This window comes from Sinohyriopsis cumingii, chromosome 9 (assembly GCF_028554795.1).
Source record: "Sinohyriopsis cumingii isolate HCF-2022 chromosome 9, ASM2855479v2, whole genome shotgun sequence".
NCBI classification, from domain to species: Eukaryota; Metazoa; Mollusca; class Bivalvia; order Unionida; family Unionidae; genus Sinohyriopsis; species Sinohyriopsis cumingii.
Window position 1 is genome coordinate 38,106,305 of NC_142969.1, and position 72,089 is coordinate 38,178,393.

At 35.7% G+C, this 72,089-nt stretch overlaps 1 protein-coding gene across 1 annotated transcript; it reads right to left on the reverse strand.

The window, feature by feature from the left end:
• Nucleotides 1-12,505: 12,505 nt before the first annotated feature.
• Nucleotides 12,506-49,770, reverse strand: LOC149791579 (uncharacterized). Its single transcript, XM_089970139.1, has 3 exons — nucleotides 49,425-49,770; nucleotides 35,844-36,174; nucleotides 12,506-13,130 (listed from the first exon to the last, which is right to left on the reverse strand). Exons 1-3 carry the CDS (start codon nucleotides 49,518-49,520, stop codon nucleotides 13,063-13,065), a joined length of 495 nt encoding a protein of 164 aa, XP_089826265.1. The 5' UTR covers nucleotides 49,521-49,770; the 3' UTR covers nucleotides 12,506-13,062.
• Between the last annotated feature and the right edge of the window lie 22,319 nt (nucleotides 49,771-72,089).

Below are 72,089 nucleotides of genomic sequence, written 5' to 3' on the forward strand. Positions count from 1 at the left end.
TGCAGACAGACTGAAATGTGAACTTACAAGCCCTCTTTGTGTGTTGTACCATTTCCTCTTACCACATCAAAATACTGAGCGTCACAGTATTGGTTCGCGTTTTCAAGCTGACCATTTTTTTTATATCTCACTTAAACATTTCGACATAAACACTCACACTCACATCGGTAGAGTCAGAACAGACGTGTTACAGTATTGAGGGGCATGTTATCTTTTTCTTTCAAACTAATAAATTTGGGGTTTGCATGAAGTAAAGAACCGAAAGTACAGTGAAACTCAAGGATGACGACCCAATCTGTCTGTCTATTGATGCGTGTATTTACTTAAGAAGAAATATGACCTCTAAAACACAAAGAGATACGGCAAGCATGATTAGATTAAACACAACGATGTTTTCCTTCACGCCCGTGCAATTTAGAGTTTCAATCGTCTTTGAAGACAAACTTGGTCTCCTTTTGTAGGGCTTGAAATAATAAAAAAAACTGAAAAATCTTAAGCACTTTGCTATAGATAATTTCATCAACAGACTAAACAACATAAATACCGTTACAACAATAGAAAGCCTTAAATCTTCTATCAAAAAAAATGCATGAAAAAAATTAAAGATTAACGATAACTAACCAATGAAACCGAATTTAACAAAGGCATTGACATGTGAAGAAATGCCTCTCACTTTGGAAAGGTAGGCGAATGTACTCTGTCATGCACCATCAACTTGAAAAAAGTTATAAACAGAGAGAAACCTGAATTCAAAATTCAGTTGTTTTTTTTCTTCAAAATTATTTCGTTTCTTTTTTTTTTTTTTTTTTTTTTTGGAACAAATCTAAGCACTAATATAGAGTGGAAAAGGGAAAATGCACATACGAGCTTTGATATTTCTGAAAAAATGAGGGGATATTCCTAACGTTCATAACCACCTATATATGCTTGGACTTGTCTGTGACTTATCCACAAAACAAGATGTACATATTTCTGGTCAAGCTGCAAGTGTGTGCGTGTTTTTGAAAATGGTAAAAACTGGATATACAATTTTCTCGTGACACTTATAAAGTGAAGAGTCTGTGCAAGTGTCAAAAGCCAAAGTCATATAAGTTTTGTATTTTGTACGGCTTGTAAAGATTTCCACTTTAGAAAATGTGAAGTATCACAAGTTATTATCACAAACAGAAGTGGAACATAGGGGCTTGCAAGAAAGAAAATAACCCAGACAGTTGGTGTCATCAAGAGTGCTAGAGACGGTACCCGAACTTGCTTGCTTGCTTACTTGAATTAAAGTGATTTTCGCTCTAATGGAGCATGTATCACTGGTTTAATAACGCAACGCGTGATTTTTAATTACTCTTGGGGAAGGAAAGAGAGCCTCATCCCCCAGGCTTTTATGTACTCACAGACTATTTTTAAATTTAGCCACTCAGGTGTAGGACTAACAAGTCCAAGACATGGATGTCTTGCTGAGCACCTTTTTCCTCCTTTACCACGCTCGGACAGAAAAATGAGTGTGTGGTGAGACAATTCCCACTCATGTTTAAAGCCTTTCAGTCAGGTTGTTAAGGAACAGAGGGTTCAAGAGACAAAGTTATGACCACGCTCCTTACAGCTCATACTCTTTCACAAAAACATATCCCTGCCGCAATGTCAGTTTGACCCCAGGGTCATTTCAACCTTAGTATATCATCTTTGTGCAGTAACACACAAGCACGTTGACTGGATCCTGCATTAGATACATTATTATAGACTGAAATCCAATCAAAACCGAACAGATAAGCAACCAGACTTTGTAGCTCGGTTCATATGCAATTAATTTTATATATTATACGTCTGCAGCGTGCTACCTTCTAACAGACCGAGCGTTCTTCCCGTCTTTGCAAGTAAAGAATTCCTGACATTTCATGCTGGTATTAGTAGAGATCTTCACATTCTTCACTGAAGCCACTGTATAGAAAAAAATCGCAGAAAATTAGGTATGAAATTGAACGTGTAAACAAAGGGTACGCTTTCCCCTAGATGATGTCTGACCACCAAATTGACATGGTTGTGGCAATGGTATTTTCCCCTCCTAACTGTGGTTGCCCATTGTGAGGAGTATGGACTGCAATTCATCCCGTGACATCGCTGAGTCAAAGGGAACAATGCTACTATCTTAACATTGCTGGATGTTCTGACATTTTTCTTCAGTACGTTTAGCTTCAACAAATGCAAACGTGTCTATATAAGCCACACAAACTTCCCTACCCCCAATGCACCGAACACGAAAGGATGATTCATTATTCTGAAATAGCTGTGCACATCTATAGACAACCTTAAGTCATACAGCAAGACTTTAGACTTCCCTCTTGAACTGGCATAGGAAGAGTTTCGCGACGTTTCGCACGCATGCAACATGCATACACCGACAGACAGAAATCAACAGTCACCATCTTTTTTTATGAAAGCAGGGGGATAACTAATTCGCTGGTAATTTTATTACGATTTCTGGTACATCACTTTACTAAACATTATATCGTTTGATAAATGAGTAAGTAATATATGTACATATATCGGACCACACATTATTTTAGAACTCGTGAAGTTGTGTACTTTAGAGTCATTTTGTTTCACCAAAAAGAGAAGCTATAAATATGAAATATTAACAAACTATTCATGGAATCACCGGACCATGTACTTCGCCCCGTCATGCACTATATGGTTCCATTTAGATGGTCGAAGATACGATTCAAACGTGTTAAATATTAATTTGGATTCTTGTCAGATAAACTGATATGCGGGGTTGTTTTTTTTGTTTCAAAAATAATGGCGAAGATCGGACAATGACTTCGTTCAATTATAATGACCTAGGAGCAATTGCCTGATTTATTTCTTATTTTATTATGAATGCAGTTGGCCCAATCGATGTATGCCAATATATTGTCACAAGTACATCCCGCATCAGGCAGTAGATGCGAAACTTCGTATATACCGTTTAAAGCACATATAATAACGTCAAAAGGAATGTAATGTACATTATCATATACACATTTCATGATTTTTGTGTGCAAATGCATTGAGCTTGATGATGCAATAAATTTTTCCACTTTTTGGTCATCGTTAAGCACTTAATTGGGTACTGTAAAGAACACACATGGCCGTACAAGTTTGTTACTATGTACGATCATGTCCCAGCCAGTCTATGATGACACAATAGTACGTAGCATGTATTTATGTTATTTAGTTTTTAAAAAAAGATAAAATTGAAACCATTATTTCTTTTCAAACATTTTTTTTATTAAAAGCACTTTTATACAAACCAGTTGAAATATAATTTTCTATTTAAATACACGGTGCATATGATAAATGAATTATAATGTTTGTACTGTTGCATATTGTTATATCACCCGAATACGACTGCAGACTCGCCCAGAATATATAACAGTACAAACACTATCATAAATTGTTTTTGTCGCAATCGTGGCTGCCGCGCGTATCGTCCTCAGTGTATTAATATTAGTCGTGACCATGAGTCACGGATAACTTCTTTTGCTTCATATTTTCATATTTCATATTTTACACATGTTTGTATTACTTGGATGTACAGTATTCCTGTGTTAGCATTCAGCTGGAAACCCTGTTCAAGGACACCAGAGACAATAAATAAAGTTCCAAGTGGTCGGTTGACCAGTAAAATCAATTTGCCACCCGGATAGAAACAAGTTTTGGGGTTTATATGGATGACAGGTTAAAGTTCGCTGTAACAGAGGTCGGTTGGAAAGCTCTCTGCCTTCTGGTGAGTAAGTGAGAAAGCTTGAAAATAGCTTCCCGTGGGCCGGTGGTTCTTACCGGGGTTTTCATGAGTTCTTCCGCAATGTATAGCCTGTCATGTGCTGAAAATATAACGACAAATTCAGCTTCTACTAGTCTCTCTCTCTCTCTCTCTCTCTCTCTCTCTCTCTCTCATACACACTCACACACTTGTGTATAAAACCCAAGCTGGTGATATATACCCGCATTGCCCACCCCCCACCCCCGTGTATAAAACCCAAGCTGGTGATATATACTTGTATTACCCACCTATCAACTTACCATCATTACCCTCATCAATGCCACCGGAGCTGATAAAATCACCCTCAGACTACCCTTCTTTTCCATCACTGCACCCATCTATTCAGTGACCACCAGCATCATAACTTTAATCTTCGTCGTCATTTTCTCGCTGTTATCGCCCTTAACGTTTCGTTGTTTCCGCCATCATCACCAGAATAATTATCATTTTCATTATCTTCTTTCGTCTGTCACCCTTTCTCTCTCTCTCTCTCTCTCTCACACACACACACACACACAGGACCGGCGCTACCATATAGGCAAACTAGGCAGCCGCCTAGGGCGCTGATTTGGGGGGGGGGGGGGCGCATTTCTCCAAATCAACAACAGTTTTGAAAAATGAATAAATAAATTTCAGTTTTTATTGAGGGCCGGTTTTATCCACGTTAATTTCATACAGGGACAAATAATCGGGTAGATGCAGTCTGACGGAAACACCAGGCAGACCGGAACAAGCAAAATGAGCGAGTGAAAATCGCGCGTATAAGAAACTTTCAGGACGTAATTACGTTCGCGTGTTTTTATAGGACACGAGTTTTTCCGTGGAATCACGCGTATACGAAGCCTTCAGTTTGCCGCGGAAACCAAAAAGGGGGGGGGGGGAGGGTAACTCCTTATTTTAAAAAATTACTCTTGGTCTGAGCTCAAATGTTGAATTTTAAAAAAAATTTTTTATTGTTTTTAAATTTTGAAATTTATATTTTTTTTTTTGGGGGGGGCGCCAGAATCTAACCTTGCTTAGGGCGCCAGATACTCTGGCGCCGGCCCTACACACACACACACACACACACACACACACACACACACATATTATGCAACAATGATAAAAGATAGCAGCGAATATTCCTCCCTGTTATAAAATTTACGTTGTCCTGAAATACCGTAAGTTTCAAGAAATATATGTCAGTATGGTAACGGATGCTTTTCAATTTTTAGGATACTTAGGAAATCAGGTAGAAGGACATCCGAATGTGCATATCGTGACGTATGTTAATAATCCATTTTAGTTCCTAGTCCCTATTTCGTCTCGATTATAAGAAGGCTCGAAAATCGCCGCACACCATTTGAACACATTTAATACAAATTATTTTTCTTCTGTTGTATAGTCGGCAAAGCGCAATAGGAAACAAATGCTCACGTTCATTCATTTTCTTTTTTCTTCCTCCCTTTCTACTACTCGTTCTTTCACTCATTCCGTCATTCATTTATTCATTCATTCATTATTTTTTTCATTCTTTTGGTGAATAATAATAATAATAATAATAATGATAATAATAAACATCATCAACAACAACAATACCACTCAGATGGATTTGCATAATGTTAATGAAAACGAAACTGTAAATTTCAAGGCGGTCAAATGTTGGTTTTCAAATACACAGAAAAGTATGTTGAAATCATTGAAAATGCACGGTCAAGTCTATTGAAATCATTGTAAATACACAGAAAGGTCTGTTGAAATTATTCCAAATACTTGGTTCATTTACATGCAGTTTTCATTTCGTACTCCCCGTAAAATTAATTTGGAAGAGATGAGAAAGAGAGAGGTGGGGTTGGGTTTAATTAGTTTTTTTAAATAAAAACAAAAATAAACAACAACAACAAAAGAAAACAGCAAAAGAATAGCCTTTTTTGCCTTTATCATTATTACACGTGGGTAATTTTCCCTCATTCCCCAAACCATCGCCAACCTTATTGTCTCTGAATTATCTCTGTGTTAATATTTAACCCACGTGCTTAAGGAAATCGATAGAAGATCATAAATTCCCAATAATAACTATGTTTGGTTCTGCTTGTTCAAAGATAATATTGTAATAAATATTGACGTTCGTTCAGTTTCTCTGAACCGTGACAAAATTATGCGATCATCTGCGATAGGTATCTTTACGTGTTCTCGAGTCAACATTAAATGGCTGCAATATTGGTTCAAAGATGGGAAACTAAAAGCAAACCAACTTCCTCCATTTAAGCAATATTTTGTCTTAATTCTTAATAATTATCTTTTATAAAGCAACAGTTTGCATAACACAAATTTATAGGAGGATCGCTTGAATACAGTGTTTGTGCTGTTATATATATATATATATATATATATATATATATATATATATATATATATATATATATATATATATATATATATATATTGAAGCAATCGGAATGAAGTGCCCTGCCAAGAGACTCATTACAGCAGGCGACCGGACCTGATCTGCGCAGGATTCCAACCCACAACAGTTGAAGTGAGCCTCAACGACTCCCTAGGAAATTAAAAGTTACAAAAGTCAGATGTAACTCTATCATTTCTCTATCTACCAGAGAGAATAGAACAAAAACAAATATGACGTAAAAACTCACCTTACTTGTTTGCAACAAACTTGCGTTGTAGATGAGAAACTATGGCACGTTGTACAAAATCGGTGTATTTTGGGTAACGTTCTATTTTCTGGCGACATTCTATTTATAATACAGGTACTCTTACTTTGTGCCAGAAGTTTAGCGTTTGCTTGGACACGTGGCTATTCAATTTGAAATCCAAGCATTTAATTCATACACTCTAAAATTGCAACTGGATTTCCCAACACGAAGAGGGTGACGGAAGTTCAGTTGGTAGAGCGCAGGGCTGCTAACATAAGCGGAAAAGCACTTAGTTCCTATTTTCTCGGTATTACATAACCAATAGTATTTAACAAGTGCCGATAAATCCAACAACAGCCAACACAATGACTACTCTGCATTTCAGCCTAACAAAAACGTTGAGAGAACTTACTTTACAATGGCATTGCTCAATATAATGTTTAATTAACATAAGGAAACAAATTCGAGTATGTTGAAAAATCATATATTTTCTACAAAGTTCCCGTGCATAGCTCTTCATCGAAAAATAAGGCTTCAAGCATAATACATGTGTAGTTCTAGCCACGTGCAAAATGATTATTATTGATTTATCCATTAAACAACATCATAAATTGTTATTTCTACCTGCCCTCCATCCGCTAATTGTGCTCTCATGCCGACACCACTGCATTATCACTCAGTTGTGCAATTACTTTGTGCAGTAAATCAGAAACTTTTTGCGCAAATGTACATCTTTGGATCAATCTACTTCTCGACTTCGGAAGTGTTTTGTGATCGTGCAATGAAGAGCATAAACCATTAAGCCAGTTAAAGCGTTACCTACTTTATGCTGGATGCCAGGCATCAGTCAAGGTCGTTGCAGATAGAACCTAAATGTATTAACTGGCTTTCCTTTTGCTTATTGCTTTGATTCGGTCCGCTATTTATTATTTATAGAATTTATATTTCAGCAAGTTATAACATTGAATTGAGCACAAGGTACAGATGAGACTTAAAATTGAATTTTCAAATTAAAGGTTGGTTCAGTTAGTATCTACAGCAATGCCTCGAAAATGCAGACTGCTGTCGACACGGATATTTGCCTGATTTCTTGACTGTGACAAATTTTCAAAGTAGCAGTCGAGTGACAAGTTGTACTTGGTTTGGACTGAACATGTTATTGGGATTATGTATTGAACGCATTGCTTTTTGATTTATTAAATATTTACTGTAGTTCGGTCTTAGTCCACCAATAACATCTTGTTTTTATTGTACACAAACGTCCGTACGATGCTGGCCTACAGGTATTTGACATAACCAGTAACGTAACAATGTTTTATCAAGGGATATGCTTCTATTTTGGCATGGCTTAGAAGCATTCTTCTGGTTGAGGCCTTATCAGGCCTTACGATGTATGCCATCTTGTGCATTTACTTGCGATGAAATGTTCGTGCGCCTTCTACTGGTCGATTCATCCCGTCTCCAAACAGTAAGCAAAAGGCAAGCCAGTTGATACTTTTAGATTTCATCTGCAACGACCTTGACTGATGCCAGACATCTAGCGACAAAGTAGTATCCTTTTACCTTACCTTTAAGCCACGAAGGTGATTGTGGTTAGGATAAGTTAGTAGTATGATTGATATGATTGCGCAAAGGCCATTGCAAAGCCAGTTGTGCATTAATAACCCCGTTTAAATCAGAGCATCTGCTTATTATATTATACACCTACCCCCACTCCGTCTGTTCAGGATGACTTTATCTAGCACGGAAACGGAAATACAGCTTATAATGGTATGATATTAATGAATATAACATTCGTTATTTGAAAACTTGGCTCTGCATAGTTAGGTGTTTTATTGTTTCTCCCGCTATTTATCGTGTGATGTTGTTGTATTCCTTGTAACCATAACGTGGACTTGGCTGAATGAGACACGCCACCTACATTCGCGTCTATAATTGTGGTCTGAATATTAAGTTTCGAGATAGCGAGAAATGTCTTTGTATTTTATTTTATGCCAAGTGTATCGAATAGCCATCTATCGGTGACAACTATACAGGAAGCATTTCACAAGACCCTCTTATGCAGAAGGTCTCACGCAGCCACAAGAGAGTGTGGTTGGAAATAACTACATAAGCAACCGTGGACTCCTCCAAACTTGGCTGCGTTGTTGTTGTTGGTTTAACGCCATTTTGAAGCACACGATATGCCATACATAGCGGCCAGTATAACTGGCTGAGGAAGAACCAGGCACAACCCCGGTAAGGAACACCGGCACACAGGAATCTACTGGCATTTTTTCTCACATATTCACACTGGCAGAGACCGAGACTCGAACCCACGCAGAAAAGGTCAGATGGCAGTGATCGGAACAGGTGAGCATTTAAGGCCACTCGGCCACCCGGGTCCCCCAAGCGCGGCTGCGAGTTATAGCAGTGTTTCTTCTGTTTGGGATTAAGATGCGATGTCTGAACAAAACGATATACATTCAGTAGCCGTGTTCCATTGATAATAAATTTTAAATAATGACTTTATAATTGTAATGATGATTTTTTTTCTTCAATCGGTTATCAACATTTAATTGAGCAAACAACGTCGCAAAATCACTTTATTATACCTTGCATGACTATCAATTCAATTGTTGCAGCTTCGCTCATATTTCTATTCATTCGTCTATATTATGAGTTTTATTTCTATCGATAAAAGCTATGCAAATAATGCTTTTAGTTCTTGTATTCATTAAGTTTTAAAACCTCTGATTCTGTTAAATTTCCAATTCCGATAATTATCCCACCCCCTAAAAGAGTGTGTAAGGGAGATAATGACATGGAAAGTATAAAACTTGTCGTAGTGATAGACGCTCCAAATTAATTTCATTGTTTCCATTTAATCATTTAAAGACGGAGAGTAGTGTATGTGTATATACTATCCATTCGGATTGACAGTAGCTTTTGTCAGTTCCTTTGCAGGGAATACGGACCTTTATATAGCAACAACAAAACACTTTAGTTTATTTCAGAAACAAGGTAAATTACGTATATCAGTTAATAAATTAAATTAAATAAGCTGCATTAAAGAGAGTAGATTCCTATTACTGGAACGTCTTTTCGTTTCTTTTTTCTTCTCTTCTTTTGTTTATTTCAGTCTTTGTCGCATGAGAAACATATATAATCTACCCTTGTTGTGGCTGCTTTGGAATAAAAGCCCACACTCATACACATACATTTTCTCTACTTGTTTTGAACATAACTATATACCACTTGTTGTTATCAATTGTAAGCTCACGGAATCCTTTTCTGACTTAAACATAGCATGCTCAAAGGAACACGGCATGGGTTAGATAGATTTGTCAGTTTCGCGCTGCACAAATGCACTCTGTGCTAAGTTGGATCTAAAACGATAGTACACTATGTCATCTTGGCTGCACAGTGTTCATGAAGCGCATAGTCAGTCAAAATTACATAGACTTGTTTAGTGTTTAGAGCGACGATGTGATACACATTACCAAGCTCCACTTGCTGGTCAATAATGACATCTGAATGGATTTAAGATGCATCTTACCAACTTGTATCTGGAAAATACGTGGTCAAAATCTCTTTTTTTAGTGATGCGATATTGTATCGTTTTTTAATTATTAATTTTGTCTGATTCGACAAAACATAGCAAGTATTAAGGAGTCAGGGATGATAAGCGTTTTCAAAGAGTTAGTGTGTGTGTGTGTGTGTATGTGATTTTGATTTTTAATGTAGCTTTAACAAGTTTTGAGTCATATCGCTACGATGTCTGCAGAGTGGCAGTTTATAATGATGTCTATCTAGCACTGTGGCATCATGCCGCAGACACGTAGCATGATGTCCCACCCAGTTTCACTATCCTGACACCAAGCCGACCAGTCCTAACACTAACCTCTTAATACTGGGCGCCGAGCGAGGCAGCTATTAGTACCATTTTTATAAATCAAAGAGTTAATAAGTGAATTCCTCAAAATTATTTTCACGATGATTACTAACATATCCCGCAAACACTATGGTAAAAAATAAATCGTGACACCTACAGTAATTTGAGGGGGTGGGTGTTGCGGGTTCTTTAGGAGACGGTTTTAGGGAGAGGCAATGGAGTGGAGCGAGCATTGTATCAGATAACCTGGATTTTTGAAATTCGCCAAATTAATGTTCTCCCTGTTACCGAATTTCTTGCAAATTTATGAATAGGTTAACAAGATTAAAAATATACACCAGTAGGCTGTGTATATTGATTGACATAGATTTAACCCATCGCTCAACTATTTTATTTTCCTAAACCACTACAGACCATTATACATAACCTCATCACGTGGTCATGTATTGATGCAGATACCTTTCTCGGTTAATTTGGGTCAAAATGGGTACTGTCACGTGTCATGAAAAGACTTTGTTCATCTGAGAAGAAATTATTTCATTGATTACATTATATCGGCTTCAAGCAGTCCATGCATGTCCCAAGACGAGTGTCCATGTAAATAACTGTCAAAAGGTGTGTGTGATTTGGATTTTTAAAGTAGCTTTGACATTTTTCAGTCAAACGCTACGATGTCTGCAGTGTGGCAGTTTATAACGATGTCTAGCACTGGACATCATGCCACAGACATGTATCATTCTGTAAAACCCATTCACATTATCCTGACACCAAGCCAACCAGTCCGAACACTAACCTTTTAATGCTGAGCGCCTAGTGGGAAAGCTGTTAGTACTCTTTTTATAAGTCTTTGGTATGACTCGGCCGAGGTTCGAACCCGCGACCTCCGAGGTGGACGCTCTACCACTAGGCCACCGGAGCGGTTTTCAACAGGTTTGAATCACTTGAACATAAAATGCTAATAAATGTGGACAATATTTGGTTCGAGAATATATAGAATATGCATCAAACAAGATGTTTCAGGCATGTGGAATTTATTTCGTATTCTCAGTGAATATATCGTCGGAAAATTCACAAACCCTAACTCCTAGATATAACAGATTTAAGATCTATTTTAGCACTTTTTTACTATTTTTTTAGAATGTAATACCAATAATAAAAAAATAAAAACGCTCATTGCTTCCTGAAAAGAATATAAAGTAGATTTAACCTTCTTAATGTGTAATCGACGATTTGCTAGCATCTCAGAACCTTAAGAACATCGAAAACACGATGTTAGCTGCGTGTTTTAAACCATATTTGTATCACTGACGTCATCCCAGTAATAACCAATGAAACGTCGCTATTTGTTCATTTGACCATGTGAGTTATGGGTCCTTAGAGTTTCTTTAACTGTGATTGTTTCTGCAGTAATTAAACTGTTCCATGTCTGTCTTGCGAAAAATACGTATCACGGCATAGCCACAAAAAATTAATCCTCGATTTCCAAAGCATTTTGTTTCAAAACTAAAACGTAAATGTACTGGATTAAGAGTTCTAAGTAAAGTGAATGTTTTCACCCATTTGCAATATTTAATAGTGACTCTGTAAGATAGAAACAGAGGAGGAATCCTCTCTTATGCCATTATCTCTTCACTTCTTCCAGTACTCTTCGTCCGTCTGTCCCGACAACCTGCTCTAATAGCACAACATGCAGAACCCACATCATTACAATAGTCACCAGTGACATTTTACCAATCCTAAGAGTTATTTGGATTTGATTTTGATTTTATTCGAAGATGCAGTTTATGTAGTGTGTACTCCCTTCTTGTACATTTTCTTTACTGTTCAAAAAATAAATCAAAAACTATTTTAGGAACGTCGGTTTAGTTTTAGAAGCCAATGTATTTATTGCAAATTTAACGCCAATACCTATTCTCAATGTCATACAATATGAATTTTTAGAAATGCTGCTTTTATAATTTTTTAAATTTGTAAGATAGGATGAAATAATAAAACCGAGTAAACGGACATTTTGTCGCAGTTGTTCTTATTCCTACCGGAACCATTTCTCTAATCCGCACGTCAAAATTACAGATTGCATATAACAAGACATGTCATAAAAACTGCGTCGTTATACAATACCATTTTACATGTATTTGCTCGTTGCGGTCAAGTTTATTTTAATGAAACAGTACTAAAATGAAAATAGATAAACAGCAGCATATAGCGACTGACATTAATATTGTTTTTATTTTCTTCCAAAATATTCACCCCTCAATTTGACAAAATCTTCGATAAGTTTCAAGATCACCTAAAAGATACAGTAATCAATTAAATAATCGATTATTTTCATGACATGTGTGTTCGTGTTGTTACATTCTTTGTACAACTTATTGCAATTCATTAAAATTTCAGCATTAGTATTTATTCATGAATATTTTTTAAACAAAAGCTATCACTGTCAAGAAAGAAAAAAATCTTTGTACTCCACGTTTAAATGTTTCACCCAGTAACGCACAAATTGAATAAAATATCTATTCAGATAAATTAGAGACTGGGAAGGTACACCACTCCAGAAGTGAAGCCGTCAAGATTCATTAAGATTCTAGAGTACAGCTGATACTTCAAAGTCAATAAAAATAAATATACAACATGTATATCAAATTAAACGAAAGCTTTAATAAGTCCTAGTTATTTATCCAGCAGTGCTTCAGCGCGTGTCATCACACGATTTTCTGACGTCATTACGTGGCGCAACGTGACATCATGACTGCTAGAAATCACCAGGGAACGTCACGTTTCCCTCTAACAGCATGAAATCCATACTGACGTTTCTCCATAAAGTCACCTGAAAATAGCACAAAAAATGACATTAGCATAACTAGTTAATTTCAGACAGCTTTTAAGAAAATAAAATAAATAAATGCCTTTCGTGCATCTGGAAATGACGGTAAAATTACAATACGATGCTAACAAATATGACGTCACTTTTTATCTCCGTGTATTGTAGCCCTACAAGCTCTGAAAGAGATTGGGATTAAAATGGCTCGGTTGAGGCTGCATTCTTTACTAAATAATGAAAAGGAATAATTCTTATAAAATGTAATGATCGAAATAACAGTTCTGTGAAATAAATTTATAAAGCAGCGAAAATTATACGAGATTGTGGGAAATCTTTTGTGATGGCGGCATGTCGTACATCGGTCGCGCAGATTTTTATTTGCGGAAAAAACAGATGTGATCTTACTAATGGTCATGCGACAGGCAAAAAGATCCCTCATCAATATAGCCTTCTTTGAATATTTGTCTATGGTCTTTCATCTATGCAAATTTCATGATTTTTTTTGGACTTATTATGTTATGAACAAAATAATGACAGGTACTGTTTTCTGTATTCTTCTATATAAGGATCCATACACGTGGATATATGTCGTCCAGGAATATCGACACAAATTTCCAGTGATTGTGGATTAAGTGGGCCCTTACTTATGTAAAAAAGACAAATTTTAGAAAAATATATATGCTCACAAGCGATCATCCTTAACAGTCTCTCTCTCTCTCTCTCTCTCTCTCTCTCTCTCTCTCTCACACACACACACACACGCACGCACACACACACACACACATTTAAAGTCAAGTTATTAAAAAAATTATTTTCATTAAAAATGTCGACAATGGAACGTGATTAAGCTTACGTGCGTTCGAAAATATATTCGATTCAGATGCTATTTACATTGATGCCAATTTCCAAATAAAACCGAAATGGCGAATAACAGAAGTATACTAATATCATGTCAATATTGACCTTTATTTAAATGAATATAAATGTTTACGAAAAAGCCAACCTCATACTACTTACCCTTTTATTACTTCATATTTATCAAATAAGGGTCTATAACTTTTTTTGTTACATCAATGGGCTTAAAAACATTGCAATTCAATTTTTATTGGCAAATTTAAAGAGTCGCTGTTGCTACACTACACCAGTATGAGATATGACATACCTTGCTGAAGTACAAGTCATACAGGTCATGCGTGCGTTCAGTACCGACGATATCAGTAACAGGTGGATTTTTTTTAATAAAGAATTTGATTATACATATTGTTAAACGGTGATTATTCATTTTGTAAGGATCATGAAAAACATCCATATCTTTTTTTTGGAAAGTCATTTTTTAATATGCACCGTTAAACACATACGTAAGAAACCGATGTTGACATTTGTGAAACTGGATCGTATGTCGCGCGCCTTGATATAAAATTCCATGGTCTTCGAGAAAATGAAGCACAAGGAACCAAAAAGAGGGAAAATGGTCTGTATAGAATTGTACGTACAAACCGACATTTCTTTATTTATCTATGGAATTCCATAAATCTATCGTTTTTTCTATGTTTGATTTTTCTTCATTTGGACTCATTCGGAAGAAGTGGCTATATCAATACGCATCAATTTGATGCGTTTGGTGATTTGCCTCTGGCCCAGTGCACCATATGTTACGACATCAGAGGTTCATATTGTATTGGCTATAAATTTGTCTTCTTCCGCTGCCATATTGTTACATGTGAACAAAAGTAGTTCCGAATATCTTTCTCATTAGCGATCATTACATCCGAGGTTATTTCATGATTAGACGGAAATGCCTGAGCGATGTTCTGATAGTAGGGAATATTTAAAGGACACTGACACTCAGCAATTGATAGACAGAAGTATTTTTCGTACAAGGCTTATGTTCAGGAGAATTGTTAAATTTCCATTACTGAACTTCCGCCAGATTGGTAAAAAATAGACAAAGCTTTCGCAGGACAACGATAAAAGGCGTTCAGAAAACTTAGGAAAACGAAATCGGTCGCTTACATAAGAGCAACTATTTGAAACAGAACACAGGAAGCAAAAAATTCATTAATTGTTCATTTCATTAGACATTCAGTCTCCGCTGATTCCATTCATTGTTCGTTTCAATAGACATTCAATCTCTGTTAATTCCATTCATTGTTCATTTCAATAGACGTTCAGCCTCTTCTAATTCCATTCATTGTTCATTTCAATAGACGTTCAGCCTCTTCTAATTCCATTCATTGTTCATTTCAATAGACTTTCAGCCTCTTCTAATTCCATTCATTGTTCATTTCAATAGACGTTCAGCCTCTTCTAATTCCATTAATTGTTCATTTCAATAGACGTTCAGCCGCTGCTGATTCCATTCATTGTTCGTTTCAATATCTATTCAGCCTTTGCTAATTCTATTCATTATTTATTTATATAGACATTGACCCTCTGCATCATTGTAGATAAGATTTTAGTGATTTCCAACACAAATTTCCTGAAATGTTTGAAAAGAACGTTGGTTTCAGTTTAGAAAAAAAAGAAGAGATTTTCATGGAGATTTTACTCATATCCAAACCACTGAATAGAAGAAGAAAAAAAACCTGGTTGTTTTAAGTGTGAACGTAACGGTTTCCGACTGTATTACTTTCTAATGAATTCAGATATAGTGTGTGTGTGTGTGTGTGTGTGTGTGTGTGTGTGTGACTTGGATTTTTAACGTAGCTTTAACAATTTTTCAGTCATATCGCTACGATGTCTGCAGTGTGGCAGTTTATAGTGATGTCTAGCACTGGGGCATCATGCCGCAGACATGTAGCATGATGTCCCACCCAGTCACTATATCATGACACCAGGCCGACCAGTTCTAACACTAACCTCTTAATGATGTGCGCCAAGCGAGGCAGCTGTTAGTACCAATGTTGAAAACATGGAAATAAATAATTAAATAAAATATTCCGTGTGATATGCACAATATCGTTTATTGTATGGGCTTTCATACGCATATTACTGCTAATACAATCAAAACATTTGTCTTAACAGTTTAGCACAGACCGGAGATCATTTGAAATTGATGTACACCATCGGCTGGTCAGACGCAGATAGGAGAACAAGAGATAATTGTTGGATGAAGTGCATAGGAACTGGACTTAATTTTAAAATCCCACTAAAGGTGTTATATCTATTGTAGTCTTGCGTATTTTTATTTTTATTATACTTTTTAAAAACATTTATTTCATTGTTCAAACCTAAATTTTGTTTCTTTGCTGCTAACCATAGTGCGGGATAATTGAGATGGATTCAGTAGGATATCTATCTATCTCTGTCTGTCTGTCTGTCTATCTGTCTACCATGAGAACATTATACACATAGCTCTTCATTAAGATCATTAATGAATAAGGAAAAAAAATGGAACTCTTGTCTCATCTACTTGATAGTATACAACCTTGTCTCATCTACTTCACAGTATACAACCTTGTCTCGTATACTTAACATTACCCAACCTTGTCTCGTATACATAACAGTAAACAACCTTGTGTAGTATACTTGACAGTACACAACTATCTCTCTTATACCTGCGAATCTATCAATGTATGTATGTATGTATGTGTATCTACTCCTATCGTCTTAATACAGAAATGAATATGGACGCTGTTGCCCCTATGTCAACGTTCTGCAACGTCTTGCTTTCATTTCGTTATTAAATAAAATAAATTAACATACGGTTTCTTACATAACAGTTTACAATTCAATAAGGCGCGGTGATGAACCAGAATAATTCACTTCCCTCTACAACGGCATTATGAGGAAATACAAGAACAAGTCGAAGACAATTACTTTTGAGACAAACAAACTACTCATCGCAAGAGCAAGCTGCGCTAAACTGCTTTTCGTGTATACAGCAGCCCAATTCCACCAAAGTGATCGACACAAAATTTTATTGCGTCGTCAGCAAGGCATATAAAGAAAGGTAATTCTATTAGACAGAAAGCACTTGACAGGTCTGTTAGTTTATCATTAAGATAGAGAAAGTCTGCAAACTACGCGCAATTGTTACGCGAGGCCTCATCTATGTGACGGGTTTCACGATGTAGCGTTTATTGATAGATAAGACGACAACCTATTTTATTCGCAATTTCAGTGAAGACAGCCAAATCGGTAAAACTAATGTCTGTCCCCTGCTAATAGGAGGCTGCGTCCAACGATTAGGATTGTTGTTTTTTTTTCTTTCTTTCTTCTTCTTGTTTGAAAAATACTTGAGTATCTCTATTCCTTTGAAATATCGGGCACTTGGAAAAATTGCTAATTCAAAGACACGTACCAAAGGTTTGTGACGAGTAATCAGAATTACCGAAGACTGATCAGAAACGTTGACGAAACAAGCATTCGAAAACGATGTTCAACAATAAAAAATATAATCGATAAAAGTTCTTAAAAGAATTATGTTTGCACAGCTTTAATTTAAATCGTTTCCATTGCATTCAAGCTCAATATGTTTACGAAATCGATGATACTTCATTTCGACATTTACTCTTACTGGTTGTCGATCACCAATACCAAATATCCAGAATTTTTGTAAGATAACCTAATGTCAGTGAAAATCGTTTCAGTATATTTTTGACTATAACGTGCCGAGGAAATGAGATCCATGCGTCTGTCCTAATGGAACTACCAAAGTAGCCGACCTGTGTTAAACTAGACTGGTATCAAACCCGCTACCCTTCGATTACGAATCTGACGTGCTAACAGCTAAAGTACAGTTATTCTAAAGAGTGACTTTTCAAACTATGCAAAAAACTACATTTCTGATTTAAAATATAGAAAATATTTATAACGGATTAAAATCGATAGTTAATCAGTTCTGATGAACTTAACCATTGCTATTTATACTTAAACCGATCACCAACACTACCAGAGGTACAAAGTATAAATAAATTTGTGATATTGTACTATTGCAGATTGAAATTTTGCTTCAAATGGCTATACGATAAAAAATTGCAAAGTATAAACCGGTCTCAAATGCAGGTCTATCTTACAACCGATCCTGTTTCTAGCCAAGGCAAATCAGGGTATAAAACAAAAAATATAAAACATATAAATAAAGACACCAAACAAACAGCCATGGAAATGTATGCTAATTGCAATGAACCTGACGCGAAAGAGTCAAGCTGACGTGTCACGTGTCGCATAATTGGCCAGTGTTGGCATAATTTGACTTGTACAAATATTCATCTCCCATCGGCTGCTGTGAGATAAATATTTATCTCGAAGTGCGTGCTTAATTGAAAAAGAAAAGATATGGATGGCCCGATAAAATCGAATACGGACAAATAAGATAATCTCTCTGTTTACATGATTTGATGTGATCCTTATTTTGAAGAGGACTAATTAAATATCAACCCACCAGATCCTCTTCATGGTGAACATACACCATTAACTTATTGTAAACTGGGTCTTGGCTGAAATTACAGTGTTTTACAGTTTTGATGTACATATGACTGGTGTGTGTGTACTCACGTGCGCGTGTGTGTGTGAGTAGGAGGTGGGTGTTGAAAATGTTAACAATCTCGACCAGTATCAACATACTCCAGGAGAGACTAAAGTATAATGGGGTGCGATATTTAATTGTTCTGATATATTGCATTTATTTTCAAAGTTCAGATATTTATTTTCTATTGCGAAAATGTACACATCATAGCAAAACGCGTGATAAAAAGCAAGGAAAGAATGAATTGAAACGAAACACATTAAAAGTAACATTCGGCTGACCTCGGACTCATTTTGCGTTATGTAAGATTATCAATGCGTTAAAGTGATACCTGCATCTGGTCGGCTTTGTGAGCTGAATCACGCACATAATCATCGTTATCATAAAAAACACAATTTTTTTCTCTAACGTTTCCTATTTCTTTCGATGTCCGTTGAGTAAGATTATATTTCTCTCATTTTTGTCTCTGGGACGGAGGGAGGGGCAGATGCATAGGACGTCTATGGCTCTTGCCGTAATAGATCACTAAGACATTTTACTTCTGTCAGCGAGATTTCGAGTCTCGGTTCGACAAACTTGTATATTTGAGAAAAAGTGCCAGTAGCTTCCACCGAGTCAGTGGTTCTTCCTGGTCTTCCAGGGTTCTTCCTCTACCAAGTATACTGACCACTATGTATAGCCTACCATGTGATTAAAAAAAAAGTTATTCTCCCATCAAACTCCAAAACCTTTATATGAGTAAAAATAGCAGAAAATAGAAATAAAACTCCGCGCAACGACTTCGTATCAGAGCAATCAGAATTCAATTAAGCGATTTCCATCGACATGAATATAACGGTACACTGAAAGGGATGAGCGATATTCCGATCGTTAATCAGATCGGCGTTCCGCAGAAAAGAGTCAACTTGCATAACGGACCATAGGATCATGCAGGATGTGCAGGCGTATGAGAATCCCTTGACTGATATATAAAAAAATATTTCTGGAATGTTCAGTCCAACACTTGAGAAGGAGACGTCGTCTTCTGATATCGGAATCATACACTTAAGAAAATGTCCAAATTTCACCTTTTTCAGACAGCCATGGTGCTACTGCAACTTTATATTGATGTAGAGGTCTGTCATTCTGTCCGCCCGTTATTTATTCAACAGGGCATGCAATTTCATAAGCACAACTAGTACTGCTATATTTGATGGATTGCGTTGACACTTGGTAAATATAATAGCCAACACGTGAAGATGCGAACAGCGACAAATAGCTTTCCTCCAGAAATTTTTGAAAGTGTTATTGATATTTTTGTCATCATCAGAATATAATCACATTGTCAATTCACTGCTCCGGCAACTTTAATTATTTTAACTGGACCGCTCCGGTGGCCTAGTGGTTAGAGCGCCCGCCTCGGATGCGGGAGATCGTGGGTTCGATCCCCGGCCGAGTCATACCAAAGACTTACAAAAATGATACTAACAGCTTCCTTCGCTTGGCGTTCAGTATTAAAGATGTTAGTGTTAGGATTGGTCGGCCTGATGTCAGGATAATGTTGACTGGGTGGGACATCATGCTACATGTCTGCGACATGATGTCCCAGTGCTAGACATCGCTATAAACTGTCACACAGCAGACAGCGTAGTGATATGATTGAACAATTGTTAAAGCTACGTTAAAAATCCAAATCACACACACACACACACACACACACACACTATTTTAACTTGGGGTTATTGCCCTTTTTGACGTAGAGTCTGATCTGATGTAAGAAAGAAACGCGTGAACACAATTAGTTTCAGACCACATCTCGGCTTGAATCTTTTTGCAGATCCATATATTGTCAATTCACTTTGTTGTCCCACGTTTTGGTAGAGTTATTGTCATTTATGCCCAAAATTCCTGTCGTCCCAAGCTGATCTCACTTTTCACCAGTGGCAGCCTGCGAATGACTTCATGGTTTCAGATGGAAACACCCCACCCCACCCCACCCCAAACCCCAGAAAACAAAATAACCCCCCGAAACAAAACGAAAACAAAACAAACTAAAAAGACCCAAACTAAATAAAAACACAAAACACCCCCAACTGCCACAAAACCAAATCAAAACAAACACACACAAAAACCGTCAGTAACAGCACGATGAAACAATCTGTTATATATCAACACAAGCTGGGTTAGCATGGGTCTATTTACTTGAGAAAACTGCTATTCCCTCATCTAGATTTTAATTGTGAGAAGTCACTTTCACTCAAACATGTGTTTAACATAACATTAGGAAATCGTTTATATCATTTATATAGGCGCTACTACTTCTGGACTTCAGGAGTCCGGACTTCACATGTTACACTTGTAAATATTCGTTTTGGCTATTTAAATAGTCTTGTTCATTTGTTGTCGTTTTCTTAATTGCTCCTTCCCACTTCGTAAATTTCATCCATGACGTGTAATTGTATTAGCTTCTTGATATCTAGATGAATGTACGATCTCTTGTGGAGTCCTTATGCGCTGTGCTAAAATATCATATAACGCAACGTGTGTTCGTCAATTGGACACTGTTACCACCAAGGGCTTTTTCAGCATCCATGAAATAAGAACTGAGGCAATTAACTGTAGATATGTAAAATAAAGAAAAGTACAAAAAGTGTCATCATAAAATTAAACCATACCATCGACTGTCTCGAAGCAATAGATCATGCGTCATCGTAGAGCGATGCAATTATACTTGGTTTCAAATGGCTTCACAAATGCAATCTAGTTCTCCATCAAAATATAGCTATTAAAGCAAACAGCCTGAAATATGGATACAACGCGTTTCTTTTACATGGGCTTCAATTATTTCATGGCTTCTCTTCTCCATGAATGCCAACAGCATGCGACAGATTCATCTCTGTAGAAGGTAGTTTAGCTGTTAACACGTCAGATTCGTAATCGAAAGGTCGCGGTTTGATACCAGTCAAGGTTGGCACGGGTCAGCTACTTTGGTAGTTCCATTAGGAAAGACACATGGATCATACAAAAGCGTTCAAAGTCGTCATGTACATGGGTATTTGATTAGAAAGCATTCAAAGTCGTCATGTGCATGGGTCTTTTATATGAAATCAATAAAATTCGTCATGCACATTGGTTTCTGATCCAGAAGCATTCTAAGTAGCCATACACAGGTCTTCGATCAGGAATCATTCAAGGTCTTTATGCACCTAGGTCTTTGATTCGAAGCGTTCAAAGTCTTCGTGCACATGGATCTCTGATTTGGAAGCCTTCAAAGTCGCCATTCACATACTCTTTTAATCTGGAAGCTTTCAAAGGGACTTCGAAAACAAACAATTCATTCTTGTTTTTAAGATCAATCTGAGGAATCCAGTTGTTGTTGGAGTTTACATGTGTGCTCCTATATATAATTCAAGAGCAACTATTTATTTAAATTATTCATATTATTCATTGGAATTACTAAGTGTTCATTGACTTTGTATTGACACATTATTTTGGAATTATCGTGAACTCATTCAGTGACATTCTAGATTGCGTCCTTGTGGTACATAATGGCATTCGAAACTACTGGAATTCATTTAGAACATTCTATATTTGTAGACTTGCCATAGGACTTTTAGGATTATTTGGGATTAATTCACAATACTATATCTCTTGAATTTTCACTCTATATCGTACAGAAATAAATAAGTTGTTTATTTTACTTAAATTCTTGGTTTCGCTTCTTTCTGTTACTTAATTGAAGACATAGAGTCGTAACACTTGCACGTGTTCCATTCTGTTGGACGCCAAGTCCTTTGTGCTAGTGTCTTACATCTTTCGTAATCGAAACGCACGTCAAAGGTGTCAGTCACATACGCCTCTTCCCTTGGTAGAATTGCTACCAATGGTGATGGGGTGCATCGTTTCATATAGTTTATTGAGTAAAACCAATAAATGTTCGACAGCAATATCTACGAAACTGAAGTTCTGAAAATACTGTGACCAATCGACATGTGAATATTAATTGCTCAGCAAATCAAAATTTGGTTGATAAAGCTACCAACCACTCCTTTTATCACATAAGTTTAATCAGATTCGGAAGTGTTTACATAAATTAATAAGTTGCTTTGTAATCACTTGTGCATCTATCAATCATGATAACACCGCTGTCTATGAAACAGACTCTGTCAAGTAAGAGAATTTCATCCGGGGATGTAGCTGAAGCACGAATAATGCGTGTTGTTTAATAATTTCATTAAGTAAATTGTAGTTATCCATTACATTTGGTAGGTCCAACGTTCTTGCTGCTGTTAGTTAATTAATATTCAAGTCTCCGGGTAGTATCACATTATCAGCAGCACCATGATCTCTCTCTAACATGACTTTCAAAATAATCCCCAAAGTCTTGCTGACAGCAGTTTTATCTATAGACTATTCCTAGCGGACGAATTAGATAATTGGAGCTGAATCCAGAAAAATTTCTACTGAACAAGATGATAGAACATTTCTTCGTCTGGTTTTAATTCTGATTTTGTTTTTCTTCACATAAATCATTACCCGGCCTCCTCGTGCGTTTCTTTCCAATCTATTTGTTGTTTGATCAATCGTCAAATAGTAATTCAGATCTGTTGGTTTCAACATTCGTTTCAGAAAATTAAAAGGCATCAAAGTCATGCGCAGTATATCATAAATAATGTATTTGTCCTCTAATTCTACATCCGTGTTGACGGAGTAGTGATGTCTCCCACTGGGCTCACGGGAACCTGCATTTATTTCAATATCCTCATTTAAGGTTATTATATACCCCCGTCCCCAAAAACTAATTAAACCCACTTAAAAGTACTGACATATGAGTAGTAACTGTTGCAAGATGCAAACAAGTCTTAAGTAAGAGGGTCAACAGATAGGTATAAATGTTGCTCGAATTCAATTTATTCGATGTAATAGCGCTACAGATAAATAAAGAAAACTACATTGTTATATTATTCCTAGACAGCGGAAGGAACTTGTTTGGCTTGGGGATAAGCTGAAATCTTCAGGCCAAAATGTTTTAATACGGCATAGAAACGAACTATTTTATTATTTTGCTCCAACTCTGAACAAAACAAAAATGAATGAATGAATGAATGAATAATAATGATAATAATAATAATAATAATAGGCACTAACTGGTTTAAGGTAATACTGAGACAATAATTTTTTCTCTGAAGACAAATAAAATATATAAAAGTATGTACTCGGGTTGCAGTGAATCTAACAACAAAACAATCAAAGGCTTAAAGAGAAGTAATACTGGATTTTATATATTATAAACATATGCTATGGAGGAAACATACTGTGCACGATTTATTTTCCTTACCATAATTGTTAGTGACGTCACGTGTTTATAATATAAATGTTAAGTTTCCTAATGTTGGAGCTAAATATAAATAAACCAGATATGTTTTTAATTTTCAGATATATCATGATGTATCTCCCTTCAAGTGACAGTCATATCACACGCTCGCCATTTTGCTTTCACTTGGGTCGGAAATGGTTACAAAGCTAAGTCCTCGTTGGTAAAAGACACAGTTAACTTTGAAGGAACATAACTCAAGGTTCAGTGAGATAAAATTTTGATTTTATGAAAATATTCCACCCAAAAAACATTCTTAGACGTACAGTATATAGCAATGCAGTGAACAAAAACGGACCAATCAACGCAATGAACCGTTTGGAGATCCTCTGATGCTATCATATCATTCATGCAATTAGCTCTGCAATATTTAATTTCCAAAGAAAACTGTTACAAATGCTTTCTAAAATATCCTGCATAAAATACGGTTAATCAGTACATAAGGATCTACATCACACAAAGATTCTAATGGTATTCAAATAAATTGAGCAAACAGTAAATAGTTAGATAGGAAAACACAAATAACAAATGAATTATGATTTGTACAACGTTTTGCACTTATTGTTTCATTTAAAGATCCTGCAAAAGGTTCAACACATTTTAACAGTACATATACATAATTTAGCAGTAGTTTTGATATAAGTTAGATAATAATATACACAAAGATAATAAGGTGCTGCAAAATCTCGGGTTTTGCAAATTATTAAAACAAGTTTTTACATATTTAAATGAAGAAAAAAAAATCCAACAAGGAAAGCGTTGTAAAGGATATAAGTAATACATCATTACTTTTTTCCTTCTAGGGCTTTGGCCTCATCGTCATTGATTCTCTTTAGTTTGATTCATTATAAATTTCAATTTTGAAGTCATAGATAAACGACGTCATCTTTGATACCGCGAGGTAACAACAGCTTCCATATACAAAACCCAATACTTTCTTGTGCATGAAGTTTATGCTGCCCGTGTGCTTTGCCCCAAATTGTCGACATTAATAGGCCTTTCTTTTGCCTGTACATAAAAAGAATGAGATTCCTCCTATTAAGAGATCCTGTTCAGTAGATGTCAGTATTGTGGCCAATTCGACAAACGTTTGGGCGAATCATTTTGTGACTGATTTTGCTATATGTTTGTTTGTTGCGGGCAATGCTGGACTATGGTGTGGCATTCTTACATTTTGGTCCGTTACAGTGATGATATAGTTTGCATAACAATAACGTCAAACTTGTTATGTTACAAACTCGTGAAAGTATTTATAGATTAAAGTGTCCCTGCTGCTTGAAACGTAGGAGAGCCTCGTGTATTACAAGCGTGGCCACCATTTCCAACGATACACACATTATAATTTGTGAATGATATACCGCAAACCATTTATTAAATAATGACCTGCACTTAAATTGCTTTTCAAAACATTTAGCTAACTACCCATATGTTCGAAAAAAATCGTTCCTAATTATGTCTTCGTCCTCTAATTTTGTTTATGATGCACAAATAAATATATATTATTATCACAGCAATGCGATCTTGATTGCAAGATTACGTCCAGTTTTCAGCATCAGAAGCGTCGAGTCCAGACCCGGGTTTTCTGCTGCTGACATAAAGACGTGATTTAGCTATTATAATAGAATCGTAAAGATACATATATATTTGTTCTAATACCCATCAGTTTTCAGATAAAATAATAAAATCCCAAAACGTTACTGAAAAGGAGGAATCGCTTAATATTTCAACCTTTCTGATACGAACTTCGGCTTCAGTTATGAACCGAATTTCATTTTATTTTTAACCAGCGGATATCCGCATAAATATCATTGTTATAAATGAAGCGTGTGTACCAACAGTCACTCACTTTCAATGCTACCACTGCTACTTAACATGAGTTCTTCGACGCAAGGAGGCATCAGACCCATATATGCGATTTACAGCAGTTGTTCAGTTGTCAAATTTTGCATCACATATCTTTCACCAGCTGAATAACTATGACAGTTTAGATCCGTGACCCGGCTGATAGCGTTTAAACACTTTCTGGGGAGACATTGTGAGAGGCTCCGATGCGGACTTGACATAGGAATGACAACATCATCTGGACAGTTAAAATGTGTAATTTTGGTTATGGAGTAAACATGTTGGCATTACTACACATGCGCATGTATAAAACAAATGCTAGCTCCGCTTCGTCATGTTCACTTCCTGGATTTCTCAGAGGCAAACTGAACACACCCCACACCCACAAAAAATAAACAAACAAACAAACAATTAAACAAAACCCCACGATCCGATGACCTTTTTAAAAACCCTTTATATATGCTGTAGTTCGTACATTGCATTTTTCAGAAGCTGATATTGGCTAGTTTGGCAAAATTAGTTTTCTCTATTTTAATAACTGCTAAAGATCGTGTGCTTTGGTTAGCTTAGTGCTCAGATCACATACAGTTTCCAGGAGTACACTATCCAAAGAAGTTTCAATAGAAGTATATAAAAGTAACTTAAAGGTATACCAACATTCTCCCCTTTGTAAATGTTGCAAATGTAAACAACTCCGAGGTCGTGGGTTCGAACAACGGCCGAGTCATACCAAAGACGTACGAAAATGGTACTAACAGCTGCCTCGATACCCGCTCAGCATTAAGACGTTAGTGTTAGGACTGGTCGGCCTGGTGTCAGGATAATGTGACTGGGTGGGACATCATGCTACATGTCTGCGGCATGATACCCCCAGTGCCAGACATCACTATAAACTGCCACACTGCAAACATCGTAGCGATATGACTGAAAAATTGTTAAAGCTACCTTAAAAATCCTAACCTCTCTCTCTCTCTCTCTCTCTCTCACACACACACACACACACACACACGAGCGCGCGCGTGCGCACGCGCAAACAACTCCACCTTACACATGTCACTCTCTCAGAAGTACGTAATATCTGTAGAGCGCCCCCAGCGTAGTTTTCCTACCTTTGGAATTTAACGGCAAAATTATGACTCATACTAGAATAGAAAATTGATAGGTATATAATAGAAGTACTGTTGCATCATCAGCGACATGTTATAACGTCTTGTTACCTAGAAACAAACTTCTCGTGTCCTGCGTGCTTAACATGTGATACATGCCATGATTTCTGCCGGAGGAGTCGGGGTTATAGCAAGAAGATGACAGATAATTACTGTGCTGTCATGGGAGTGTGCTTGTTACGCAGGAATACCTATATCCACGACTCTGCGCAATCCACTTTTGGGCTGAGCGTTTTGTCGAGAAGATGTGGGTGTTGGTCCATACAGAGAAGGTGATATATATTAGATGTATTTACCTTTCTAATGTTTTCCGCAATTCTATGTTTGTACTTAATATTTCTTTGCTACCTTATGGCTTTCATTGCGCTTACGTACTGTTCAAGCTTAATACATACATACAGACAGACAGACAGACATATTATTATTATTATTTATTGGCTCATGGGGATGCTGTTAATTTAAAATAAATTTCGATGAAGAGCTATAGGCATAGAATGCTAACTCAGTTCTAAAGGAACATTGGAAGTGATGATTACCTACATCCCAGGTGAGAGATAATGTGCCCATTTACCCGATAGTAGTAAGTTTCTCATCCAAATTTAAAGGCACAGTTTAATTACAGGCGAAGAACAATATTTCCATGTGACAAATTTGTGAACGTTTAACCTTTTCCATTTAATTTGATTTGCATCTTCTTCGCATGCGCCAGTTTAATCCTATTTTTCAGAGTGATTGACACATTATGGAAATTTCCGGACAATCACCCATGCTTATATATTTGCGTAAAATGCTGTGTCCAGAGATTACACCAACAAATGAATATAATATTGTTTATTTCTATTTACACATTGACTGAACCCAATTAAATATTTGTGTTTATACTAAAGACTGTTTCCATGTGAGGTCACTATCGAACGATTTAACCCGTGGTTATATATGGCGAGTCCTTAGATATCACATAACTACCGATAGGAAATAATTTACCCCAAATTTGAATGTTGAGATAATAATTGTCCCTGGGCGTGCGTTCAAATGTAATTCCCCCCCCCCCCCCAAACAAAAGTTACTGGTGTTTTTACCATTGTTGACTAATATTTTAGTTGTTCTCCAACACACGATTTGGAGGAATTATGAAACGTATTTTTCGGTAGATTTACTAGCACACGGAGACAGGATGCGATTGGTTGCCACTCGCTGTTAACCACTTATTACCCGTGTCTAAGTGCAATGCTGGTTCTATCCGTTTTGCACCAATTAACATATCACTGTATGTCAGTCAAACCTTAACACGTGCAAATGCAAATGCCCATAGACCACATAGTGGCACTTTAAACAAACATTGATTAATTTTTTTAATTGACATAGTTGTGACCAATACAACTAAAACGCCGGTTGCGACACAACTGAAATATCTGATTTAATGCTGTTTTATGGCCATCACAATGTTGTATTGCCTGCGGGGCATTATGGGAGGCCAAGGTACTAAACTGAACGGACCACTTCTGTTTGGTCATTGTGTGATTGTGGATTGCATGCATAATTTACTTACCTCCGCAAATGAAGAGTTCGACAACGTGCAAAACTATGGACCTCAGAAACTAAATATCGTACCACTTACGTGCTCCAACAAAAAAGGGGGGTTGTCCTTTTTGAAGAAAACAAACACGTTATCACATTTTTACGAGAATTTTACTTACGATAAATTATAATCAAACACATTAAATTGACACGAGCAAGGTATGCAAAGAAACAAAGAATCGGGGCCAAGAGTTTGAAACTGTTTTGTTGTTCTTAACATACAGACGTATCCTCCAAACTGGTCATAGTAGAGACAATCAAAATTAGAGAGTAAATTACCAAGTAGCAGAGGCGCTTACTTAGCGGCGATGGTGCAGAGTTCAGATTAGCTAGTCATGTAGCAGAAAGCATTGCAGCAATCATACGGATCAGGAGCCATACTAATGGGCGTTGTGCATCTTGGAGAAAAGGTAAGGAGATTCGGTACTTTCACTAAGATGGAGGATGCTGGTCTCATAAGCAAATGTGATTTTCCGAACAATGACCAAAGATGGCCCTTGAGTGTTCCGATTGACGTTTCTAGAGTAACATTTATTCTATAACCAATAATATATCGAAAATATCATGTTAACATGTATTCCCAAGATATTTCAAGATAAATCGTGATGAATATTACCATTACTAGTATAATATGGATTGAGATCGAGAGAATACACACGCTTAGAGAGTTTCACAAACAGGCAAAACTGTGAGACAGAAATATGGCTAGAGTGAAGATAACGTGAGATAGGCCGATACCCTAAAACAGTAGGAATAGAGCAGATGCGGTGTAGACACTAAGCGAGACAGCAGATGATAGTGAGAAACAGAAGCTGAGATGGATGACACAATGATCCTTTGTGTATTTTGTATAATCTTGCAAGGTCTTCCCAGTATGTTTTCCTTTTATTCCCTCCAGAATATGTCTTCATTAACGGTCTGATTGACAGATGATTTATAGAATTTAATATTTGTTTTATCGGATGTATAATATTTTAAATCTCGAGTAAAATAGGATAAAACATCAGTCAATAGGGAAATATAGAAAATTTAGGTTTTATATCAATATTTATATTTGCAATTTGCATGGTGATTTCGTCTCAGTATGCCTTGAACTTATATGAGACTGGCTATAAGTTTGACCGCATAAAAGTGAATGCATGTTTGACCACTCATAATTAAGATCGTATGATGATGACCTTACTGAAACAGAGTCGAATAACGCATATTGTTGTCATTAGTGACCTTACTGTTAAAATGGTCTAAAATGCATACTGTCGTTATGGTGACCTTATTAAAAATGGTCTAAAAATGCATGCTGTTTTCATAGTGTCTCTTGGCGAAGACAAACACGACAGTGAGTACAAGATCAGGAGACAAAAGACATAAAGATACCATGCCATTTCTTGCATGTAACTTTCCCTCTTAGAATAGATTCTTTAGAAATAGGTCTTCGTTGCAATGCGATTGTATGCAAGTACATTTATGTAACGTGTCTCTCTAATATTTCCCTCACCATTAAAAACAACAGAGCCATGACTTTAATTCCCATTAAGTGAATATACCCTCTGCGTGCGTTTTGGTGCTTAGGTGTAAACTGCTTGCTAAAGAATGCCAAATGTTTGCATATTTACATAACAATTTATACCAATGCATGTTTTATGCAGCAAAGAGCTGACACTTTTGCGAGAAAACCTCTGCAATTACTTGTGTACCAAACGGAAGGATCCCATCTTTCATGACAAAATCCTGTACCCCAACGCGATCAGCTTGATAGAGTAATTTATAGGACTGTAACACGCGCTAGGAAAGAGATAAAATCGTGGGTTGAAATCAAAGAGCTAAAACGCGAGATAGGATCTAGTGATATTTGAACTGAATGACGAGCAGCGAGGTTAATTTTAGTCATAGTCTAACCAATAATGTACACTAGTGGATTAAACTTTAGCCTGCATTAATGTTATTCATTTCATTGTCTTTTAATATTTTCTATAATTAAGCAATTCTATTCCAACTTTCGTTATCGGGGACAGTATATGATTCAGCTTTGTATCACGAACACATTTCTGAAGATACCGAGATAGGTACCACGGTATACCGCAAATGTATTAGGGACCAGCAATGTAGTGTTCAGTGGCAGTGTCCTAACACTGTTATTATATTTCTGTGTGTCAATCGCTGGAAAAATATCCTGTTCTGATTTACGGGAAATTAACACCATATTATATCCATTATATCAATGGTGAAAAATAATTTTCTTGAGATAAAAGAAAATAAATGTCTCAGCTAAAAATAAAATCGCAGCCCCCTCCCAGAAAATAAATGATTAGGAGGAACTTACAGAAGATGAATTTGTTATGTGTTTATTAATTGTTGCATTAGCTGTAATCTAACAACTGTAACTAAGGTAGGATGATTAAGCTTATACTATATCGCTGACACTCGGCAAAAGACACTGTGCTACACTATTGATATAACAGACAGGGAAACTTTGAATGGGATGCCAACATACAGACAATATATTCATCCGAGAGGGCTGGTAAACATAGAACAATGCCACAAACGCGAAGAAATATTCAGTTGACTTGAAAAATTACCTAAACTCTGGAAAAAAACATTAACTCACATGTAAATCATTGGATGTTTCTTACAAAGGAATACGTGTACTTATCACATTAATTTACCCCAATAAGTAATTAAATATACATTCTTTTAAATCGGAAATTTCGATATTTTATAACACCCCATTCCCTTGCCATGTTGGCATGCGTGGTACATGTCAAACAAGTGATTAAAGATTCATAAATATATTTATATTTGTAATATTTAAAAGAAATGAATGTGAGATAAAAACAACCGTTTTCTAAAACAAATACCAGTAAGGTAATAATTTTTGAAGAATTTTTTCTGTTAATATCATTGAATTCGTAACATAAAATTTTCGTACATTCTTTACCGACAGTGTTACGTTTTAGGTTCTATAAAACAGTAAAAAGCAAAGAGTGAAGACAAAAAGTTTTGTAAAATTTAACAAATAATTTATTTCCCTAGAAAAACAAGATAAAAATGAGAAAAAGAACTTACGGTTTTACGAATCAAATCCAAAAATAATCAAAGAATTTAAAAATAGAAGTCCTAGAAATATAAAGTCCGAAATGAATCTGAGTTGGAGTCCTGATAAAAAATCCGAGATGGAGGACAACGAGTATGCAATAGTCAGTGTTGTCCTGATGTGTCAACAGTTCCTTGTTCAACCACAGAAAATAATATTCCAGTTTAGAATTCCGAATAAATTTTTAATAAATGTCTTTCTCCAAGAATTCTGTTTGAGCACTTAAATATTTCCAATGAAAATAATGAATAATTCCATAAAATAGAATTTTAACTCAAACTGGTCACAACAAAACACCTTTAAGTGTCAATGGTTTATAGCCCAACTGACTAAATTCTCAATAGAAAAGAGTTATACACTAATTTAAGACGCAAAGCAGATTCCCGTATGAGGGTCACATCATCATGTTTCTAGAACAAGATAGAAGCATTTTGCATGCCTAACATAACCTATTCCCAGTATGGCCTCGATTTCACTTTATTAATCTACTCTAAGAAAGAATAAATTTAAAAAGAAATTGTTTACTTCACTTTCACTAATTTTTGAATCAAGGCAGGGAACTAGGTCAGCATTAGATTCAATGTTTCTATTATTTGTGTTTGCGAAAAAACAGTCAGATCAAACTAATTTCTGGAAAATGTCAAATCCATTCAATAAAGTTACATTACAATAACATGTAATGGAATACAATTTTTTTTAGAACTAACAAAGAAACAATTAAAATAAATTAAATATAAATTAAATCAAATATACATAACAACAGAAAGTACCGAGATACCGGTACATTGAAAAAGTACCGAACTAATTACCACCGGAAAAAATACCATAAACCATTACATCGGTAATACCGCGTATCTCTAATATATAGCACATGGACTGGAACATTTAGAGAGCTGGTAGATACATATATTGCTATTTTCATACTGATATGTAAATGAAGTTCCCAGTGGTAGGTTAAACAGTAAGGCACAAAAGGCGTAAGTCTACCCTCAAGCTTGAAACCTAATTCTGTATCTGTAGGTGATAGGTTGCAGTTAGCTGCAACTGTTTTCTGTTGAAAAGTAACCTATATTGCCTACACTTCCTATCTTAAATTAATATTTATTATTTGCTAATATCAGTAACAAAATTTAAAACGATCGATAATGGAATAATATCAACACACTACTAAACAGATTAATAATAAGAATAAATAATCGATTGTGAACTTGAAGCAATGCATTTTGCATTGTATGGCAGTGCTCAAATGTACATCTATTTTTGTATCTTGAAAAGGAAGTATGTAATGTGGTTGACATAAAGACAAAGCACAAATGTTCTCTGCAGATTTCATCTTTAATTCATTTTTCCAACAATTTTGCGCAAATGTCAAAACGAAACACACACACTCATATATTTTACCAACTCCAAAATATTTTTTATTTTTTCTCATCTCAGTGATGAAACGCATGAGCAGTGTGGCGTATCAAATATATAGTATGAACGTGTTTTCTCCTAGATCATTAATAAAAGCAAACCTTTGATCTTATTTGCATAGGTAGTGAGTTTCCAACCTCAACCCCAACTCCCGTATGTTTGTCTCAACCTGACCTCCGTATGTTTGTCTCATCTTAACCCCTGTATGTTTGTCTTAACCCATCATCCGTTTGTTTGTCTCAACCCAAACTCCGTATGTTTGTCTCAACCCAACCTCTGTATGGTTGACGCAACCTAAACCCCGTACGGTTGTCTCAACGCAACCTCCGTATTTTTGTCTCAACCCAATCTCCGTAGGTTTGTCTCAGCCCCATCCAAATAGGTTTCTCTCAGTTTCTATTTTTGATCCAAATTCCAGTCATGCAGGAGTGATACGTTAGCCTAAAAGTGCAACAAAATTCCTCATATTATGAGAAATGTAACCACACTAAAATATTTTGAAATTCGAGGAAAGTAGAGTAGATTTATGGTCTGTCTTTCTGTGTCTGATATTTATTTATTGACCAAGACCACCTAGTTACCGAAAAGACCCCCACCCCCCATACATAAATGGCGAGACATTAATAGCCAAGCCTCCCTAGAAGCATATTGAGTTTCTGTTTCTTTCCGACAATATTAAACATTAATAAGGAACACACTACTACCTTCGTTTGCTAGAAGGGCGTAGGGATAAGATATATGCCAGCGGGACTTTAATCCTATAAGTATCGTGGCAAGATTCTGCTCTAGCTCCGCTAGGATGACACTTTTAGGCTCAGTGAAAGGTCGAAATGTGTACATTCGTAACTTAGGTTGCATGACTAGGCTGTACAGCTGACCATTAGAGTTACATTAATGCAATGGTAGATGGACAGAGAAGTCAGCTATTATATTCTGAGTCGTTATCCTTAGTTCAGAAAGCATATATTTTCGTATGAAATCACATATGTGGATAAAGAAATACGTGGATAAAGACTGAATAGATCTTGGGTAGCGACACCCAACCCCCCTCAAGAAAACCCCACAAAAATAAACAGTAGTTCGAACCCAGGACCTCACATGTCAATAACGTGTGCGTGATACAGCTCGTGCGCTTTTTCTGCTTAGCCGATGCACGTTTTCATATCAATTATGACGTATCGTATGATTATGTAAAGGTGACAAACGAAATTCTATAAGTAGAAAATTGGTTGCGATTTTTTTTGTCTTCAAGTATGACGAAACGCCATGTTTCCTATCATATTATGATGGTATGTTTAATATTCAGTAAGATATAAAACATTTGAAAATATCTTTTTTTTATTCAGTAGTTGTACATTTCCTCACTAAAACAGAATAAACTGCGTTGAATGCAGAAGTTTCATTCCAATCAAAACGTTTATATAATTTAATAATAATTTTACATTTAGCTGTTTTGAAAAAAAACTTACTATGTTTCAACTTGAAAAATATTTATCGTTTTATGCAGATTAAAATGATTGGACAGCATCACTTGAATTGTTGTTTTTTGTGTTTGAATCAACATATCTACCTATCGTTCTTGAAATCACCCCTAAATTAAGCTGAACAGAAGTCTTGCAGTTACATATGTTAAACTCATGGCGCCTCATATTTCTATACAAAGTCAGACTAATTTTTTACCCTACGATATATATGGGATCAGCTTGTGTAAATGGAAAAGTCTATGAAATGTTAAAAGCTAGATAGAGACTGACATAGTATGACAGTATACCCCCAACTCAACATGTCCACACATACATCGCCATCTTGACTAGCTACGATGTCGTAGTCTCAACTTGATTTGTTGTGGTTGAGGCTACGAACTGATCCCATATCATGTAATGGAGCAAAAAAATAATCACTAAAGTCAGAAAATCAAACAGTGTAGAAATCAATTACATAAGTATAATCATGTTGTGAAAGAAGTTTGGCTTATTTTGAATTTATTAAGCCCTTACACGATAAAATAAATTGGCATGGTTACTCTAACCTCATCCTGTCTGCCATGACAGATAACGCGAGACTCTCGCCGTGACCTCTTTTCTACGTAAGGCTTGCCGGACCATATTTGGATATTCTACGCTATATTATTATCAATCAAGTGGCAAATAATTGCTTCTTGGTGGAATTTCAAAGTTGCCGATAAACCGTATTTACTTTTAATGCGCATAATTTCTGATCCAAATGTTTACTACGATTTGTTTACATTTCTAAATAAGGCGTCAATGTCCTTATATGGCACACAAACAAACGAGGCTGAGAACGGAAGTAATCATTATTTGAAATGATATGGCGGACGATCTAAACGAAAATATCGGCTAAAAAAGGTAAACGAGATTTTACAACTATTTAAACAATGATTTTCGATACTTCCGATATGAAATAAGAGGACTACTCAATTTATTAGCTTATATGCAAGGAATATGTTCAAATTGTTGATATTAGGCTAAAAGAGCGCCAGGTGTGATTCACACCCGGCTTGCTCCATTGACGCGTATAAGCTCATATTAGTACCCTGTCCACGAGGTACGAGTAAGGGTACTAATATTAGTACTTGACTACTTCAATTAAAATCACGAAACGGTCCTTGGATTCAGATTTGTGATTCGATTACGTTAAACTCTTCGTGCTCAGCAATTGGTTGTGTTCCTCTGTCCATTTTTCACCGCTTCATGCACGATTAACGCTCTGTGTATCTGTCAAGTTGAACTAAATTATTTCAAACGTGAAATGAGAGAGAGAGAGAGAGAGAGAGAGCAGTTACCTTCATTTGATTGGGGCAAATCTTGGTTGCGTAAATCCGCCAGTTTGCGCAATAAAGCCATGTATTTTCTTTCTCTTTCCATCTCCGGTACGTCACTTTCGTCTAATCGTTTTCCTCTGACTGCATGCACAGCATTAGACATTAATCGGGGTACAAGTGAATGCATGGACTCTGGGTATCTCTTCTCCCTAGTGGGAGAAAACATGTAGCTAGCTAACCCTTTGTATGTTGGAGGAGATTCTTTGAGAGAATTTGGATAAAGAAAAAGTACTTTAGAATCTGATTCGGTGCTTTCACTATCTCCTGGTAGTACTTGGATATCTCTGTAATTCTGTAAAGAAAGAAAAAAACCCACAAAATTTAGTCTTGGCAGAGATATAAAATCCATCCAATTATATTGAAACCTGACAGGAAAAGTCGCGATTCTCTCTCTCTCTCTCTTTATGTATGTATGCATGTATGTATGTATGTATGTATGTATGTATGTATGTATGTATGTATGCATGCATGTATGTATGTATGCATGAATGTATGTATGAGCATATCTCTTTGTGTGTGTTTTGTGTGTATGTGTGTTTGAAACATGGGTGTCCCGCTACAGTTACTCAAAACAGACCTGAACGCACAACTTGACCAAAATGTGAAGGATCGACGAATAGACGGGAGGAAAGAGTAACACTATATGCTTACCGCTGTCGTGGTGCAACGTAACATTACGTAGATACATACGAAACTCACCGTTTGCAAATTAAATATAGTTACCAACTTTACCTTAAAAAATGACATTTTTATGCTAGCATTTTTTTAATGCCCGAATGTTTTGTTTACCCAAAACACAGGCTTAATCAAAATAACATTTTACATTTTATAATCACTCCCAGGAAAAGAATGAAGATTACCAGAGTTTGGAAAAATGTCATTAAAACTAAAGATGAAAATAGGACGGTAAGTTGAAATGCTAGCTGATACATAGGTTATTAAATTGAAATGCTAGCTGACACGTAGGTTATTGAGCTGAATTGCTGGCTGATACGTAGGTTATTAAATTGAAATGCTAGCTGATACGTAAGTTATTAAGCTGCATTGCTAGCTGATACGTAGGTTATTCAGCTGAACCGCTAGCTTAATCGTAGGTTGGGAAGCGGAAATGCTTCCTGAATCTGGCAAGGCCCCAGCTTAACTAAGCATCTCAAATACTCTTTCTCAGAGTGAGAGTTCTCATTATATTTCTCAATGTTTGGTTGGTAAACTGATTTGTTTTACTTTTAAGGGATTAAAGTGAAATTATAAACTCTTCAAGGAGTCGTGCCTTTTTTTTGCTGATGTAATTTTGAGGATTTTTTAAACTCTGAGGAGTTTTTCAATCTTTATGTTACATTTTAAAATAAAAAGTGAATTTGCATCCTTTCCACTACATCCGATAAAACTATTGATATTGCCTTAAGTATCATATGCAACAAAATATCAATCTGAGTAGAAATTATGAGCATTTTATTGAACGCGCGAACCAGGTCATAAAACATGAAATAATTAAGGTGACATAATATCAAAATCTTGATATATACGTGACATAATTAAAACATATAGTAAGAACCTAAATGTTATGTATATCTATATTGTTTACCTAACTTCTGTCCATGTCTGAAGGTTGTAGTTTAAGATAATGGTCATTCGTGAACAGTATATTTACATGGCTAACTTTTGTCCATGATTGTAAGTTGTAAGTAAAATTTGTGCATAACATTTTAGTTCAGAACATTCTAGAAACAGACTTGATTACGTAACATGATTTCAAGGTCAAACATGTTTACAGTTACACTAGGTTTTTCCGTCGGAAATCTTCACAGTCTGTTACATTATAGGTGAAGTAAAAATGTGACTAAATAGGGATTTTATAAACAAATAATTCATTCTTGTTTTAGATCAGTTCGTATGAATCCTTTGTGATCAGAATTTCACCTGTGTTCAGATATCATTCGAGAGTACTTTTTTTAAATTAAACTTATTATTGGAATTACTAAGTGTTCATTGACTATTGGGCTAACATACTATTTTTAATTATTGTGAACTCATTCGATAACAGTCTCGATTGCAGCATTGCGTTACATCAATACAATCAAGACTATTGGAATTAATTCAGAACATTGCATATTTTTGACTTTTGATATGACATTTAAACTTATTTTCATTTATTTTACACTACTGGAAGTGTCTCATATTTTCAATTCGTACCATACAGAAATAAATTGTTTGTTAATTTTACTTAAATTGCTGGTATCCAGTACCGGATTTACCATTGTGCTTAGGTGTGCTTAAGTACATGGCCCCGTTTGCCAGGGGGGCCCAATCTTCCTGGCAAAAAAAAAATTAGGATGAATTTTTCAAATGTTTTTCAAAGTAAGGGGCCTCATAACTTAATTAGCACAGGACCTCATTTGTCCTAAATCAGGCACTGCTGGTATCGCTTCTTTATCGTAACATAAATTGGGGTCTCGTCCGCGATCTGAATTTCTTTAAAATATTTCAGAGATATTAAACATTTTCCTTAAAATTTAAATTAACTTTGTTTGATTGTCCACAATAAAGGTTAAAATTTCACACATTTAAGAAATCTTTAGCGAAACTTACAAGCATTCGCGGTGTTATACAATGTCAAGACACATTTAAGAAATCTTTAGTGAAACTTACAAGCAGTCGCGGTGTTATACAATGTCAAGAACAATGTTACAAATCATTCCAAGGATGAGTTGGAGAGTATCAAAAAGGAAGAGTTGTATGAACGTTCTGGACATTATGGTCTTTCTGAAGTGAAAGTATTTTAACACATCAAGAAATAATAATATTTTGATTTAATATTTTGTGGGAAAGGAAAGTTTTCATATTAGTGCTTTTGGTTTGATTTATAAGTCTGTGTCTGGTTTTGATAGGAAATTATTAATAAAGGTTTAAGAATTGTAGGAAACAAATTGAACAAACCTATGTCGAATTTTACAAGGGAAAACGAATAACTATTCGATAGGTGGTGCTCAACTGAGAAGGTTAATAAAGATTACGATAACCGCAGAAAACACATATTTATTGAAGACTTCAAGAACTGCTGCCATTGCGATGTCATCACTTACTTTGATGAGCAAAAGGTAGAACGTTTTGAAGATGCAGATCTTACAGCTGGTGATTATTCCTCAAATCACAAAGTTTCGTTTGTCAGTAAGTCGTCCACTTAGCGTTTTCTTTTACGGTAAGAAAATCACCACAGTCTCATACGAGTATTTCCAAATCTCAATGTGGCACACATTTTACAAATCAAATTTGTGACAACACTGATCAGAAAACATCATCTCATCCCATGCGCACTTATTGTAAGAAGAAAAAGCATGACACTTCTGGTTGCTCCAGGTTGAAAAATAATCAACATAATAAAGACAGAGCTATTCCACGTGATTTTATTTCCAAGCGGTCATAGTCAAGGTCTTGTATTGAAAACAATACATTTGTTGGGGCAAAAAACCACGTCTGATTCTATTGTGGAGAATCATGAACCATTAGTGTCAAAAGGTTCTATCTCGCTTATTGATGATTCTACGAAGCGTATCTCTGTTAAAATATTAATTGACGCAGGGGCTTCTTAGCGTCTTTTATTATTAGGGGCCTTCTTAGAGTATTTTATTATCAGGTACTTTGCACTTGTCCGAGAAGTCTTCTTCTAATGAGAGTGTTCTATATCCGGGAACAGAGTGCAGCTTTGTTAATTTTCCTCTCCACTGTGTCAGTTTGTAACACTTTTTGTCTAACAGGTACAGTAGACTATTATTGAAACTGAAGCCACAGAAGTCCCAGTTTTCGTGTGTGTGAGAAATGGATTTCTAATGAGAAAACAAATACCAACTAAGGTACCGCTCATGACGAGTTGTAAGTAAGCTATCAAGTTGTCGTTCGGAGTTCATATCGACAGGAAATGCTTAGCCTAGCCCATGGAACTCCATTGGATGGTCATGTATTGGTCAGTATGACTTATCACATGTTCTTTGATATTTTGTATTGCACGAAACTTACACGTGATGTTTCTAACTACTGTAGATCTTGTCACATTTGTCAAATGGTAGGAAACCCGAATCAGAAGATTCTCAAGGGTCAGATAGAATCTTTTTAGCCTATGACGAACCATTTAGCAGAATGATTGTATATTTTGTCGGTCTCTTGACCATAGTGTGTGCGTTCACAAGATTGCCAGAGGCAATTTCTTTGAAACATATGAAAACTAAAACCACTGCCAAAGCTTGGATAACTCTTTTTTATAACACTTGTTGACCTTCCAAAATCTATCTTTTCTGATCAAGGGTGAAATATCATGTCTGGAATTTTCCAGCACGTTCTGCGTGTACTAAGCATCCAACAGTTTCATTTATCTTCCTATCACACTGAATGTCAATTTGCTTTGGAAAGATTTCTTCATACTTTGAAGAATATGATTCGGTCATATATGCTTTGATGCATGATAAGATTGGGATGATTGTTTTCATTTGTTGTGTTTGCTGTTAGAAAACCAGTTCAGGAAACAGTGGCTTTAAGTCGTTTCGAACTAGGTTTTTGGCCATACTGTCCATGGACCATTGACGTTACTAAAGGAGAAATTTCTTTGAAACGAAAATTTCAAGATTAATCTTCTTGACTATGCCTCTGATTTCAAGTATAAGTTGTCACGTGCTTGAGCAGTAGAAGAAGTACTGAGTCTTGACTCTACTTAGTCAAAACTGAAATTAATTTAGGAGAGAAATACATAAGGATTTTTCAGTCTGGTGATAAGATTCTGGCTCTCTTGCCCATACCTCAGAACCGTGTCAGGGTTATATTTGATGGTCCTTATTCAATTTAAAAGATTATAAATGACTTAGATCATATCATTAACACTTATAGGAGGAGGGTGCAGAAATAACTTAGTCATAAACATTTGTTAGTGGAGTCTGTAGATTGTAATAACCCAGTTAATTATTAAATCATGTTAGTTGTACCTGTCCCACACAGTGAGTAGGTAAACGATGGAATACAACATGACTGTGTTGACTGTGATTCAACCAATCTTCGGAATTCAGAAATATTGATCAATCTGGACTAGAAACGTTCACATCTACAATCACAGGAAAAGAGAGCTAAAACAGCTATTAAGTGAATATAAGCACTTTTTTCCTGATGCTGCAGCACGAGCATATACAGTCTATCTTTACGTGGAGATTGTAGATCCTTACAGGACGAATCTTCTCACACATGAATATCTGATAAGAAATTATTTGATTTTATAGAACCAAGTAAAAGAAATAGGTATTCATCATGTATTATTGTGCCTAAATCAGATAATACATTCTGCATGTGTACTGACCATAGAACAGTCAATAGTGTCACCAAAAATAGATTCATTTTCAATATCGAGAATAGATGATTGCATGGACAAAATTGGAAGTGCGAAATACGCTAACAAATTTGACCTTTAAAAAGGATTCTGGTAAATTCCACTCATGGAAGGAGAAAACGAAACTTTGACAGTTGCAACTCCAGATAGACTTTATTAGCATAAAATAATTCCATTTATTATCCAAACATTTCCGTCAACCTTCCAGCGTTTAATAAACATGCAAAGGTTTTGTCAAGATAACTGTGACGCCTACATAGTTGATGTCATCAGTTTCAACGATACCTAGAAAGAACACTTGGAAACAATTCGGAAAGTTTTCATCGACTCATTGATGAAAATTTAGGTAAAACCGAGTTTTTATGTCGTTGTGTCGCATTGTGGAACAAGGCCAAGTTCAACTTGTGGAGAATAAGGTCAAGGTTATTACTGAACTGCCAGTACCTATTATTAAGAAGCAGCTGGTGAATTTTTTTGGTAAGGGTGGATATCATATGAAATTTTTATTCAGTTATAATTCGAGAGTAATTGTATATTTAAATTGTTCATTGGAGCTACTAAGAGCTCATTGACTATTTGACTAATACACTATTTTGTAATTATTATGAACTCACTCAAAGAAATTCTCGATTGCATCAATGTGATACATTGCGATAGTCAAGAATATTGGTATTAATTCGGAACATTCCTTATTTTTGGACATCTGATGGGACATTTAGGATTATTTGGGATTTAATTTAAAGAACAGTAAGTGTTTTTTTTTTTAAAATAAAGTTTCCTTTGTAACTATGAAAAATGAATTGTTTGTTGGTTTTACATAAGTTGCTTGTATCACTTCTTTCCGTTACTTAAATTAAGACTTAGAGTGATAACCTAATGTATGTATGTATGTATGTATGTATGTATCCGTTACTTAAATTAAGACTTAGAGTGATAACCTAATGTATGTATGTATGTATGTATGCATTTTTGTATATGTGTGTGTGTATGTACGGATGGATGGATGGATGGATGGATGGGTGGATGGTATTCATTGACGATGACAATGATGAGAGAGAGAGAGAGAGAGAGAGAGAGAGCAATCCTAAATATGTATATGTGTCATTATCTTATTGAGTTGTTCAATATATTCCGGTAGTCAATAGATAGTAATACATTTCCCGTTGCCTCCGCTGTCGTAAATCGCATTCTGAAGCTATTACGCGGAAATGTTCAATAATCTGTTAGTATGTGTTGATAACAAAGTAGAAACTGTGATATTGACCTTCAAATGAAACGTGAATAATTTATCACAGCACACTGAATTCTTTCTGAGGTAAAACTGTATTCCATTTACACTGTGAATTTCATGTCCTTATCATGAAAGTTAGCCTCTTGAATATATGTTACAAAAATGAAACTGTTTGGTTTTATTACATTTCTGTAGCTGATCATAGGCTTAATAGTAAATGGGGAGGAGAACATCGAATTAAGAAAAGAAAAGGTCTTATTCGGCTGATTTTTTTTTTAAACTACATAATGAGAGATACTAATATGCCTTCCATCTAGCCGTCTGTCTCATCGTAATGTTCATGAAAAAATATTTGTGGCGATGCACATCACTTGTTATAGTGAGAGTGATCTCACAGCAGCAAGGTCCCAGCACTTTTACTTTCCTTTCTCTTGTTTTAGTGGCCGAATGGTCTAAAGCACCCTCCGTTACGGATCATTGTCATCTCACCTCTGTCTGCGTTGGTTCGAGTCTCTGATTCAGCTAATGTGGGTATGTGAGAAAGCTTGCCAGTAGCTTCTCGTGGGTCGGTGGTTCTTTCCGGGGTTTTCCCGGGTTCTTCCTCCACCATTAATGCTGGCCGCCATGTATAGCCTATCGTGTGCTGAAAAATGGCGTTAAACCCTACAACAACAACAACAACAACAACAATCTCTTGTTTTATTTGCCTCCGATGAGGTACATAAATAAAGTTCAATTAACTAAGTACTTTTGTGTATTGCAAGATGCATTAGCTATTCTGTAAATGTCTTCCTGACGTGTCATTGAAATTCTTGTATCTCATTTAATTGCTGTCATTCTGTCTATTTTGTGGTCATATACAGATTTCGTTATATTTACTAAAAGTTGTGCCTCGATTCGAACAATAAGAGACGTGCACATGGTTGGAGATATTTCCATGTTTTACGAAAACCGTCTCAGGGTTATATTTTATGGTCCTTATACATAAATGTGTGTGCGTGTGATTTGGATTTTGAACGTAGCTTTAATAATGTTTCAGTCATATCGCTACGAGGTCTGCAGTGTGGCAGTTTATAGTGATGTCTAGCACTGGGGCATCATGCCGCAGACATGTAGCATGATGTCCCACCCAGCCACATTATCCTGACACCAGTCCGACCAGTCCTAACACTGACCTCTTAATGCCGAGTGCCAAGCGAGGCAGCTGTTAGTACCATTTTTGTAAGTCTTTGGCATGACTTGGCTGGGGATCGAACCCTCGACCTCCCGCATCCAAGACAGACGCTCTAACCACTAGGCCACCGGAGCGGTTAAAGATTATCAATGACTTTAATCATATCATTAGCACTCATGGGAGGCGGGAGCAGAAATTACTTATGTATATAGAAATAACCCAGTTAATTATTCAATCAAGTTAGTTGTACCTGTCCCACACAGTGAGGAGGTAAACGTTCGAATAAAATCTGACTGCATGTCAGCACGGAGAGAAGGTGAATGTGTGGGATGGGTGGGTAGGGGTGGGTGGGTCGGCAACAACAATTGTTAACTGACTTACAAATGAATAAGCAAATGGTTCAATAAGAGCTAAAACTAAACTTGACATCTTTTTTCATACGCAAGGGAAACTGGCCATTGGTCAGTTCTTCATTTCAGTGATATTTATGGACCAGGGACAAAGTTCATGTTGACCAGATTACATTTGATATTCCACCCAAGTTAGGGAAATTAGAAGTGTTTATTGCCACGGATATCGCGATACTATATATATATATATATATATATATATATATATATATATATATATATATATATATATATATATATATATATATATATATATATATATATATTCTAAGAGCATTTTATTATAAGCACTAGCTTTAATATGAACGAAAGCTTGATATAAACATTTTAAAATTGTTCAATTTTCGTTCAATTTAAGGTGCCAATGAATTGATAACATTGTATAATTATTTTATATTCTGAGGTTGAATTGTCTGTACTGCTATTCGCTGATTGCGATGCGAAGTATTTTATATAAAACAGCTTCATGAAAATATCGATATATTATATCGTCATGAAAATATCGATATGGTATATCGTCTTGAAAATATCGATATTTTGGATATAAATAGCTGTATCTTAATATCTCTAAAGGAAACATTTCGTTGTGAATGGTTTCTTAGCAACGCCGCTATAGTCTGACAGTCATAGGTGTGTTAAACTTTAACTTTTTTTTAGCAGAATCAAATTTTATTACAGCAACTACCCGATCACAAAATAGAATATTGGTCTCTATCCAAGCAGATACTCTGGTTCTTATGGAACTTTGGTGATAAACTGAAGTAGAAAATCGAAAAGAAATTTAAAAATGTCTTTATAAGGGTTCTTTAATATGATCAAAAAGTTGAACAAAAGCGGGAAGTTCACAGGTGTTAGCACTAATTGGCAAATTTCCTGTTTGATTTGCTGCTTAGCGTTTTATTTTCAACTGCAGTGGATCGAACAATTGACGTACAATGCAAAGAATCCTTTTGATGATGAAACCCAAATAGTTTTAATGAGATAACAAGGAAAGTTAGAAGTATTTCACAATACTGTTTGAAAGATCATGTAACATTCCGGAACATCGTAAACCTTAAAAATACTATATATCTCTTATGTTTGACGGAAGTTGAATTTTGTCAATATTGTGGAAAATGCGTACAGTGTCAAACTAACTCTAACAGTCATGGTAACATCGCAACTCACCAGGCCAGTACGTCAGTTTTAGAAAGCTGAATATATGTAAATAAACTCTCCACAGTATACGCTCCCCCCCCAAAAAAAATACAACTTCGTCATCTTGATACCATAATAAAAACAACGTACAATCACTGAATTTGCATAGGATCGGATTTGTCCAACATTTAGTAAATTTGAATCGATGCATTACATGAGAAGAGTCAATGAATCATTTCATGAGAAAAAGACAAATTATTGTACAACGCGTATGAAATGCACAGAACATATGAAACAAATGCAGCCAAGTAAGAAATGCAAACACGTTGTCTCCATAACAGAAGATAACAGAGTGGATTAGAGGGTTGGACAAAAAAGATCAGTTCAAAAGCTGGCGGTCTTGAGCTTCGCTTTTAAAAAAGCAAATAGTCCATATCTTAAACGATTTCCAGGCTCAAGAAAAAGAACTACAAGCACTGGTTCTCATATACCTGTCTGGCATCAGGTAGAAATGAGATTTTTCAACAAAATGCATCTACAACATTGTCAAACTTTTGACAGAAAAAGTTTTTATCATAATTTATTTAAAGTAAAAAGTTCCATGATCACTTTTCATTAATGAAGGGACTTTGCGCTTAAAACGTTTTTGTTAAAGGAAAGGGGAATGAATGTTCTTATCACATTAAAAGTTATCACTACGAAACAAATAAAAAATACTCTTCCAGCATCGACTGCCGCAATATTGGATAATTTTCAGCCTTGAGGCGAAGGCGCCGGTCATCTAATTTGTTAGAGGGTTGTCCTGGAAGAAATATCTCCCAACACACACGATGTGAAGTTAATTTTATGCTTCACAGAAAAATTGAATTACATGGTCATTAAGAACAGAAATAAGAAAGAAAAAATATATGTTGGTTATCATAGACCAATCATGGCTGCATTAAAATGCAATATAGACAATAATACATACATATTTAGAATTTGTGTGGTAAAAGTTCTGATTGTCTACGGCACATGACGTCATTTAATGGTTCCATCTCGTCAATCAACCATAATTAGAACGTACTTGTCTCAGATTATTATTCACTGGAAATACAAAGTGCTTTTCAATAATATTCTTGGACTAGAACATTATTCTGGAAATACAGTGATTTCAGACAAGAACATTTTTGTATTACATCATTGTGATTCCTTAAAAATATATTAGCACATCATTGCACTTCAGACCATTGGCACATTACCACATTCGAGACTACAGGCACATCAACACATTCAGCATTGATCTTATTTGGAATACCACTGCAATTTAATTAGACTTTGATTCAATAGATCTGGCTGTAGAACTTTAAAAAAATATTTGGGTTTTAATTCGCAATACTGTACATTTCTTTAAATTTTTAACTTTGTATTCTAAAGAAATAAATTATTTGTTGAATGTTACAAAACTCTTTGGTTTTCACTCTTTTCTATTACTTGGTTTAAGGACATTGGGTCGCAATATAACTAATAACTAAAACTGGAACTACACATATTAATGAATAAACTTTATCATGTTTGGTCTGCAGGCTATGACACAAGTTTTTAAAAGGAAACTAAATACATCGAGACTTGCATCCTGTGTACAAAAATAGTATCGTTTATTCAATGTTCCATAATCATTTTGCCTGCGATGGTTAGAGTCTCGGGCTCGGCTAATGTGTGTGTGTGTGTGTGTGTGTGTGTGTGTGTGTGTGTGTGTGATTTAGATAGATTTAACAAGTTTTCAGTCATATTGCTACGAAATCTGCAGTGTGACAATTTATAGTGATGTCCAGCACTGGGGCATCATGCCGCAGGCATGTAGCATGATGTCCCATCCAGTCACATTATCCTGACACCAGACCGACCAGTCCTAACATTAGCGCCAAGCGAGGCAGCTGTTTGTTTCATTTTTGCAAGTTTTTGGTATGACTCGGCCGAGGTTAAAACCCGCGACCTCAGGCATCCGAGGCGGACGCTCTAACCACTAGGCCACCAGAGCGGTTCAGCTAATGTTGCTATTGTTGTTCTAGGGTCTAACGCCATTTTTCAGCACATGATATGCTATACATGGCGGCCAGTATAACTGGTGGAGGAAGAACCCTACAAAACCCTGGGAAGAACCACCGACCCACGAGAACCTAGCTACTGGCAGGCTTTCCCACATACCCACGCTAGCCGAACCTTGGACTCGAACCCACGCAGACAGAGGTGAGATGGCAGTGATCCAGAACGGTGAGCGCTTTAGACCAATCGGCCATTCAGTTATTCAGTTATGCTGGCGCCATGTATAGCATATCTTGTGCTGAAAAACAGTTTTAAACCCATAAAAAAGCAGCAACAACAACAACAGCAATAACATCTTCTATGATACCTTTACTTGATGACAAATCAAATGAAAAGTATTACCTGAATCGTATGAAAATCGGTTTTTGAAATTTGGTATATTTTATATGGTGATTAGTTATGGAAATTGCGAGAGAAAATCTATAATATTTTACATTTTGAATTATGATTCCTATAACTTTTGAGCTAACTTCAGTTTTCACTCTAGCTTGACTAGGATAGTTGTGCGACTAATTGCTGTCGGTCAAGCCAGACAATTAAACGAAAACAGATTACGCGTCTAATGATTGGTCCCGTTTTCAATCGGAGGCTTTTAGTTACCCAAATTCGACTCGACCCTCAACGAGCTCAACAAGGAGCGCCCTTGGAGTCGAGACCATATATACATGTATCGGTTTTACTGATGTCTTTCTTTATGGCAAGCATATGTTCTGTATATGTTGTCCAATGATTTTGCCGTATGTCTGACCCCCGCTGTAGTATGACCATCATTTTACTTGAGGTTGAACCTAACTACTTAATTGGTATTCAAAGGATGTTCAAGAAGGCAAACATTGTATGACCTTTTGATTGTCCGGTGGAATCGATTTTCAATTAGGACTGATACAGATATTGGAATGAAATATTACAGCGTAAAGTTTTTGTAGAATGAATTTTCATTGCCACTAGTCAAGATGAATCTAATAAACAGAAGGAAACAAAACGGATGAATGCACTATGATGAGCTAACTGCTATTATATAAACAGTCCGGATCAAAGCCTTTGGCTTTTAGGTTAAAAAGAGATGTTTAATATCTTAGTCATCAAGAAATTTTCAATCCTTGACTTTTTTGCCTGCTGATCAAATTATTCTTGTCTTGTAACAGTCCTTTTATGTTTATAATAATAATAATAATAATAATAATAATAATAATAATAATAGCTTAACGATAAACTATGCATACTCGTCGCAAATATTAAAACAAGACCTTGATTTGTTTTACATTTGTCGTAACAAATGGAAAAGATCGTTCATCGTATAATGTTTTAACGGTATATTTAACACATTAGAAGCTATATTATGTCGAGAAAAGGTGAACTTAGTGCACATCCCAAAGACACAGAGAGGCAGCCAACTCGGATATCGAACTATCTACCCTTGGATTAAATGTCTAACACTGCTAACAGAGCTAACGTGAATCGTTCAGCTGATTGGCTCTGATACAGATAGTAAAGAATTTCAATATGTCTTATATCACCATGTCGGCATTTCTGTTTTTCGGACTCCACTATCAAAACTAACAAAATATACCATGTAACAGATTCGATGTCGAGTAATCAACCAAAATAATAAAAATTAAAATAACAGAGAAAAGGTACATGACCACGTGCTTTAGAATGAGAGCCGTGTTAGAATAGCACTTTGTTCAGTTTGCAAGAAATAATAGAATTGTAAGTTTATTCCCGCAAATGTAATGAGACTATAACTTTTTAGATTACATGTCATTTTGCAAATCTTGTGAATCAAGCATCGTTACAATGACACGTGGTTTGAAACAATGTCCGTGATGGATTTATAACATTAAAAATCAAATTAGTTCATCATAAATGATAGCAAGACACCCAAAATGATACGAAAAGGAAAATAATTTGTTTAACTTTTTCCTAAATAGCAAATTATTTTAATTTTCCCCCTCCTTTTTTGTCCTGATGTTGAAAAATTGATATTTATGCTGAATACTCGGCAAACTTGTCACGTAAAAAAAGAAATCCGGATATCTTCAAAAACATAAATCTGAGGTAAATAGAAAGATTGAAATCAAAAGATTAAAACATTATAGTGAATACTAGGTCCAAAAAGAATTATTTATAATTCACATACCTGTCTCAATACTTCGGCATTGTCAGGAACAAAAGGAAAGGCTTGTGCTACCGAAACGCAGAAAACAGCACACAGAAATATTACATCCGTCTTCATCCTGAAATGTTCTTGATTTCCACTGTTTTCTCGAAAAAATCTCTCAGTATTTTCGGATAATAAATTTGTTTTTCTCTTGCTATTCGAAAACTGAAGTTTTCATTTCATTTCTTTTTCTTGGTTTTAGAGTCCTCTATTTGTGATTTTTCTTTTCAAATTCCTAAAATGAAAATGAAACCGTGTTACAATAAAACGCGTTTAATCACTGTCATCGAATCCGTATCTGCTTCTGTTCCCGCGTCGAATCAATTCCTATATAGCCTGCTAGAGGACTGCGTGGGAACTCGATAATTACAATTCCCAAAACATGGGCTATGATTGGCCGGTTGACATGTTATTCGAGGCGAAGAGTCAAATTGAATTTCATTGGGTAAAAACATTACGGTGTAGAAACATAACCTTCCTAACAGCATTTCAAGTTATTGAAAATCACCTCTAGGGTGGAGCTACAATAAGAGAGCGTTTTCACTGTACATTAAATACAGTAGTTATTGAAAATCAATTGCTTGTGTTTTACACAGGGATGATGATCAAACGTACAATGCCACAAGACCTGGAAAACTTTACGGTTGATTGGTTTAAAGTAAGTAGAAAAGAAATCTTTTGCGTCATATCAGTGGAGGGTATTATAGCTGAATCTGAGTAACTTTTTGTACAATGTTTTTTTAAAATATACCATTCAATGTTGTTGATACTCTTGTTTGAGACGAAAAGCCCTATCCTACAGTGTTCCATTCCGCAAGTTATAAATGGTAACCATGAAGTAGGAGATAATTAAATTAAAATGAAATAGACCAAAAGACAGACAGACAAACTACTGTACGAAAATTGAACGGATTGATTGATATATTGACGATTAATTAGTTATTCGTTAATTGTTTGGTTAATTTGTTAGTTTGATAGTTTGTTAGTAAGTCGAATGCTTAATCGTGGTTATTTAGCTGCTGAGTAGGATAATTTGAAAGCACACCAATCATTAAATAGGTACATTAGTGGATTAGCTAGGAATCACACGAGTAAATTAACGTACTTGCTCGTTAATTGTATGCTAGTTACAAGTATGCAATTAACAGTAATTAGTTACTATTGTTTACTAAGGTGGCAAATTCAGAAGGTTTTAGGTTCATCCGTCGTGGAAGAGATAGGTAGACAGAGCGATAGATAGTAATGTGTATACATTATCACTCTTTCGCTCACACATCTACTTTATTTGACCACTCATCGGACGACCGACCTACCTGCTTATACATCAGCTATGTAGGTACGTACCTACTCACAATATATGTCGGTTCACAGTAAAGAAAGCAATCAACATTTGACAGCAACAAATAAATATCAAAAATATTTTTAAAAAAGTAAAGATCAAGGACCAAGCTTTGTTATTTTTGCTGTTGTTGAGTATTTCTTTTCAAATCTTTTGGTGAAAACATACCGAAGCCATATACCCTAGCGATATCCCGTGGGTCGGTGGCTATTTCCGGGGTCTTGCCGGTTCCTCCTCCATCGAATATACTGGCTGTCATGTATATCCTATCATATGCTGAAAATGGCCTTAAACCCCACAAACCCCTTAACGTTATGTATACACCATGTCTCCAATGAAAATGAAAAGACAAAAGAAAAATTAGAAACCAAAGAAAATCCTTCTTGTTCTTCTTTAGAATTTCAATATTTTGTAACCACCTTTGTACGTCTGATGCATTACTACATTAAGAAATTGTATTTAATAAAAGAGACTTGATACTTTCTTCACTATGGGTTTAATCTGACAGTCAGCTATAGCACAGTACACAATTTGACAGTTAAATATAGTACATCACATAATCTGGTTGTCAAATATAGCACAACACACACTTTAACAGTCAAATATTGTACAGCATAAAATTTGACAGTGAAATATAGTACAATTCACATTTTGACAGTCCAGTATAATACAGCACACAATTTGTCAGTCAAATATGGTACATCACATAATTTCACTGTCAATTATAGTACAGGACACAAGTTTAGGCCAAAATAAGGAATGTAGTCACGAGTTTAAATATATTTAAATATTCCGTTTCTTTATCTCTAGTTAAAAAAGCTGCTGGTTGAAGCTCAGAAAAACACCATATTTCAATCTCATATTACGTTTTACCGGCAATTGTTCCATTAAAATATTTGGAGATTTCATGTCTAGAAGTATGTAATTAAATATTTTCATGTTCATTTTTAGGTGTAGGATGAAGATAGCATAACATTAAATAGGAGAACTGTTGGCATGAATTTTTTACATTCAAATTTAGACTAGATGGGAATTGGTCTACCATAAACGTACATTAAATATAATATATGTATCCAAAGGTCAGAAAGTGGCAAGTGATCGTATTAAGTCATATGTGTAATTTCTGAAATAATTATAATACATTCTTGTTACTATACTTATAAATAATATTTTTTTTTTAAAAAAATCTCTGCACGATTAAGGAACATTTTTCATTGTTGTCACTTATCAGGACAACAGTGCCATGTATTGAAAAGCACAAGAATAACAAAGTTATTGCACTGTTAGAAACGTACTATTTAGTTTGATTGAAAACGCACGGGTAGTGCCGATGAAACGTACAGTCAGTATTTGTTTTTCATTTATCTCGGGATATATTGGTTTCAATTAATATGGTCATTAGAAAAAGTTCTTTTTCTATTTTTTTTTCTCTGTATATCAGAGCAAGCGTATTTGTTTCAATCTGTTGTGAGCTAGACAATCTTGTCCACCTAAAAATATCACAAGCTTCTCTCCCCACCTCACAAAAATGAAATGGTCGGTCCCTAGCCACTGATATGATAGCAGATTGCGCGAACTTACCTGGTTGTTTCGGTCAATGCACTGAATCTGATCTTCAGTCGGTTATTTCATGGTCAAATCGCAAATCGTTAATTTTTATGTGCAATCACAACATACCTTGTAAGAATTATTTTTACATAAAGAAGCACTAAAACGCTTTCGGCTTTATACATGTTTAAACTTGTCAGAGAATGGAGAAACTGAGTTAGTACAAATGATTTATACGGCAAAGATTTTTCTTTTTTAATCATCCTCTTCAGAATTGTCCCCCTCACCCTCCACGCATCGTGTGAAAAAATGCAGAACTCACGATGTTTAACCCAAACAAGGAACCTATACTGAATAAGATATTACTTTAATGGCAAGGGATGTAGAATATGAACGAACAGATTTTACATAAAACCACTCTCTAGATAAATTTCCAAAAACGAGTAAAACAGAGGGAAAAATGAGCAGACACTCGTAAAGACTGTAAGCAAAAATATAATCTTAAACCAGACAAGCACACATGTGTTTGACCTCTAAAATCGCCAGTTCGTTCATATAACATGAAACTGCTTTTCTTGGCACCTCTATAAATAACAAGAGATACATGGACATGACGTATCAAGGCCATGACCTTACAAAATTGATGGCAATGAATGTGTATAGAGAAATTGTCTTTTAAAACTTTCGATGGAAACAAAAATTGTAATTTGGAATTTTGGCAAAATTTGTCAATAATAACAGCAGCCAAAGATAAAGTAATCGCCTACAAAAACAGAAGACTAAAAGTGATGTAAATACTTTTGCTTGGAGCTGATAGCCGAATATCTGGCTGGGTGATAAAAGAATTAATAAAATTTTAAGGTGTTCAGCTGTAACAAGATTTTGACTTTTGTGCCTTATATTAACAATAATGGTTTATTTCAATAATCTTTTAATTGCAAGGTAATTGGGACCAGTGCTAAAATGTATTTGAAATAGCGGCCACTACTTACTCTCACAAAAGGCAGACAAATGGATAGAAAGGGCTTATTTGAGACAATAATACACAAATGATGAAAACATACTATTAATGGAATCAAACTGATAAGTATTTGCTAGTTCGTTTAGATATCGTTTGGGTCCTAAAATGTCACTCGACTAGATTAAAATGTTCTCATTGTGTTAAAATAATAGATAAAAACCCAGATATAAGCATAGACACTGTTGAAACTGATCCTTGCAATACCAGCGACGTACGATCTTAGTGAACGTTCCATGTCAGGACTGCGAAGAATTAAGTCCTACGACTAAGATCAGACTTAAATAGCCGTATGTGAAGAATTAAGTCTTACGACTAAGATCAGACTTAAATAGCTGTATGTGAAGAATTAAGTCTTACGACTAAGATCAGACTTAAATAGCCGTATGTGAAGAATTAAGTCTTACGAATAAGATCAGACTTAAATAGCTGTATGTGAAGAATTAAGTCTTACGATTAAGATCAGACTTAAATAGTCGTATGTGAAGAATTAAGTCTTACGAGTAAGATCAGACTTAAATAGTCGTATGTGAAGAATATGAATAAGACCAGATTTACTACTGCAACAAACATCACATATGAACCACACAGAACGGAACAGAACACGCATTTCCGATATGCACTGCCTGATGAACACATTGTTTTAAGAACAGTTCTAATTTTTGCCTTAATTATGAGTTACAAAATCAAGAAAATCTATTAAATTTTTCATTTTCAGACGGAAAGAGAGATCACTACTTGAGAAGTCAGAAAAATGGTTCGTAATTAGGAAACATACTAGCTTTTTTGAGAGTCCGCTGAATAAATGTAATGTAGTTTAATGGGCGTACGCAGTCAAATAATAATTGCTAAATTAAATTAAAGTCACTCATATTGTTCCGATTCTTAAGTCTCGTGTGCTCGTATAGTTTCCTCAAAATAATTTAAAGTTAATTGATAATATGCCCATGTATGTATGTATGTATGTATGTATGTATGTATGTATGTATGTATGTATGTATGTATTTTAAGAAATGCAAGTAAAATGATAACCAAACATAAACATTATGATAAAAACTGTATGCTAGAGAAATATTGCCACATTCTTAAGGTATACATATCCGATAGAAATTTAAATTCTACACGTGGACAGAATTACAACAATTATTTTAATCTAATATATTCCTCCTAGTACCAATTACAAAATAATAAATCCTTTATAATTCGTTTGAGACTTACAGGAACGACTGCACACCAAAGAGACATTGCGGTCAAACATTTTAGTATTAAGTACATGAAAATATTTATGATGTATGTAAACTCATAAAGATAAAACATCTTGCTCAAAATCCAAATCATCCATCGAAACTTTAATACAGCCATTTAAAGGTTATTGGAATCATCAAGGCTTAATTCAAATTTGCACTTGTCTAATTTGAACACGAGCAGCCACAGACAGACAGACACGCAGACAATATTTATGATCCTTATTTGTATCTACATGTAGCTGTTTGCAAGAAGAAACAAAACATAACATAACAAACAAGCCGGTGATATAGAAAAAGAGAGACATTCACGTCTGAAATCAGCTACTGCTTGAAAGGTCAAATGTTTGATCGCCAGAAATCTGGAACTCAAATTCGGATCACTATCCAAACTGCCCCAGTTCCGAGCGACTCCTTTACAAAAATACCAGATCATTAAAGCACTTAAATTGCCTTCAGAATCATATATGCTCAATGAAACCACACATTCTTCGCATTTATTTGACAAAACGCAGATATGGCTTCTTCAAGAATGTTTATATTCCAGCTTGTAATGTCTTAATAAAAAGACCATTTCCAACATCCAAAATTAGCACCAGTTCTGAACGACCTCTTTTACAAAATATCAAGCCGTTAGAGAAATTAATTCAGGCTTTTCATTTACAACAGCAGCATATCAGCAAATCAGGACGAAACTACCAACTAATGATTTTTGTTTACAGACTATTCTAAATAACAGACTTATGGTTACCCATGCTATAGAGTTTTAAAAAACAAACAACAAAAATGAACTAAACATTGTTGCGGTGCCATCGAACTATTATCTGCATGGGGAAAACAAGAATAAGTGTTTTTAGACAATTATATGCAAAAGGCGTTTGATATAGGCAATCTCTCGAGATCTTGTGAATAATCAGAGCTTGACATAGAAACTCAAGTAATAGAAATAACGAAACAGAGAAACATATAGCCGACCCACTAAAAAAATACCCCAACTCCCCACACCCCTAACACCCCATCCCCAACAAACAAATTAGCTAGATATGACCGTAAAATATATGGCGTTTTGAAATAATTCTATTTAGTTATGCTTTCACCGCCTGAAAGCACTTGAGAGGGGGCCAAATAGATTTTGCTGATCTTTGTGTGTGTTGCCTGTGTTGGTGGTGTAATGCTGATTTAGCACACGCGGTTGTATAACGCGAACTTGATCCACTTCAAAATAGAACTAGCAGATTGAACACAGATTTCACTTTTGTTTTAAATTCAAAATATTTCCCTTAAGATATAATTGTGTATGATATTTAGGTTTGATAGTGCATTACAAATTAATAATAACGTTTCTTTGATAAATGTTTTGAAAACGACAAATACCCTTTAAGACAGGGACTTTATTCTTTGAGATATGATTGGGGATGGTTTGTTGAATTATTTGCTAATATAAGCACCAATATTTTCATCTGAACCTTACAATTTCCACAACCATCTTAAAATTACACATATTTTGTGATTTCGTGAATTTACCAATAACTATTTTGCTTGCTTACCCATTGAAAGTTACTTTTCCAATTTCAAATCTGCAGCTTATAATCTAATTAAAAAAAGAAAAACAGGTACACTCAAAAGAAAAAAAAAATATACGCGACAATTAATATTATATATGACACATATCTCGGTAATTTCGTTCACATTTTATCAACGAGTTAAGTATATCCTTGTTAATAAGCTCTCTTACTTGGCAAAATCTTGTTTTACAGCTTAATTTCAAAGTCTACTGCCTTGAAGAAGTGATTGAATTTGAGTTATTTTTGGTCTTTGCTATCGAGTGTTCAAAGCTAAAGCCTGCCTGAGGATATCGAAGATAGCCGTATGACGGGTTTTCTAAACAATGAAAATAGGAAGCAATATATAATGGGTGAACAAAGTAGCAGGTATAGATTGACTCCATCATCATTAGGAGTTGTGTAGGATTCGTAGAAGGTAGCTATATTTGCTAGTCCATAAGAGTAGTTAAGAATGTCTGTGTTCTGGAATACTACGGTAGACTTAAAAAAATCTGCTTTTTTCAAACTTACAAGTCTCAACAACCTTTTATGACCGATTTCTTAATAAAGATTCTAGTGTGCCAGAAAGTCTAGCATTCTCAATGGCATCAACCGCAAATAGCCTTAAGTTGAATAATTTAGATATACGTGATCTTCTGTAAATTTGTAGATTTAAAGACATTCAGATAAACATATGTAAACTTGAATTTTTCAAAATACCGTTATGCTTGGTTCTGTGTATTCTGTCTTGTACTCAGTTTTGTTCACATTCGTTTTTATTCGTAGATCTTTTACAATTCATATTGTCTTAAAAGATTTGTTTTTGTCATTTTTTGACAAATATTATAGCTGAATGATTTACTGCTCTTGTCTTATATATTTGCAAAAAATTATTGAAAGAATACCACGATCAGTATTGGGATACAATGATTTGAGAGTGAACAAAAATTGTATCTATCATTGTACCTAAATAAAGAAATCATCAACGACAGTATTGTCTTCAGCAATTGGAATACCACTGCAATTGTTGTAATTACAGTAACATCAAACTTTATCAAAACTGTAAAAGAATTACATTCTTATTTACGAATATTGCAACACCAAATGCAATACATAATGGACAAAGTAAGGAAACTATAGACAGATTGATCATATCTGCAGAAGTATGGAAAAATTAATCAGAATAGAATGCATTCAAACATGATCGACATGATAGCGAAGCATACAGTGAACAAAAATCATTAAGAAAAGCATGAGACTATGTGCCTAGGGAACTATTCTACCAGATATCAAACTGTATGCGATAAAACAGTTTACACTTCCGTCTGATAGATGTAGTGGTAAAAGCATTTCAACTGTTTAATTTATTTATATTGTAGATGGTGGACGCATCTTGAACGGACTATTTTTCAAGCAATATATTCTAATGAACAAACGACATACAATGATTAACAAGCACTAGTTTATAATTATCAATTATTATGTCTCTACTGTTGCCACGTAATTCTCATGATGATATTAATTTTGTCGGATATTTTGCCGTCAATCTATATTGATACAACGTTGAAAGTGTAATGCTAGTTTAAAGTGTTTCGGTGGGATTTATCTGTGGGACTTATCTATCCCCATACACTTTGCTATGCAAAATCTCAACGGCTTTGTGCCGTACACACTGTGCATTTTTACTATAAACTTCGCCTGTAGATGACATATTCTTTGTGGATTTGCTCTCTAGATTCTCTGCCGTTATGCAGTCTCCGATGCTTTTCTTACCGTAACTGGCCTTTGTAAAGGGTTCGTCAAGAGACCTGTAAATGTGAAGTGTTCCAAACAAAGCCTTTTCCTTTTTATCATCCTTTTTCTCTTTTCATGGAAGGCAGACAGTTAATTCTAAAATTGTTTTATTTTGGCTTCCTTGATTTGCTCTGTATACTTTTCTGGTTACATTTCCATACTTGTCCAGATATGATCAATCTTTCTAAAGTTTCCTTAATTTCTTTAAAAGTGTTGAAAAAAATCTATAACCTTCCTCATTCAAGTTGAAAATCGTTTGAACTTTTTTTTTTTAGGCATCTTCTGTTGCTATAAATTTATCATCACATTTTCAACTTTACTCGTTCAATTATTTTCTCTGTCTTTACTCTGCTGTAGAATTTTGGTTGCATAAGTCTAATTCATCTACCTCATTAGGATGCTTAATTTTTAAATGCTAAGAAACATTCTAGTGTATATTAAACGATGTTTAGGCTTCGTTTTCATTTTATGTAGGAAAACCGTTAGACACTCTTACTAGACACAGACCAAAAGTCATTCATAGATACTTTCAGTTAGTCACGTTGAGTAATTTTGGTAGAGCCACCTGGATTTTTTGGTTGAATATAGAGCAAACATGAGTAATTAAATTAGCGAAAATGGTTGCTGATACAAATATGCCTGCTAATGGCTATTTTTATGAGCCATTGTATCAAACAATTAAATTAGGATGCAGAAAGTGTAAATCAACGTAACTATATACACAAATCTGTAAGACGAAAATAATAGATGTATCGAAAAATACAAAACAAAACTGAATGACACATAGTTAATAGGATGGAAACAGTAAGAAAAACCACTGATTATAAATGTGGAAGAAATGCATCAATACATTCAATGAAATAACAATAATGTAAAATATACCGAATGAATTATGTCTGATAGAAATGAATGACTTAAATAAACAAAAGCATTGACAGATTTCAAACGCGTGGACGTATGTTTAATATTTTTCAAACATGAAGAAGGTTTAGTATTATATATAACATTGGTCAGTTAATGTGCACCTACATTGACAAAAAATTTCCACAATATAAATCAATGCTTTCTTACTCGCCGATGACGTCAGATCCTGAGGGCATTTATTTTCATCACGTCTAAGTAGAGACATGCCATGGACAATGTAGATTAAAAGTTGATGACGGTATTTATGTACATCAGTTTGTATTGTAGATTCAAGTTATGTTGTAAGGAGAACAGCAAAATAAAAAGACTTCAAACAAAATTGTATTAGGCCACAAAACAAGATATCACAACAAAGACAGTGAGGGCAAGTGGAGTCTCAGCATCGAAGACTAGAACGTGTACGACTTGAAAAGACGTAGGCATCGCCTTAAGCAGAAAAGGGGGTCTATAACAAAATAATATTGAAAGGAAAGATTTTGGTTGTAGAAACAATGATGACAAATCATCCGGTTTCAATAACCAAGACTTGCACGTATTCTGTAGTCATATTTAACTTCAAAATGGTTAATATGCATTTGTTAACCGTGCTCTGCCAGTCAGACTGAGATAGTCTTCACTTAGTAAAGAACATTCAGCAAAAAGAATCATCGGATACACTTCATGAAAAATTTGACCAGAGTTCACTGATAGTACTAATAGGGTGTCTGACGGGGTTAAATACGTAACAATTGATATAGATAAATATGTACCACTAAAAGGAAGCTAATACATAGATTCATCCGATTGGGTTAAGAATGACAAGTTTTGGATAAATGTAAAATATAATTGTAATACTGCTTCTGTTACGATATTGAATAAGTGTCAAATCCTCTTAAAACCTCTCATCGAGGGACATCATATTGCAACTGATATATGTGCAGTCGTTGGTTTCATTGATGTGCTGTACAGTTTAATGACATAGGGATTTCCATGACAATGCTAAATTCTGAACCAAAGATGCATGTTTGCAAATGTGTGAAAAGATATAACTGTTTATAAAAAATTAGAGTACCACGGTATTTTCTTTTCCCCAACAAACAAAACTCTTATGAGGTTGAAATAGTTGGTCCTTTGTTTCCATGAGGAAAATAAGCACTCATGTACCCCATTTGTGTAGACAGGGAAAGGCTGTACAAAAATAAATTACGCTACGACGACACTGGGGAGACTTCAGCCAGGATACATTGGTTCATCTTTATCAATGCTATTTCATGCTGCGTGATATATTTGAAGAGTTAAGGAATGTTTGCTTGAAAAATTACAAAGCATTATTTCAGTGTACACGGTTTAGATAGTGACTCATGTTGCAAGTATACCGGTGTATAACAGAAACTTTTATCAGATTTCAACATATTTATGATGATCGATAATTGAAGGAGGAATTAGAATGATACCGAATAGACATGCTGATCGATAATTGAAGGAGGAATTAGAATGATACCGAATAGACATGCTGATCGATAATTGAAGGAGGAATTAGAATGATACCAAATAGACATGCTGATCGATAATTGAAGGAGGAATTAGAATGATACCGAATAGACATGCTGATCGATAATTGAAAGAGGAATTAGAATGATACCGAATAGACATGCTGATCGATAATTGAAGGAGGAATTAGAATGATACCGAATAGACATGCTGATCGATAATTGAAGGAGGAATTAGAATGATACCGAATAGACATGCTGAAGTTAACCAGGAATATTATGTATGGCCAAAATAAAAATCACAGCAAGCATGACGACCAAAACCAGAATCATCCATCATGGCCCTGGATGATGACAACGATGCGCTAATAGATGCAAGTTAAAACGAAAACAATTAGATGGGTAAATGCTGGTTAATCTACATTGTTTTAGAAAAGAGAACAAATATATCAAATGATGAAATACTAAGTGTCATTTATAAGTCGATGTAGAAGGACAAGCTCACAGTGATGGCTAGTTTAATAACGATCCTTTTGCGCCTGAAAAATGGCAGCACCTATCTGAGAAATGTCAGACTCTCAAAATCACTTAAATGGCAATGCAACGGAACGAAACAAACGGCACTGAAATTACTAAGCACGGTATTTAAGAGGACAAATTGTGCGATGCACTACAGAAACCTATAGTCGTACGTGAATTTTGAACTGAATCTAAAAAAGTACAGAGTTGTCGTTTTTGAATACCAGATTTTGCTGTTATTCTTCATAGAGACCTGAACAACAACAACATTAGCTGCAATTATGCACAGCGTTCAATGTAGCAATAACCTTGGCTGTAATTAATACAACAACACTCTTGGCTGTAATTAATACAACAACACTCTTGGCTGTAATCAATACAACACTCTTGGCTGTAAACAATACAACACTCTTAGCTGTAATCAATACAACACTCTTGGCTGTAATCAAAACAACACTCTTAGCTGCAGTTCCACATTGTGTTCACTACAACGCTAACATTGGATGTAAACAATACAGCAACATTGTTGGCTGTAGTCCTACACAGAACTCAATACAATATTAACCTTGCAATCCTACAAGTTTGAGACGGGAAGTAAATAACAATTTATAGCGGACGTTTTCAAACTGACGAAGAACTCTATTCGGCAAAGAAATATAAAACCACAGGAAATGACAGGTTTTAAAATATGTTGGAGTTAAAGTAAATTTTTCAAACAAATTATCTTTAATATGCCAGTAGAACAATACTTGATGCAGATTTGGGTTCTTTTAGAATGGAAATCAACACACACACACACACACACACACACACACACACACACACACAGGGTTTCAGTGCTAAAGCATTGGAAGTGGCATATGCAAGAATTTGACTATATGAAGTTAAACTAAATATAAACTAATATAACAAAGCTAATTATGACGAATACGAAATCTTGAAGCATTCATGTTGAAACCGATAACTTTTACAGAGATAAAGAACATCAAACTTTTACGGCGCTTTGGTTTCTGGAAGGACAACGGGCTCAACAATCAACAGAATAATAGCAAAACTGTAGTTCTTAAAATGGAACCGTGTGATGAAAAAGAATACAAAATTTAATATGTGCAAAGATTGTTTATCATGTCACTGTGGATATTACTAGGAAATGAACTTGCAAAAACCTTTAATATATAATATATAACATCAAATTAAAAAGTGCCTTTGTTTTCGCACGCAAATATAATAGATGAAAATTGTTACAAGATATCAACATTTCTATAGTCAAGGAAAGTTGGAATGGGGTAACTACAATAAAAAGTATCAAAGGCAGTACTAAAATTAAATTTAAATACATTTTAAACATCCTTTCTGGAGAAGATAATGTTAGGAACTGAGAGAGAGCATGAATATATAGTGGGGACCCAAAAAGTACATATTAAAAAGGTCATCAGAATGTTGACCACACGATCACCCATTAGGTGCACCTTCACCTACCCCAAAATAAATAAATAAATAAATAAATAAATAAATAAATAAATAAATAACGTTGACAAGGAAGTACAACTGAGAGTGACCCTCCCACACTCGAACCCCCCCCCCACCAAACATAAACGTAATAAAATATAAATTGATACAACTAAAGAAAAAGAAGGTTGAAATGCAATGAACATTAACAATATTGACCAATGGGTATCCAGTTCTTTTCATGAGACATAACAATCTCGACGAGATCGAAGTAATGGGATATTAAAGGAACAGTAATGCTAAGAGCGGTAGTCATTATTATGCTTATTTAACCATAATAAATGATAGGCATAGTTAAATATTTGTGTCTGGTACAGATTTACTGCACATTTTGAAAAATAGAAGTGAGGCTGTTAAAAGCATCACATCCTCGCCTTGTATATAGGTTAAACATCTATTGATGGCTTATTACGCACATCGTTAAAACATATATATTGATGGCTTACCAAGCACATAGTAAAACATATATATATATATATATATATATATATATATATATATATATATATATATATATATATATATATATATATTGATGACTTATCATGCATATAATTAAAGAATATCTATTGATGACTTATCATGCATATAATTAAAATACATCTATTGATGACGTAATTAAAACATATCTATTGATGACTTATCATGCATATAATTAAAATTATTCTATTGATTACTTATCATGCATATAATTTAAAGATATAAATTGATGACTTATTATGTAAATCAAAAAACACATCTTTGATGATTTGCGAAGCACAAAGTTAAAATACATTTGTTAATGAATTACCAGTACATTGGTAAACATACCTATTGATGACTCCCTCAGGCATACAGTTAAACATATATGTTGATATATTATGAAGCACATAGTTGAAACATCTTTTGATGACTTACCACTCAAATAGTTGGTTTGGCTTACCAAGCACATACTTAAACATATCTATTGATGATTTGAGTTAAAACATATCTTTTGATGGCTTATAAAGCATACAGTTTAAACGTATTTATTGATGACTTACCAGGGATATAGTTAAAATATATATATTGATGGCTTTTGAAGAACATAGTTAAAACGTATCTATTGATGACTTATGCATATAGTTAAACATATCTATTGATGACTTACCAAGCTTCAGTCTGCAAATACAAAAGTAATGCTTTATGTGAAGCTTTGCTAGATTCAAAGAATAAAGTAAAGCAGACGACAGGTGGAAATAATTAAATCATTCGACCACAACATTGTTGGAAAGGCAATCGCAAAGGTGACAATGAATAATAGACGGCCAAAAAATAAAATAATAAATAAATAAATAAATAAATAAAATGACAGAATTCTTGAGAAAGAACATAAACCAATGCAAAACGATATAAAATAGACGAAATATTCGTTTTTGCTTATAACTTTATGCGTGTGTGTGATTTGGATTTTTAACGTAGCTGTAACAATTTTCCAGTCATATCGCTACGATGTCTGCAGTGTGGCAGTTTACAGTGATGTCTAGCACTGGCGCATCGTGCCGCAGACATGTAGCGTGATGTCCCACCCAGTCACTTTATCATGACACTAGTCCGACCAGTCCTAACACTAACCTCTTAATGCTGAGCGCCAAGCGAGGCAGCTGTTAGTACAGTGACTTTGTAATTGTAATGCTGATTTTTTTCTTCAATCGGTTATCGTCAACATTTAATTGAGCAAACAATGCCGCAAAATTACTTTATTATACCTGCATGACTATCAATTCAGTTGTTGCAGCTTCGCTCATATTTCTGTTCATTCGACTATATTATTAGTTTTATTTCTATCGATGAAAGCTATACAAATAACGCTTTTAGTTCTTGTATTCATTAAGTTTAAAAAGCTCTAATTCTTTTAAATTTCCATTTCCGATATTTACCGCACCCCCAAAAGAGTGTGTAAGGGAGATAATGACATGGAAAGAATAAACCTTATCGTAGTGATAGACGCTCCAAATTAATTTCATTGTTTCCATTTAATCATTTAGAGACGGAGATTAGTGTATGTGCTATCCATTCGGATTGACAGTAGCTTTTGTCAGTTCCGTTTCAGGGAATACGCCACCTTTATATAGCAACAACAAAACACTTTAGTTTATTTCAGAAATTAGGTAAATTACATAAATCAATTGATAAATTAAATTAAATAAGCTGCATTAAAGAGAGTAGATTCCTATTCCTGGAACGTCTTTTCGTGTCTTTTTTTTCTCTTCTTTTGTTAATTTCAGTCTTTGTCGCATGAGAAACAGATATAATCTACCCTTGTTGTGGCTGCTTTGGAATAAAAGCCCACGCCCATACACATACATTTTCTTTACTTGTTTTGAACATAATCATATATCACTTGTTGTTATCAATTGTAAGCTCACGGAATCCTTTTCTGACTTAAACATAGCATGCTCAAAGGAATACGGCATGGGTTAGATAGATTTGTCAGTTTCGCGCTGCACAAATGCACTCTGTGTTAAGTTAGATCCAAAACGATAGTACACTATGTCGATGAAGCGCATAGTCAGTCAAAATTACACAGACTTGTTTAGTGTTTAGAGCGACGATGCGATGCACATTACCAAGCACAACTTGCTGGTCAATAATGACATCTGAACGGATTTAGGATGCATCTTACCAACTTGTGTCTGGAAAATACGTGGTCAAAATCTTTTTTTTTATTGATGAGATATTGCATCATTTTTTAATTATTAATTGTGCCGGATTCGACAAAGCATATCAAATATTAAGGAGTCAGGGATGATAAGCGTTTTCAAAGAGTTAATGTGTGTGTGTGTGTGTGTGTGTGTGTGTGTGTGTGTGTGTGTGATTTTGAGTTTTAACGTAGCTTTAACAATTTTTCAGTCAGATAATGTAATAATAATAATAATGAGGACTTTGCATAGCGCCTAATCTTTTGAAGCTCTAAGCGCTTTACAACATCAGACAACACCTTTAAGATAAAAAATATATATAATGATATGATTACAAAAACAAACACCATGAAATTAGAAAACATAAAAAACATGATGAGAATATTTAAGGTAGGAAACATTATTAGGCCTTTAAGTTTGATCTTGCAGTCGAAATAAGTGAGTTTTGAGAGCACTCTTGAATGCGATCACTGTGTCTTTGTGTCAAAGTTCAGTGGGCAATTCATACAACGTTGCTGGGCTCTGGTATGCAAAAGAACGCTGTCCATATGACTTTGTTTTCATAGTGGGAATAATGAGTATACGGTTGTCAGAAGAGGAGCGTAAGTATCTTGCTGGTGTGTACACATGGGTGAGGTCGGATAGGTATGTTGGACTAGAGTCCGTCAGTGAAATGTAGCACAGAGAAAAAAAGTTGTGTTTGATTCTGGATCGAATGGATAGCCAGTTAGGGTACAGAGCAGCGGAGAGGTGTGCTCTGATCGTGGTACTCTAAGTATGATCTGAGCAGCTGTGTTTTGAACTTTTTGAAGTTCCTGGAGTAGATATTGAGATGAACCAGACAGAACTGAGTTACAATAGTCCAGTCTTGAAAGTACTAATGAACACACAAGTGTTTTAGTGGCATCAGCTGAGAGATATTTGCGAATGGAGCTGATGCGTCACAGCTCAAGATATGCAGCCTTGCAATATGTTCATAACATGTTGGTGCAATGTGAGAGTACTGTCCAGAGTAACTCCTAGGTTTCGTACTGACTGTGTGAATTTAATGTTGGTGTTGCTGATATTTATTGTTTGAGGTAAAGAATGTGAATGAGAAAGTCTTTGTGTTGTGATCAGAATGGCCTCAGTGTTATCATCATTCATCTACAGCTTGTTACATGTCATCCATGAATTCACATCAGAAATGCACCTCTCTACACCTTGGATGGTAGCATCAACTTCAGTTGGGTGGCTAGATTTATATATTTTGGTGTCATCAGCGTAGAATTGGTGAGACACTGAATGATGATCTATGACACTTGAGAGCGGCTGATTGTATATAATGGAGAGAACAGGTCCAAGAACAAACCCATGTGGAACACCACAACATAGATCAACTGGTCTGGAGTGTATTCCATTTGCAGACACAATTTGTGTCCTGTTGACCAAGTAGGACTTGAACCACACTAAGGCTGTATAATGAATGCCAAATACATGCTGGAGAAGGTGAAGTAATATATCATGTTATATTGTGTCAGATGCTGCAGACAAATCAAGGAGGGTGAGGGTGACTACTGTAATCTTTCCGCTATCTAAAAGCAGAGAGAATGTCATTAACTACTTTTAGAAGAGTAGTTTCAGTACTGTGGCAAGGGCGATATGCAAATTGTACATTGCTAAAAAGACTGTTTGAATTTAGATGAGATACAAGCTGGGATAGAACAACCTTTTCTAAGATTTTTGATATGAATGGGAGATTATAAACTGGGCGGTAGTTCTTTAAATCGTTATGGTCTAGTGTTGGTTTCTTCAGCAGAGGCTTTACAATGGCAGTTTCGAAAAATGATGGAAATTCCCCTGATGAGAGAGAGGTATTAATAACATCAGTTAGTGAAGGGAATATTGGATCTAAGCACTCAAGCAGCAGAGATGTTGGAATTGGATCCAAGTTCACATGACTTTGGTGCACTCTTCATCAGGATTGTACGTACGAAATCCATAAAGACAGGTTCAAATGCATCTAATGGTTACCGCTCAAATTCTGTATCCCAACTGTATGGTGACGACGAGTCAATTGAAATTGTGGTGTCAAGCTTATCTCTAATGGTTTGTACTTTGTCACGGAAGAAATTTGCAAACATGTCCGGAAGGTCGACTGCAGAGAAGGTAGTTGGAAGTGGTGTAGATTTGTTCCTTGACATTAGCTTGTTAGTAATCTTGAAGCTTGAAATTTCCATGACCTTAGTAGTGTAGTGGGCTGCTTTCGCTGCATGGACTATATTTGTGACATTCTTCTTAGCGGCTTCATATATTTGCTTTGAAATAGTGAGTCTCGTGGAAAGCCAAAGCCTCTCAGCTTTACGGCGATCTATTTTAGCAGTGCGAAGCTGGTCCCTAACACTGCTATACCATGGAGAACACTTTTGAATTGATACTCTGCATTTGGTAGCTGGGGCATATTTGTCGAGCAATGAACGCAGGTAGTTATGGAGTTGTTCTGTTATAGGTAAGCAAGTTGTTAGGTTTGCTTGGATGCCATGCATTAGTTTGGTTCTATTTATCAAACGGAGGCTTCTCTTAGTAGCAGATAAAGGTGGAGGGTTAGGGACTGATACGTCAAGATGGCATATAATGCAGAGGTGTTCTGATGTAAGTTCATTTGATACCAGGGAAGACCGTAGAATGTTATCATCAGGTCTCTGAAGAATCGAGACTAAAATGTGACCATGTTTATGGGTGGGTTGGTTAACTGACTGTTTGAGGTTGAAAACAGTAACGGAATCTAGGAGTTTTGATGTGTTTGGGTTTCCGGGACAGTCAAAGTGAAAGTTGAAATTTCCAAGAATAATCAGGTTGCCACCTATCGAATTTCCATAGTCCAGGAGATTCGGAAACTGATCCAAAAAGAGAGATTCAGTCAGCTTGTTTTTTTCTACTAGGAGAAAGGTGGTATAGGCAGAAAAAATGGACTGACCTTTGCTCCAGTGTGAGTGTGGTTTGGACTAGTTCAAACGATGTTTGGTCGAAATTGAATGTTGTGGTGTGGTTAAGACGTTTGATCATGGAGTTCTTTGTGACGACAGCAATTCCACCTCCGCAAGAGTTACGGGGGAACGACTTGATGGAGTAACCAGTGGGTGTTAGATCCGCACACTTGGGCTCATCGCTTGATGTTTTAGCCATGTTTCTGTCAGGAAAAAGACGTCAATATTCTGGTCGTTGATAAAATTAGCTATTTCTGTGCGCTTTTCCGTTGGTCCTACTGATTGGGCATTGAATAATGCAATACGCAGAGGTATTTCTTGAATAGTTGACACAAAGGTTGATGAATTAATAGGGATTTGAATAAGGTTATCTAAATTAACAGTCGAATTTTTAAATTGTTGAGCCGGAAAAGGCATAAGGGAGATAACTGGAATTCTTCTTCCTGTTTTACGCCGGCCAGCTTTGAAACAACGTTTCTTTTTTCGCTTCTGTTTGCATTTAGGTAATGATGAATGTAGTCCCAATTCATTTAGTCTAGAGCACAATGTAGTGTGGACAGCTAAAGAGTGGTCATTTAAAGCAATTAATGAGGGTCCTAATAGCATAAACGGGTTGACTGGCGAGTATCACGTGATGGCGGTTTGTTAAAAAACAAAGGAAGTTGTAGCAGTGGAGTAAGACAGCTGAGAAAAAGTGAAATTGTTCTCGTTTGCAAAACAAGGAGATGAAGAAACACATACGAACTGAATAGCCAATACATGATGAACACAATAACGTAGACGAAGACAGGCAACAAGCACAAATGTCATGAAAACGGCACAAAAAACGGAACAGCTGCTTTGAGCCGGTTAAGCTATAGCGACAATCTTGAATGCAATATCGCTACGGTGTTTGCAGTGTGGCAGTTTATAGTGATGTCTAGCACTGGGGAATCATGCCGCAGACATGTATCACGATGTCCCAACCAGTCACATTATCCTGATATCAGACCGACCAGTCCTAACACTAACCTCTTAATCCTGTTAGTACCATTTTTGTAAGTCTTTGGTATGACTCGGCCGGGAATCGAACCCACGACCTACCGCATCCGAAGCAGACGTTCTAACCACTAGGCCACCGGAACAGTATTATGACTTTGTCGTTTACTCTTCAGATTGTTAGAAGATCATTTTTTCTAGATAATGTAATCCAGGACTGCTTGTCACAAATGCAGTTAAGAAGGTGAATATTTGTGATATAACAGTCTTGTTTAAAAAAAACAACGTAAAGGAGTGGCTAATATGAGTAACAATTTTTTTTATACAAAATACCATAGAGTGCAAGAAGTCTCATCTTCTTCATTACTTATAGCATAGATCATGAGTGCGATATGTATACGGGATTTATATAGCTGACAACTACGTTGCACTTCCGTGCTCTCGAGACCGCAGAAAACCTACATTCACTGCCTTAGCGAAGGTACTGAACCGCTGTACATTTACACTTAGATGCACGGCGCCAATTAGTCTGGTTCCCTGGTTCATATGCTCTTACCTGAGTAAATTAAACGGCAGATCAAGGTGTTACTAGTTACCGGCCAATACTATTGGCTGCCCAGTTTAGGTTGGGTACCGGCAAACGAGATTTATAGGCGAGGCAAAAGCCTAATGATTCATTAGATAATGTGCACGGGCTGATCTTTTCGACTCAGACCATGGCCACAACACGCGTTAATCTGGGTTACATGCTTCATTGCCTCTGTAAAAAAACACAACTGCATCTACCTGTATAAATAAACTGAATAAAAGTAACCAGGAGAATAACCTGGAGCGTATCTTAAAACAAATACTTATTATGTTCGTATCAGCCATCATCGGGTCATCCTTTTACATCATCGTTTTATTACACATCATCATCATTATCATCAGCAGCCCTAGTAGAAGTAGCAGAGTTATTGGGGTTGTGATTGCGTTGTTTCGCATAATGTTTTACCAAGTGTCTTACATACAGATTTCGGAGAGATATAATGACATAGACTGGATGGAATTTCAAAGGAGTTTACAAAATTTTAATTTTCGTTTTGCTGACACTGATTATTAAGCGAGCATTTATTTATTTATTTATTTATTAATTTATTATCGTAATCAGCATCATATTATCATCACTATCATCTTCAATCTCGCTAGAAAGATAGTTTTCGTGATTACTATTTTTTAAATTCTAATTATTGTTATTGACGTCGCTCGATATTGCGTCATTAGGCGCAACACGTTTGTTTGTGCATTTTTTATATTGTGTTTTATCACCTAGTCCGCACACTTTGCCTCTAATGTGTAGTTTAATATTTTTGATATTATGACATGTTATGCCACTTTGTTTGATTCTGATTGTTCCAAATAAATAAGCTTATATAATTCTCTTTACTGATTCGATGAAATCGTGGGAAAATTTCATTACCCCATCTACTGGAACTTTTTGTTTTTACTATTACTACTAACACTTTGAAGGCCATTTTTTTTTGATTCCACTGCACAAAGGGAATTGTGGAAAAAAGTCACATCTATCTCAGCATGGCCCATTTACACCCACATTTGCTCGTTACGCCATGTATAAATATCATGCACTGAAAAATGGCGTTAAACACCTTATAAGAACAACAACAATATTAACAACAAATACAAGTAAGGGAATTGATTAATTGATAGCGTCCGTGTGAAATGGGGTTGGAGTATACTGTAATATGGAATCCACTCTTATATACAAGCGTGGTTTAAATATTAACTTACAGGAGTAAATAAACTTAGCTCTGTTCACAGAATAATGTGGACATAAACCGGCCTACAAACTGAGAAAAAAAATATTAACCAACCACGCCGTAAAAAGCTCTAATCATGTGATGCAATTCCGAATTCGTCTATGTCTACTATAGTCTACTGTTTCAAATCGAATAATGGAAATATCAGATCACATATATACTAAATACTTTAAATTTGGACTATCTGTATCCATAATCATCCTTCACACATCCAACACTTAGAAGTAAAACTGATAGTGACACATTCTCAGAAACATTTCAGTGTATGACATCATACTGAAATTGCATATACATTCTCTTTTGAAAATTCATATTGTTTGAGATAAATATCCTGGTTATTCTCAAGGCAATTGCTCTGTGAATTATAATTGGTAAAAATTAAACAAATAAAGTGTACTAGTGATAGAACTGTGCCAAAACATCCAGGGACTATTTTTAAGCGCAACATATAAAAGGTCTGAATCAAAATGAATGAAATTATTTCTTCTTCTCTCACTCGTATTTCCGTTCAAATAAAACCTATGTGATACGTTGTTGGCATCCGTTAGTCTCTAGAGACGATGGAAGTGCGCCCATGAGAGCTGTCCCGGTTGCTGGTTGTACAGCGTCTGCTGTGGCTATGTAGCCCAAAACAGGAGTGGTGTCCTTGCTGCACTTGAAGGTTGCGTCTGGTGTGGGTTGGAGCCGCTGCTTCTTCCTCTGCGATCGCTTTTCATCATCTAGCAAGCATAGATTGTCCTCGCCGTCTTTCAGACCAGTGATCAGAGCATGTCGCCAGCTAGACCTGTCTAGAATGAGCTCTTCCCAGGTGTTGACATCGATGTCAAGGGCTTTCATGTCGCGCTTGCAGACATCCTTGAAGCGGAGATGTGGCCGTCCGATCGACCTTTCGCCAGAGGCAAGTTTCGAATAATGAATGTCTTTGGGGATCCGCCCGTCATACATCCAACGTACATGGCCCAGCCATCTGATGCAACATTGACGGAGGAGTGTGACCATGCTGGAAATCTTAGCAAGTTCAAGCACCTCGTTGTTTGTTACTTGATCGCTCCAGGTGATCCCGAGTATGCGTCGGAGGCATCGCATGTAAAACGCGCTCAGTCTTTTCACTTGTGAGGCGTACAGAGTCCAGGTTTCACTGGCGTACAGGAGAGTGCTTAGCACGCAGGCACGGCACACGGACATCTTAGTGTTCAGGGTCAGCATGCTGTTGTTCCACACTCTCTGCGACAACCTGGAGAGAGTTGTTGATGCCTTTCCGATCCGCTTGTTGAGCTAAGCATCGAGCTAGAGGTTGTTGGTGATGGTAGAGCCG

Bases quoted from the DNA above. Each gene is read 5' to 3' on its own strand.
- LOC149791579 (XM_089970139.1), bottom strand. From the start codon at position 49,520: ATGAAGACGGATGTAATATTTCTGTGTGCTGTTTTCTGCGTTTCGGTA. The intron at 36,175-49,424 runs GTATGTGAATTA...CTTTCTTTACAG, and splicing joins ATGCCGAAGTATTGAGACAG to AATTACAGAGATATCCAAGT. The intron at 13,131-35,843 runs GTAACTGCTCTC...TGCTATTTTCAG, and splicing joins TTTGCCCCAATCAAATGAAG to GTGACTTTATGGAGAAACGT.